The sequence below is a fragment of the Lactuca serriola genome, chromosome 2, assembly GCF_051521515.1.
Source record: "Lactuca serriola cultivar US96UC23 chromosome 2, Lser_US96UC23_V15, whole genome shotgun sequence".
Lineage (NCBI taxonomy): Eukaryota > Viridiplantae > Streptophyta > Magnoliopsida > Asterales > Asteraceae > Lactuca > Lactuca serriola.
In genome coordinates this window covers 143,102,768-143,174,856 of record NC_136409.1, presented here as the reverse complement: position 1 = coordinate 143,174,856, position 72,089 = coordinate 143,102,768, and the positions used below count along the sequence as shown (strand labels likewise).

The following is a 72,089-nucleotide window of genomic DNA, read 5'->3' as shown; positions in this document are numbered from 1 at the left end:
TTTCAGAGAGATTCTTCCTGTATCTCTGGTTCCTTTCACGTTTCTTATTCCTCATCTGCTTCGGTTGATGATGAATATTGGCTTTCATTTTCGGTTTCTCCTTGGCTGGTTCACTTTGAACTGTAGGAGTTTCATTTTGAACTGAGGAACTAGAGGGAATGTTTTCTTTTGCCGAACTTCCATTCTCTTGAGGAATGTCTTTCGTACCACTAGTACTTGGCTCATCGAAATTATCTGGCTTATTCAAGGGTTCTGGTATGTATCTACCTTTACTCATCCATCAGGTTCTTTCTGATAAGCCTACCGTTTCGTTTGCATTATCTATTGGAGCTGACCAGAAGTACTCATCACAGCCATCAGCATTGTCTTCGTTTACAATAGCTGTGAGTTCAGCGGTCTGATGTTCGGTTACTCCAGTGACCTTGTACACTTGATTTGGAGTGGTCCTGACCTTTTGATATACAACCGCTTTCTCTGCTAAGATCGGGGACTTTTGTTGGGACAATCGAACGAACTCCACTGAATTTTCAGAAATTAGATTCTTGTGGTTTTCAGGTTCGCTTTTTACAAATTCTGAGCAGTCAACCGTGTCCTCTACAGAAATTTCACTCATGTTGTCGTCCTCATTAAGCTCAGATGCATTTTCAACATCAATTTTGTTTTCTGAGCTCAAGTTGGCGTTTATAGAGTCAAATTTTTGTATGGTTTCGGTTTTCAGTTTAAGTCTATCATTTTCATCCAAAAGGTTTTTAAGCATGTCCTTGTGGTCCTTGGATTTAATGAAAGATTCTATTTTGTCCAGTCCATACATATAGGTCGGATTGACGTCATCAGATGATATCACACTCTCACAGTTATAAGCTTCAGCATCGATTTCATCCTCCTTAAACTCAAGGAAGGGCAAAATCATGCGATGGATCTTTTGGCCTATTTCACAGTCCAAGTGAAGCTGAGTAATATTAGAATAAAGACGTTTTGCAATTAAACAAAAAACATTCCGCTGTTTTAACAACTTTAAATTGTCTCTTTGTAAATAAATGTTTTCGTCTTTTATTTTAACTAATTCAGACTCCTTCAACTCGATCCACATGCGCCGCTCCTCACTCTTCGAAGACACCCTGCTTAATTGATCAGTTAGGTTAGAATTGGTGACTCGAGTTTGAGTTAAACTACTATCTAGATGAGAAATTCTTGTATTAACATTTTTTAGTTCTTTCTCATATGAGGATTGTGGTACTTTAAATGAAACGAAAACCGATTGTACCTTCTTGATCAGTTCATCGAGCTCGTTGAACTGCACGCTGAGCGGTTTGGCCGTAAAGCACATATCCTGCTGCTCCTTCGGTTCATTGTTCCACCATCAGTGTTATATCCCCTCATCTAAGATACATTGGACACCATGAAGCACCTTCCTCCACTGCTCTCCTCCTTTGTCAAACAAGCCTTTCCATGAGAAGGCTTCCTCACTTCATCGTCTTCTGAGTCGGTTGACCAAACTTCCACGCTACCGAACTCGTCATCAGCAACCGAACCCTGCACAATTAGAGCATTCATGGAAGGGTTAGCGGTAGATTTCTTCTTTCTCATCTCGTCAAGCCTTTTCTGCAACAGGGCTTCCTCATCCTTTTCCTCATCCTTTTCAGCCATCTTTTTAAGGACACAATCCTTAGCATAGTGGTTTTTCCCACCACAGTAGTAATAGCTTACTCCAGAATCACCATCTACCTTCGGTTCCTTCTTGGGCTCTTCAACCTTCGGTTGATTATTAACCTTTTCTGAACTATAACTCCCCTGCCAGTTTCGGTTTTTGTTGCTGGGGAATCTCTTCTTAATGAACCTCTTGGGGTTAGACACCATCATAGCATAATCCTCAGACGTGAGGTCATACTCCTCCAAGTTGAGGTCTTCATCCTCCATCACAGCTTTACTTTTTGACAGGAGGGCCAGTGAACCTAGGCTTGAAACAACGTTCTTTTCCTGCAGCACAATCTTCTCCTGGGACTTGAGAATACCCACCAGTTTCGCCAAAGAGTATGATTTAAACTGCTCATGGGCTTTAACTGTTGACACCACTGCTCTCCATTCTGACCTTAGACCATTTAAGAACGTAACTTTCTGCTCGATAAGCTTCCTTTCGATGTCATGTTTGATCATCCTGCTGAGAAGATGATTGAAGCGATCGAACGTCTGGGTTACAGTCTCTTCGGCTCCTTGCCTGAATTCTCCAAACTCAGATAAGAGCAAGGTTTGGATAGAATGTTCAAGATCCTCGTCTGTAGAGTACAGTTCGCGAAGTCTATCCCAAACTTCCTTTGCCGTCGTGCATGAGCTGACCGATCTGAAGGTGTCAGACTGAAGGGCAAATCTTATCAATCTTAACGCCTTGATATTGCACTGGAATTTATCCTTTTCATCTTGCGCAATATCTTTGACATCCTTCACCAGATCATTATACTCCTTTTGAGTTTTAATAATCCTTGACGTCGCAGAATGAGAGAAAGGTCCATTAATGATTGCTTCCCATATGAGGTATCCATTATCCTCAGATCCGATAACGTAATCTTCGAAGTGATGCGCCCAGACTTCATAATCATGGGTATATAGGATTGGAATCTTCGTGGTTGAACCGATGCTGTTGGAAATATTGATGGGATTTGATTGCGACTCGTCCATTATGATCGAAAAACCTATTTAAAGATCAGACTTGTAATAAACCAGATTAGGGCAAAACAATAAATATCGAGATACGCCAATAATGAGATGACGGCTCAATAAATATCAGTAATTGCGGAAAAACCCTAATTGAAACCTTTTCACAGAAAAGATGTGTATCGATTACACAGCCTCCTGCTCTGATACCAATTGATGAGATTAAAACTTAATCTTGAAGATCGATTAGATCTTAAACAGGTAAATAAATCTTAAACAGCAAGAACACGAAAATAAAGAACAAGTCAAGAATGAATCAAACGTGTCGAATGATTATAAAATAAACCCTCAGAAGAGCTCGATTAAGAACATCAACTGTAGAGGGTTGGAAGGTTTACAGGAACGATAAAGAAATCAAAGCAATCGTAATTCTCTATGTTGTAATCTAGATCGTTAACCTAATATGCATGCAAGCATATACTTATATAATAAACCTAACGGGCTCTCGGTTGGACAGGCCCAAAACCGGAGCACAAAACTTATGGACTAACAACCGAGCCCAATGACGCAATCCTTGAACGAATCTTCAACCCAACAAAAATCTTGACGGAGTCCTCGATATCCGAGGCACATACGTTGCAATTCGTCGATCTCCGCGAGAATATGACCGGGGTTCTCTAGGGTGAGAAGCCTAGTCTTCTACTTCTCTGTCTGTGTAGTTCGTCAAGTGGTTTTTACTGTTTTGGTATCTCCGAGGGTGTTTAAACTATAGGGCGATCTGTTTTCGGGAGTCGTACTGGGTTCTAAGTTTGTTCACATGACGATGTGATTACTCGTATACTTAGGCACTTCTCCGTCCTAAAGTCCATTTTCGAATTTATACAGGGCTTCACGATTACAATCTCGTGTATACGAGTCGTATATAATTAAGATTGAAAAGGTAGTCGAATAACTGATTCTTCCTTACCCTCACATCCCATCCGGGAAAAGAAGTTAAAGTGAAATCATCAATTCTAAACGTGTAGAACCTTGATTATATATCACTCTTATGCATACATTTCTCAGTGATAGATCAATCGTATAAACCCTTGGATTGAAGTTGACGTACTGCACGAGTGGTACTTCGGGGATTTCTTCGGAAAGAAAATAACTAAGTGGTACTCCTGGCATGAGTACTATGGTGTTCTGATATGACGGCTTCGCTGGAAAAACGATCTAGAAGAAAGAGATGTACGTATGAAGCTGTTTTGGCATCGATCAAATTGAATCTGATTGTATGATAATGTCGGAATCATACAGAAACTTTAAAGACATTATAATTAAACATAGACGATTACAGACAAAACACAACTATGCAACCATGAACAGAGTTACAGTACTTTAGATTTACCACAAGACTCTTGTTGCGAATAAGATATACTACAAAAGACAAGTATACGCAGCACGAGAATTCCTATACAGATAGGATCTCGCAAAAGGTAAGACTTTAGTTGCACTAGTTCTAGATAGTTTAAAAGTCTGTTACAACAAAACGCCCAAATTAAATTTAACGTGGTTCCGGAGTAGCCTCTCCTGCAGCTGTGATCCTGAGAATTTTCCCATCTGCGCCAGAGTTCTTTGTTATCGGGCAATCTTTCTTGAAGTGCCCTACTTCACCGCATTGGTGGCATGACTGGCTAGTACTAGCCTTGGAGACGGGATTGCGGTGTTTAGCCAATGTTATGTGGACACGAGTGCCTTCCTCGTTACTCCACTTTGAAAACTGCTTCTTAAATCATTCGGTGCTATAACAAATCTTGTGTGCAGGTTTAGTCCCGATGAAAGGGACTTGAGTGATGGGTCGTGCCGATGCTCCACAGTTACGAGCATGGTACCCTATGTTTAGGCAACTGCAACACTGGCTCTCATGGCAAGCCCCATGATGATGGAAACTACACTTATCACACTTCGGGAGTTTTCCCTCGTATGGCCTGCTCGGTACTGGAATGGCAGGGGTTTCCATTTGCTGCTGTTGTATAGCCAGCTTTTGGGATCTCTTGTGTTCCTTCCGGGCTTGACGCTTTCGTTTCTTGTTCTCTGCTTTTTGGCTTTGCGAGCCTGTGACTGTTACTGTTTGACGACTTCCTGGATGGATACCACAATTAGAAACTTTGTTCCCATAAGTTGCATTGACTGTGATGTTAGCGCTACGGTGTGCAAGGACCGTGGTTACGGCAGCCACCACGGCAGCTGTAACTGTTGTTTGAAAGGTAGCGGCGTCCATAGGAAAAGTGGAGGTTTCGCTGATCGACTGATTGCTTCTGGATGACGACATGATTCTATAACACGAAAAGTAAGGATTTTGTGAGCGATTCTGGTTGACCCTGATGTACTTAGATTGTTTATGTAAAGAGTACGACGATGTTCTCGAAAGTTTGACCTACATCCCTATGATGCAGTCCTATTACAGAATGAAAGTATGTTCGCGAAGGTTTGACCTACATCCCTATGATGCAGTCCTAGTAATGAGTAGAGGTAAGTTCATAGAATGGTCTCAAGACATTTGTTGTACAAGTTTAGGTATCGTGGGTTGGTGAATAACAAAATCCAACCACTGAAAGAGACTTGGAAATGTCTTCGTATCTAACTTGCTATGGTCAAATGACTTAACTAAAGCAGGTTTCAGATAGACTCCAATGAGAGTATGATAAGAGTACTTGAATGAAGGAAATGACACAAAAGTTAGCTGACTGTCAATATCTTGGATATTTACAACGTACAGGTTCAGGAAAATGACCTTGAAAAGGTCTTACATCATATCCACAGGAGATAGTTTCTGACAGCATAAAGACCTAACTAAAGTACTTACGGTACAAGATAATTTCATAGAAAATGCCACATCAGGCATAGACAGAAAAATACGATTCCTCTTTATAAGGAAATAAAGTAAAGCGTCTACTACGGGCGACGGTCATCCCTCTGGTGAACGCTTAGTTCAGCAAATTGACGTTCCACGTCACGTAGGTGTCTTTCGCACACCATCTGGCGTACTCGGAGTTCTAAGGCTTCGGCTCGTGATTTAGCCAGTGCTTGCAGCAGGGTTTCATGGTTTCTCTCTGATCTCTTGTGAGCATATTCTAGATGAATGGTGTGGAGGGTATGTATTCTAGCATAGGCGACTACTTCTGCAATCTGATGTAGGGTTGTCCTGCCTTGAATCTCATTTCAGGACAGTCTGCGGACCAAGATTGGCAAGACTCTATCTGCTGAGCCCCCATTGTTCAAGTTGCAAAAGCTTCGGTCGCCATCAAATGGCATAGACTGATCTTGTCCTTGGCTCCTTGTTTCCAAGCATTCCACTCACTCGGGGTCGGGCCATGAAAAGCCGGACGAGGGTTAAGAGTTGGAACGGGAGTTGCTCGGGGTAGTTTCTCAACTTCTGGTTCGGAGTTAGCATCATACGAAAAGTCTTCATCATGGTGATCATCCAAGGGGATAGGATGATCATTCACTGGTTCTTCTTCAAACCAACCAGCTATGACTTCGTTCGGAAGATACTGGTTGCTGAGGGAATGGAGTCCAGCTATGATTTCTAAGCGAGAATTTAGGGTAAGAGGATAATTATTTGACGAACTATCTAGATAATTATTTAGAAAACCTTCATTAGTTACATCGCTATTTGTGAAGTGCATACCAGCTATGTGTAATCTAAACGGGATAGACCTTCGAATAAGTGACCTTAATTCCAAATTCACACAGAATAGGGCAAGGCAAAATTATCAGAGATTCTAAGTCTATAACATCCTAATTACATATAGCCTCAGTGTATCCACTTAGCAACTATCAACTTAATAATGAAGATCCCGTTTTAGTTCTCAAGTATAAAGTACTTATAGTAACACCAAATACTCCTATAGTATTTTAAATTTTTTAATGTTATGTTCTATTGTTCTCATTGTGGTAGGGTTGGTAAGATTTTAGCATTGTTGCAACCACACAATTAAACTTAGGCACATTCTAGTCAACCCTCGGATAATATAGGTGATCAAGCTATATGTTCCCAGTTTTGACCATATGTCTCTAAGCCCACTTGTGTTGCCCAACAATCGTAATTCTTTTGTACTGCCCTAGTGATACTGATCTTAGTATGAATGCAGGCACGTATACTTACTTAAATATTTTATTATTTAAAGTATAAACTCTAAATCAGAGTATTTTTAATCCCATTGTATTTATAGTTAGTATATCTTTCATGGGTTGATATACTCAATTCACTATAAACAATGCTCTGATACCAATCTGTCACACTCCAAAACCGAGAACAGCGGAAACGTTCTGGGGTGGAGGACGTCATGTATAATATCAACAACAATGTAAAGTAGTAAACAAGCAACAACATCATCCATTGCATTAATAAAATAATTATTATACAATTGTATTCTGTCAAATTTTGATAAACACTAAAGCATAAATCAAAACGAAAGATAAGTCTTGAACAAGCTCCATCTTCCTTTCTCCTTGCATCGGTACCTGTCTATGATGACCTGAGGATACAAGTAATTTTGAAAGCGAGTATCAGCTTTGAAGCTGGTGAGATCATAAGTATTTAGTGTCTTAATTTGTATGTAAGAATTTGTAAGTCTATGTATTGTAAGAATTTGAAAGTGTATATGAATTGTAAGTGTTTGAAAAAGTTTGAATCTCTCAGAAAAACCTATATTTTCTATTAAAGTAGCCTTCTACCAAGGCTTAACTGTTTTGTATGCTCGTTTGATGTAAAAGTGTGTAATTTCCCAAGTGTAACTATCTTTTAACAAAATATAGTTTGTACATTAAAGTTTAAGTGAGGTTATCACTAAAAATGTAATGGGTAAATCATTGTAGTACTGCAGTTTTGTATTATAGGAACTACTGCTGTACTAACTACCTTAAACCAGATTTATATTAAGGTGTAATGTGATAATTGCACCATACTATCGACTGATAACAATGACATAAAGAACGGTCGTAATAACGGAATGATGTTTGGCACCCGCAGACTTGCAGGTCCGGCTGTAGCTAGCAGCAAGGTGTAGGATAGTCAATCCAGTATAGATCTATATGCAAACTCAACGCTCTCCCTCCAAGAGAATTCTGGCTACAACTCGGGCCATGACATTTAAGGCATGCTCCGATACAGTGGATCACAATTGTTAACGTGTTAATGTAAGGGTAATGTTTCTCGTTCTAGTATAGTTGCATATGTTCTCTTCCTAGTATAGTTGTATATGTAATGTTCTAGAAAGTATTGACTCATGAATGAACTGACTCATTGTATGATATCGCGTTCTAGTAACGGTTCTAGTATCTTCCTAAACTACCCATATGGTAGTTTACTAGCAGTCTAACTGGTACGTATGGTCATGGATGTATACCCTTACTAACAAAGGGCATGGGATGAACTGGAAAGACCTTTTATGAATATATATGTACACATGATATATAACTAATATTTAAACGACTTTCGGACGAATACCCAATATCCCACCAGACCACATCTCAAGGCGCGAAAAGGAAATAGGGTGGATAGCCTTCCTAAGTCTTTTAAAGATTTCTTATATAACTATACATATAGAGGCATGCAATTTATAATATAAAAGCATAAATAAATTTTGTAAGACATTTGAAACATAAATATTATTTTAATAAAAGATCGACTTGATGTCGATCTATAAAACAATTTGAAGGCATAAGTATGATAAAACAGTTTTGAGTATAAGGAAACATTTGATTGAAACACAGTTGTAAATAAGTTTGAAAGGTAATGTACCGAGTAAGATGTACAGTGTAATAAGTAGTTTAAAACATATAAAATGTTTATAAAAATCATTTGAAGGAAACTATTTGGTAAGACGGCAAATGAGTAGCCAAATCTTTTGAATGTTGTATATTAATCACATGTGATTGATGTAATAACTAGCGTAATTCTACTTATTAATCGCATGTGATTGATATAATACTAGCATGATTCTACTTGTATTCCCCCCCCCCCCCATAAAACATTTAAAAGTAGTTTAAAACATTAGTTAAGGGGGTATGAACTCACTTGAAAGTTTGAAGATAGCGAGATGGAAAACTGGGCAGAGTTTCGTCTCGGGAAACGGATTTTTCTCGGGATTCTCGGGAATCTCGGGAGTAAAATCGACCCTCGGGACTTGAGCAAAAAGACCAGAGCTTCGGGTTTGAACGGGCACGGAAATCGAGGCAAGATCATGAGAGAAAGAGAGAGAATGAGCAAAATTTCCGGAAAGCCTCGCATCCCTTTTATAGTGGTGTTGAACCGCCTCGGTACGCTGGGGGTACGACGGTACGCAGCGCGTACGAGACGTCATCGCTTACGTATTTCGGATGGGGCGGGTCGGTAGCTTCGCATAGGGGCGACGTGGACGATCCGAGGCCCTTGATTCGAGTACGCGGGGCGTACGTACTCCGATCCTATCTGCTGACTCCCCTTCGGATATTACCAAGAATTTATATTTAAATTTATATTTATTTTAAATAAACTTCTAAAATTCATATCTCCTTCATACGAACTCCGTTTTCGACGTTCTTTATATCCACGCGTAGGTGAGACTAAGATCTATAACTTTTGTTTAGATTCCATTGGCAAATTATGAAATAATTTTTATTATTTATTTATTAAAATGACGTGATTAAGGAATTTCTTTAAAAATTCATAACTTCTTTATCTGACGTCGGTTTTTTTGCCAGACTTTTTACCGTTGAACTACCATTGGCGAGACCTTCAATTCTCGTTTAGTTCATTCCGGCCAAAAGTCGCTCGATCTCCGATTCAAGTTTTTAGCTGTCTACTGTTATATCTGTAACTTAGAAAAATCACAACTTCCTCATACGAAGTCAGATTTGGACGTTCTTTTTATGTACGTTTACGGTTTGATAATATCTAAAAATTTCATTTAGATATCTAAGGCCAAAAACTATTGTATTGAAACTTCGCGTTTTACGTCTATCAGTGTTGCCGGTTTTTGCCGAGAATCTTCGGTTGGTCATAACTTCTTCGTTATAACTCGGATTTTTGTGTTCTTTATATGCTTGGAAACCTTGATACGATTCCTACTACTTTATTTAACCCAAATAAGATTTTAGGAAAGTTATATTTTGACCTAAATTTGATTGGTTTTACATTACATTGTCTCGAAATATCAGGTTGTCACACATAAATTGTTAAACACTAAGAAATCAGAACAAGATAACTACTAACATTAAAATTCCGTAACCAACTAAATAGTCCATTGAATTGAAGAAATCAACCATAGGGAATAAGTGATTCGAAAATCTTGATTGAAATCGTGATATGTTTTGCTTGCTTTAGTTAAAGTAATCATAGTTAGCTTAATTATTTTAATTGATGATTTAAGTTTTCTGAACTAGTAAAATAAAAAAAAAAATCCCATTTACATTATTTTTCTTAGTTTAATTAGTAGTAGTAGTTTTTATTGAAATCATACCCATTCTCGTAGTGTTCTACACCATTTCTGTAACAGCCCGGATTTCCAGGTATCTTTTATGTTTATGATTTTGGTGTTTTGAGAGGGGACTCGGCGAGTTGGAGCTCAGACTCGCCGAGTAGGATCGCGGATCTGGTCGCGGGTTCGCGCCTGGACTCAGCGAGTCCAGGATATGGACTCGGCGAGTCCGCGCTGTTTAATGAAACCCTAATTTCTCAGGCTTGGGACCTATTTAAAGGGCCTTATGGCCGTCATTTGTGCTCACCAGTCCCTTGAGTGAAACCCTAATCGAGTGTGAGCGTTTGGAGCAAAGTAGGAGGCCATTATTGATCTTGGAGGTGTCATTTTGCAAGGAAAGGGAGAACCAGCTAAGGGGAAAGCAAGAGGAGCCATTTTCTGAGAGTTTGGAGTCCAGAGCTTCACTATTGTGGTAATATCTTCGAGCTATCCTCTTCTATGTTGATGTTTATTTTGATTTAGGGTTTATTGAACCCTTTTGTGGCTAGATCTAGTGCTCCTTTGGTCCCTTAAGCGATTTAAACCATAGATCTGGACCTTTGGAGGTCCAGAGTGTCCCTTTGCCCAAGCTTTTTGGGAATCAATGGAGGCTTTGGATTGGAATCCTTATGCCTTAGGTCAAAATGCTATTTATGAGCCATGGGGTGTGTTATGGACACCAAGTTAGGGGCTTTACGTGATGAATCAGTCTAGAAAGGCTAGATCTATGAATTGTTGGAGCAGATCTGACCTTAGAAGCAAGTTGGAGTGGTTGCATGGCATGGACTCGCCGAGTCCGATGAACAGACTCGGCGAGTAGTTTGAAGATTACCTTGAATTCGTTCAGTGAGTGGTCCAGTCGAGTCATAGGTTGACTCAGTGAGTCAGGGTGAGTTAGAGAGGGTCGACAGGTGGACTGAGTCGAACTAGGACTCGCCGAGTTGTTCTTGAGACTCGGCGAGTTGAGTCGGGGTGGCCCCGCGATTCTTCCAGGTGGAACTCGTCGAGTCAAGGGGAGTACTCGACGTGTAGGAAGGGAATCCTAGAGAGTTGGTGAAAACGTCTAGACTCGCCGAGTTGCCCTAGCGCACTTGCCGAGTCCGATCAAAGTTGAACATTGACCGTTGACCAGAGTTGACCTTTGTTGACTTCTTAGGGTTAGTCAGCCTTAGAGATATAAAGTGTTAATTAGAGACATATGATGTTGTAGGAGGATTAGAGCTCGGAGGATCGAGCACGAGGGATTTCCAGGATTCGTGAGATACCAAGATACGCGAGGTGAGTCTTCTCACTATACTTTACCTTGATAGGTAACCAGAGTTATGTGATAGAGTATTTGTATGCTATGTATGTTATGTGTTGTACTGCATTATTTCTATGTGATTTATGTTGTGCATGTTTACAGAGTTAGAACCTGAGGGTTCACAGAGCTTGGGTGCATGGACCCACAGAGTCATAGCCTCGAGTGGCTAATATGTGTTTTATGTGGTATTTTGGGGAACTCACTAAGCTTTGTGCTTACAGTGTTAGTGTTGTTGTTTCAGGTACTGGCGATGACCGTGGGAAGGTGCCGGCTTGATCTGTACACACACAGGGGACTTTTGATATATTTATGTGATCTTGGGATTTGTATGATACGAATTGGAATTTTAAACTTAATGTTTTATGAAAATGAATGAGAAATGTTTTTATATTTGTGAAAAATCATTTTGAAAATTCACGGTGTTACAAGTTGGTATCAGAGCCTTGGTTTGAGGGATTCGAGTACACCTTCGGCCGTATTTGAACTCAAACTGAGGATTTGAGATACAATTTCAAAAAGATTAAAAGATTTTTGAAAAAACGCAGAGCAAGAGATGTGTGTACGATCAGCCAGCGCCCGAATGGTGATTTCCCAAAATACCTTTATATTATGTGATATTGATATTGATATGATGTATCTGCATGCTAGAGTAGGCTAGGTATTGCTATTAGGACTAGAGTGGCCTGATTTGTGATGCCTTAGCATAGGGAGAGGTGAGCTGCTATGAGATGCTTGAGAGTGAGTAGGTAGCAGCGAGGGGCTTATGAGAGATCTATTAGAGAGTGGTCTACGCATGATAGAGTACTTGGGACTTGGGATCCGAAAAGGAGGACTTGGAGTGTATTCTGGTGCGGTGCGGACAGTAGTATTGGGCCCGTACTACTGAAAGCACCGGAGCGGTGTGCAGCCCAAGTAAGAATCTTTGGAATACCAAGAATCAAGGAGGAAAGAGTTGACGAGTGTGAGTATGCCCGTGTGGATTCTAATTTATCGTATGTTGTATTTCAGAGGTAGATCATAGTGAGGACACGTTTGATGCCCGAGAGTAGTGGTACCAGTGAGGAGGAGATCCGCCGGATCATCCAGGAGGAGGTGGCTGCGGCCATCAGGGCAGAGATTCCGGAGATGTTTGGGTCTATAAAGACCACACTGATTGAGACGTTTGACGAGCGTTATACCGCTCTTTCTGAGGCTGCTGTTGCAGCGGATACCGCAGCAATTGCTGCTGTGAGGCCGCAGAGTGGTGATGCATTGCTGTTTCGGGAATTCAGCAACACCAAACCACCAGAGTTTGATGGGACACAGGATCTGGTGGCAGCTATGAGGTGGATATCTGATATAGAGGGGTGCTTCTTCAATTGCTCATCTCCTGAGCATCTGAAGGTTCGGTTCGCGCTGAACCAGCTTCGCTTGGGAGCGAAGGACTGGTGGAAGTTTGTGACGGCGCATTATACGCCTGCTGAGCTTTCGGCGGTGACCTGGGAGAGGTTCACTGCCATGTTCCGAGATGAGTACGTTCCCCAGGTGGAGAGGGAGCATTTGGCCCAGGAGTTTCTGACCCTCAAGCAGGGTACTGAGTCGGTTACGGTGATTACCAGGATGTTCCACGAGAGGGCGATGTTCTGCCCTGAGCACGTGTCTACGGAGCAGGCACGTATGAGCCGCTATCTGAGTATCTTGAGGCGGGACATTCGGGAGTTCGTGGGGAACTCCTCGTACCGGACATTTGCCGAGCTTCAGGCAAATGCCTGGAAGAGGGAGATTGAGCTTGAGACTCAGGCCAGAGAGGAGGCGGAGTCTCAGGGGATGGATCGGCGACCGGCACAGTCTCAGCCGGCAGCTAAGTGGGCCAAGCCCGCTGATCCTAAACCAGGGAGCCAGAAGGGCCGCACTTGTGGGAAGTGTGGCAAGAGTCATGACAGAGTCTGCAGAGCGGGATCTTGCTACAAGTGTGGCAAGGAGGGGCATATGGCCAAGGACTGCCCCAAGGGGTTTGCAGTGTGTTTTCACTGCAACCAGACCAGACACCAGAAGGTGGAGTGTCCGCAGTTGCGAGGATCATCTCAGGGAGCACCTCAGGGATCTGTCCCTGCCGCCATCAGAGCTACAGAGAGTCGGCCAGTGAAGGTCGAGGCACCAAGGGCACGAGGGAGAGCCTTTCAGCTAACCGCGGAGGAGGTCCGTGCAGCGCCCGATGTCGTGGCTGGTATGTGTTCTTTCATATATTTATTTTGATGTTGAGATATTATGCTTATATTATGTTATGCGTAGGTACCTTCCTTGTGAACTTTGTGCCTGCTTTCGTGTTATTTGACTCGGGTACGAGTCGGTCTTTTGTATCTTTGGCCTTTAGTCAACATATCAGTGTTAGTCGTGAGGCATTGAGTCGGCCTCTGAGAGTTTCCATAGCCAACGATAGAGTGATTTGTGCCACGGAGGTTCTCCGGGGATGTGTGTTAGAGATTTTCGGGGTTGAGTTTCCGATTGATCTGATTCCTATTGCGATGGGTGATGTCTGTGTCATTGTGGGCATGGACTGGTTGAGCCGATTCGGCGCGGTTATCGACTGCGAGCGTCAGCTGGTGACCATACGAGACCCTAGTGGGGGAGTTCTTTCAGTGTACGGCGAGGGTACACGTTCAGGATCAGCTTTTTGTTCGGCCGCTAGGGCGAGGCAGTGTCTACAGCAGGGCTGTAAGGGTTTTGTGGCGTATGTGATGGATACACGGGTGGCTTCCGAGAGACCGAGTTCAGTGGAGGAGGTTCCGGTGGTGCCTGAGTTTCCAGATGTTTTTCCCGAGGAGTTACCGGGTGTGCCTCCCGTGAGGCAAGTGGAGTTCAGTATTGATTTAGTTCCGAGGGTCGCGCCTATCATTAAGGTGCCTTATCGTCTTGCACCTCCAGAGATGCAAGAGCTATCCTCGCAGCTTCAGTAGCTGCTGGGGAAGGGGTTTATTCGGCCGAGCAGCTCACCGTGGGGAGCGCCTATCCTGTTCGTCAAGAAGAAGGATGGTTCACACCAGATGTGCATTGATTACCGGGAGTTGAACAAGTTGACGGTCAAGAACCGTTACCCATTACCGAGGATCGACGATTTATTCGATCAGTTGCAGGGAGCATCTTGGTTCTCCAAGATCGATTTGAGGTCGGGATATCATCAGGTGAGAGTGCGGGATGAGGACGTCCAGAAGACAGCGTTCAGGACGCGATATGGGCATTATGAGTTTGTGGTGATGCCTTTTGGGCTCACCAATGCCCTGGCTGTGTTCATGGATCTCATGAACAGGGTATGCAGGCCGATGTTGGATCGGTCGGTGATTGTATTTATCGATGATATTCTGGTATATTCGAGATCTAGAGGGCAGCATGAGGAGCATTTGAGGGAGGTCCTTGGGGTTTTGAGATCGGAGAAGCTTTATGCAAAGTTTTCCAAGTGTGATTTCTGGTTGCGGGAGGTCCAGTTCCTAGGACATCTTGTTAATCAGGAAGGGATATTGGTCGATCCGGCCAAGGTTGAGGCGGTGATGAGTTGGGAGGTGCCGAAGTCATCCTCTGAGATCAGGAGCTTCCTTGGGTTGGCAGGGTATTATCGAAGATTTATCAAGGATTTCTCCAAGATCGCAGTGCCACTCACCAGATTGACCCGAAAGGGTGTTGCATTCTCATGGGGTCCCGAGCAGCAGACCTCCTTTGAGACACTTCGCCAAAGGTTGTGCGAATCCCCGGTATTAGCTCTCCTGGAAGGGATGGAGGATTTTGTAGTATATTGTGATGCATCGATTTTGGGGCTGGGTGCGGTGCTGATGCAGAGAGGGCATGTGATAGCATATGCATCGAGGCAGCTGAAGCCTCATGAGACGAGATATCCCACGCATGATCTAGAGTTGGGGGCAGTAGTGTTCGCCCTCAAGATTTGGCGTCACTACTTGTATGGGGTTCGTTGTACGATATACACGGACCATAAGAGTTTGAAGTACTTGATGGATCAGCCCAACCTAAATATGCGACAGAGGAGGTGGTTGGATGTGGTCAAGGATTATGATTGTGAGATCCTGTACCACCCGGGCAAGGCTAATGTGGTAGCCGATGCGTTGAGCCGCAGGGCGGAGAGCACTCCACTGCGAGATGTATGTTTGAGATTGACCGTGATAGCTTTGGTACTGGATGCCATTCGTGGGGCACAGGCCGAGGTTGTGCAACCGGAGATGCAGAAGAGGGAACGGGTCGTTGGTTTGGTTTCAGAGTTCGTTTCGGATGGTCGAGGGCTTATGACTTTTCAGGGTCGGATTTGGGTACCGTTTGTGGGCGGTACGCGTACTACTTTGATGGAGGAAGCGCATCGGTCGAAATTTTCAATCCATCCCGGGGCTACGAAGATGTATTTGGATTTGAGGAAAGAGTATTGGTGGCCCTGTATGAAGAGGGACGTCGCATGGTTTGTCGAGAGGTGCTTGACCTGCCGTAGGGTTAAGGTCGAGCACCAGAGACCGCATGGCAAGTTGCAGCCATTGGAGGTTCCCGAGTGGAAGTGGGAACAAATCACTATGGATTTCATCACCAAATTGCCGAGGACTGCCAGAGGAGTTGATGCAATTTGGGTGATTGTGGATAGGTTAACGAAGAGCGCTCACTTCCTTACCATCAGTGAGAGTTCTTCGGCGGAGAAGTTGGCGGAGGTGTATGTGAGAGAAGTGGTATCTCGGCATGGGGTGCTGATCTCGATTGTTTCGGACCGTGATGTGCGTTTCACTTCCAGATTCTGGAAGAAATTTCATGAGGAGTTGGGTACTAGATTTCATTTTAGTACCGCATATCATCCCCAGACAGACGGCCAGAGTGAGCGGACGATTCAGACGCTTGAGGACATGCTTCGAGCATGTGTGTTGGATTTCGAGGGTAGCTGGGATGCGTATTTACCCTTGGCAGAGTTTTCCTACAACAACAGCCATCATTCGAGCATTGGTATGCCGCCCTTTGAGCTGTTGTATGGTAGGAGGTGTCGGACCCCCATTTGTTGGGGAGAGGTTGGGCAGAGAGTGATGGGCAGTACAGAGATCGTGATTCAGACGACAGAGCAGATTCAGCAGGTCAGACAGAGGTTATTGATCGCCCAGAGCCGACAGAAGAGTTATGCAGACAGACGCCGGTCCGAGCTTGAGTTTCAGGTCGGCGACTTCGTTCTCCTGAAGGTCTCTCCTTGGAAAGGAGTGATTCGATTCAGGAAGAGGGGCAAGTTGGGGCCCCAGTATATTGGACCATTTCGTGTGATTGCGAGGGTAGGCCGGGTAGCCTATCGTTTGGAGTTGCCAGCAGAGATGGGGCAGATCCACGACACTTTTCATGTGTCACAGTTGAGGAAGTGTATAGCTGATGAGTCGGCAGTGGTTCCATTAGAGGATATTCAGGTGGATGCGAGCCTGAATTATGCCGAGAGACCAGTGGCCATCAGAGATCGGAAGATCAAGGTTCTGAGGAACAAGGAGGTACCTCTGGTGTTGGTTCAGTGGCAACACCGGAAGGGATCGGAGATGACCTGGGAGCCAGAGCGTGAGATGCAGGAGCAGCATCCAGAGCTATTTTCAGAGCGAGACTTCGAGGGCGAAGTCTAGTTCTAGTGGGGGAGAGTTGCAACAGCCCGGATTTCCAGGTATCTTTTATGTTTATGATTTTGGTGTTTTGATAGGGGACTCGGCGAGTTGGAGCTCAGACTCGCCGAGTAGGATCGCGGATCTGGTAGCGGGTTCGCGCCTGGACTCGGCGAGTCCGCGCTGTTTAATGAAACCCTAATTTCTCGGGTTTGGGACCTATTTAAAGGGCCTTATGGCCGTCATTTGTGCTCACCAGTCCCTTGAGTGAAACCCTAATCGAGTGTGAGTGTTTGGAGCAAAGTAGGAGGCCATTATTGATCTTGGAGGTGTCATTTTGCAAGGAAAGGGAGAACCAGCTAAGGGGAAAGCAAGAGGAGCCATTTTCTGAGAGTTTGGAGTCCAGAGCTTCACTATTGTGGTAATATCTCCGAGCTATCTTCTTCTATGTTGATGTTTATTTTGATTTAGGGTTTATTGAACCCTTTTGTGGCTAGATCTAGTGCTCCCTTGGTCCCTTAAGCGATTTAAACCATAGATATGGACCCTTGGAGGTCCAGAGTGTCCCTTTGCCCAAGCTTTTTGGGAATCAATGGAGGCTTTGGATTGGAATCCTTATGCCTTAGGTCAAAATGCTATTTATGAGCCATGGGGTGTGTTATTAGGGGCTTTACGTGATGAATCAGTCTAGAAAGGCCAGATCTATGAATTATTGGAGCAGATCTGACCTTAGAAGCAAGTTGGAGTGGTTGCATGGCATGGACTCGCCGAGTCCGATGAACAGACTCGGCGAGTAGTTTGAAGATTGCCTTGAATTCGTTCAGTGAGTGGTCCAGTCGAGTCATAGGTTGACTCAGTGAGTCAGGGTGAGTTAGAGAGGGTCGACAGGTGGACTGAGTCGAACTGGGACTCGCCGAGTTGTTCTTGAGACTCGGCGAGTTGAGTCGGGGTGGCCCCGCGATTCTTCCAGGTGGAACTCGTCGAGTCAGGGGGAGTACTCGACGTGTAGGAAGGGAATCCTAGAGAGTTGGTGAAAACGTCTAGACTCGCCGAGTCGCCCTAGCGCACTCGCCGAGTCCGGTCAAAGTTGACCGTTGACCAGAGTTGACCTGTGTTGACTTCTTAGGGGTAGTCAACCTTAGAGATATAAAGTGTTAATTAGAGACATATGATGTTGTAGGAGGATTAGAGCTCGGAGGATCGAGCACGAGGGATTTCCAGGATTCGTGAGATACCGAGATACGCGAGGTGAGTCTTCTCACTATACTTTACCTTGATAGGTAACCAGAGTTATGTGATAGAGTATTTGTATGCTATGTATGTTATGTGTTGTACTGCATTATTTCTATGTGATTTATGTTGTGCATGTTTACAGAGTTAGAACCTGAGGGTTCACAAAGCTTGGGTGCACGGACCCACAGAGTCATAGCCTCGAGTGGCTAATATGTGTTTTATGTGGTATTTTGGGGAACTCACTAAGCTTTGTGCTTACAGTGTTAGTGTTGTTGTTTCAGGTACTAGCGATGACCGTGGGAAGGCGCCGACTTGATCTGTACACACGCAGGGGACTTTTGATATATTTATGTGATCTTGGGATTTGTATGATACGAATTGGAATTTTAAACTTAATGTTTTATGAAAATGAATGAAAAATGTTTTTATATTTGCGAAAAATCATTTTGAAAATTCACGGTGTTACAATTTCTTACCTTAATTATATTATTTCGCAACTAGATACACTACCTATTTGTGATTTTATTTGGTTAAATTGTGATAAGTTTTTATAAATTTAAAATTGGTAGTAAAATAAACATATCAAATATCTTGCAATATCTTTAGGGTACTTATCACATAATCTTTCTATTTTTCCATTATATGTTGATCATTTGGTGTCTTATTCTAATGATGGACAGCCAGTCTACTTCTAGTTTTTATGTCTATCTTGGTAACAACCTTATCTATTGGTCTCCCAAGCACCAACACTTTATCTCATGTTCTAGCACTTATGTCATTTGTCTCGTATAACAAATGTGTTTTGTGGCAATGCTAGTTCCATGTACCTTGTGTATAACGCAGATAAACACTAAAGAGCCAAACATGTTGAAATATATTTACAATTTGTTAAGGAGTGTGTTGCACTTTCACTTATACGTTTTTGTATGTTCCATCCGCTTAGCAGTTTGCTGATGTATTTACAAATGGAATGTCTATGTAGTTACTTTTATATTTTCAGAACCATGTAAACATATGAGAACATCCCGTTCAAAATGTGTATGTGTGTGTCTTGCCTTGATTCATCGACATTGTTGGGTTTATATACGGGGTTCATCGGAAATGCAATGGTGGTGGTACATTGGATAGTATTGTTTATATCCAAGGTACTAGGTGTGTTATTGGTTTATTATTTAGTAAATTTGAATTTCTTCCTTGGCCCTGGTTTTTGAGGGTTCTTTTTGTAAATCTTGTATCATGGGTACTTTCATTGTAATAAGGAGAGAGATGGTTTGGATATTTTATCTGAATTCGGCTGATTGGGTACCATCACTATCACTCATGAATGATGTTAGAAGTTAAATAAGGTCTTCATATGTTCTAGATAAAAGGAACGTGTAAGAAACAACACAAATATGGTTGTTCTCAGTTTTTATAGTTCGGGACTACATATAAGAAAAACCGAGGTTGTTTCTTTGGGTTTTAGGTACCCACACTGAACCTCATAAGTGTTAAATGTCTGGTTGTTGTTCTAACAGAAGAAAAGTAGCCAAATATCATATGATAAGACCATCAATTGCACATGGTATATTGCAAAATTAGTCATCAATATAATAAAAACTAGAAAAAGAAAACTAATTAAAATATTTTATAATTTTTCTGAGATAGAAGATAAATTCATCAATTTTAACTAAAACGCGTTTTCTAATTTTTCTAATAAAACTTAAAGAAAACCAATTTCATTTTTCTTAAAAACTTGTTTTCGGTATTTTTTTATTAATTTTGTTATTCCTTTTTTTAATGAAATACTTAAGTATTTTCTTCACAGCTGGCGCCATTATTGGTGGTATTTTGTTATCATAAAAATTTAAAATAAGACAATTACAATTACACGTTAACTATTGGGATTTAAAAAAAAAAGATTCTAGTCAACTGCTAAAAATATTTTTAAAAATGCCAGCGACAATATTAGACGAGACGCAAGTGTGGATCTAATCGTCTCAAAGCAAACTCATTTCTCTTTAGATTCACACAGCCTTTGACCATTCATCCTCACCAATATCACACAACAATGTCTTCTTCAGCAGTAAATCTAGCAAAGTCATGGATTCCACTAACGGAGATCCAAGTTGCCACCAATTACTTCAGTCCAGAAGCTCTGATCGGAGTGGGAGGTCAAGGTGGGAAAGTCTACATAGGAAAACTTTCTGAACGCTGGCAAAACCGCACAGCCGCCTTCAAACGCTTAGTCCAGCCTACTGATCAAGGTAACCAAGTAAAGCATGAGTTCAATACTGAGGTTGAGGTGATGTCCAGCCTTAATCATGGAAACATCATCGATTTCATTGGCTACTGTGATGAAGACAATGAGATGATTATTGTTTTCGAATATGCCACCAATGGTAGCCTTGATCAACATATTAGTATGTGTTCCCTAACATGGGTAGAACGCCTCAAGATTTGCTTAGGATTAGCAAAAGGACTTGAGTACCTTCGCTCGGGTCTTGGAGAGGGCCTTGTACTCATACAAAGAAACATCAGGTCCCCAAAAGTATTGTTAGATGATAATCTGGAAGCAAAAATTTGTGGTTTTGGTTTGTCAGTATTAGTCGATCGGAATAAGCCACAAGTCAATGAAAGTGTTCAGGGTAACAAAATCTACATGGATCCCATTTACAAGGCGAGTGGCATCCTTGAGAAAGAATCCGATGTTTACTCATTTGGGGTTGTAGTGTTTGAAATATTGAGCGGAATGTTGGTATCTGATAAAAGGATAGTTGGTGATAATCAGCCACAAAGTCTCATCAATTTGGTCAGACGCTACTCTGACCATGAAGCAGATAACTTAATTGATCCTCGTATAAGACATCAAGTTAATATGTCTTCTTTCCATGTGCTTAAGGAAATTGCTTGTCAATGCATTAGTTGGAATTTGAAGGAACGCCCAGGGATGCGGAGGATCATCAAGAGGATTAAGAAAGCCCTAGATATTCAAGTAAGTCTTCTCTTGAAGGAAATCTAATTACATATATTAAATATTAATTCAAGAACAAAAACTATCATGTATGAATTGAACTAGAATCTAAATTCATTTCTTAATTTCCAATCAAATCTATGAAAGTGCAATTATCTTCTATTTCTTAATTTCCAATTGCATTTTTTTTTGGAACGAAAAATCTAAATTCATCCTAATTCCACCTTATGTCCCAGATGGGACTTATAACATTGACCTCAAAAAGGGAGGACAAACACTTGATAACCTTTTGATAACTTCAGTTACTTGATAAGTAGAATACTAAGATAAAAAAACATCACACCACATTTAATGTTGCTCAAGTTTATATTAACAGGTCCAAGGAGAAGCTTCTACTATTATTTCCTTAGGCAGTCACCTAGAAAATTTTGTAATTCCACTCGAGGAGATCACTTTGGCCACTGAACACTTCAGTCCAGAAAGCCACAGTGGAGATGGTGGAAGTTGCGTGGTCTACAAAGGACAAATCTCTGAACGTTGGGGAAACCGCACAGCTGCCTTCAAACGCATAAAGGGCAACGTGTCACATGTTGGCCAACAAACACAGCAAATGTTTAGTAACGAGGTTGAGATGATGTCCAAAGTCAACCATGAAAACATCATCCCTTTCATCGGTTATTGTGACCAAAGCAATGAGATGATCATAGTTTCTGAATACGCTTCCAACGGAAACCTTGGAGATCTTCTCAAAGATGACAAGAAGAGGGCTTGCCTAACATGGACACAACGCCTGAGGATTTGCTTAGGGGTAGCAAGAGGACTCGAGTATCTTCACTCTGGCCTTGAGGGGGTCGTCAAAGTAATTCATAGAGATATAAAAAGTGCAAATATATTGTTAGATGACAAATTGGAAGCCAAAATTTGTGATTTCGCTTTTTCACAATTAGTGCATCGAAATCAGACAAAAGTCTATGACCTTCTAGCAGGCACCCGACATTACTTAGACCCGATTCATGAGGAAAGTGGCATTATCAACACCGAATTAGATGTTTACTCATTTGGGGTGGTGATGTTAGAAATGTTGAGTGGGACGTTGGCTTCTGATCGACGGACATTTGGTGATCATGATTTGCCACGAACACTTATGCATTTTGTCCGACACTACCATGATAAAGGAGTGGACATCTTAATTGATCCTCTTATGATAAAAAATGAAATTGATTTTCATTCTTTGAACTTGTTTATGAAAACTGTGTATCGATGCACTAGTCTGAACTTAAAACATCGCCCCACGATGAAAAGGATCGTCAACAGGATTGAAGCATCATTGGATTATCAAGTAAGTATTTTCGTTTAATGTTTTCAAGAAAATTAACTCCATAAATTTTTGAAAAACTGGGTCCATTTGTAATTAACATATATTCGTAAAAATTGGCTCTATTTTGCTAAAAAATGTTAGCTTCATAAAACTACAAAAGGCCCACCTGAGAATCTAAGGCTGCGTTTAGTTGCCTAAAAATTGATCATTTTCCGGAAAAAAATTTCAAGAAAAATAAGAATTTTAAAACGCGTTTACTTCGTCTATTTTCATAAATTTTTCACGGAAAATGAAAATTTTTCTATTTTCTAAAATTACAAAGAAGTTTGAAATTTTTTGAAAACTGATAATCATTGTTTTTCACATTTTTCTAATTCCAAAACTTTTCTAAGATATAAACAACACTCACTCCCACCCCGTCCACCTCTACCTACCTCCACCTTAACACCCCCCCCCCCACACACACACACATACACCCACCCCCACAAACACACACACACACCCACACCCACACCCACACCCGCACAAACAAACACACACACACACACACTCCATCCTCACCCCCACAAACACACACACACACACACACACCCACACAAACAAACACACACACACTCCATCCTCACCCCTACAAACCAACACCCCACTCCCATAAACACACACACACACACACATATCCACCCACACCCACACCCATACAAACACAAACACAGACACACCAATCCCCACCCACACAAGCACCCCCCCTACCCACACACACACACATAAACCATTATATATATATATATATATATATATATATATATATATGCACCCCCACAAACACACACACACGCAGAGACACCCACCTCACCCCATCACCACCCTCACAAACATACACACACACCCCACCCCATTATGACTCCCACAAACACACCCACACTCATCCCCTACCCCCACAAAAACACACACACTCGCACACCCATCCACACAACACCACTACTACAATCACCAACCTACCATCAACATCACCACCGCCACTACTAGCACTAGTACCACGATTACTGCCGACTTCACCACCACTGCCACAATTACCGCCGCTAACCAGCTACCAACGCCACCCCCACCTACACCCTATCACCGCTACCGTTTTCTAAAAATGAAAACCGATAGAAAAATACATATCTAAACATATTTTTTAATTTTTAAAACTGAAAATGAAAAATGAATAAGTTATAACTAAACGTGTTTTCTAAATTTTCCAATAAAAAATGAAAATGGAAAACAAAAACTGATAAAGGAAAACAAAAAACGGAAAATGAAAATTGTTTTTCCGTCACTAAACGCAACCTAAAATTCTTACAACACTAAGCACTGTATGGGCGAGTTCAGCAAAACTAGCCAATAGCCAGGTGATAGTTAGCATTAGCAGGTAGTGTGTAGTAGGTAATAATTGTTGAAAGCTTCTCCATGTAGCTTTGTATTTTTGAGTGTTTTGTTTAGACAAAAAGCTAAATGCTCTTGTCGTCGAACAAAATTTTTCTTTTTTACGAGCGTTTTCTTAAAAGCTAGAAGACTAAAGCTCTCAAACGTTGCATGCCGAACACACCCACAAAAAAATGTTTGGGAGCTTCTAACTTCTAATGTTTGATAGTTAGTTGTTAGCAGGTAGTGTGTAGCAGGTAGCATTTGTTGAAAGCTTCTCCATGTAGTTTTTTATTTTGGAGTGTTTTGTTTAGACTAAAAGTTAAACGCTCTTGTCATCGAACATAACTTTTTCTTTTTTATGGACATTTTCTTAAAAGCTAGAAGCCTAAAGCTCTCAAACACTGCATGTCCAACATGCTCACACAAAGTGTTTGAGAGCTTCTAACTTCTGATGTTTAACAAAACAGTCCGTTTTAAACAAAAAATATCGTTTGGCTATACAAGTTTTTAGTGTTTAGTTTAGACAAACTCTCAAAATCTAAAAGCTATATCACGTAGCATTTAACAAAACTTTACTCGCTACTCGCTGCCCGTTATTCCCTACCAACTAGTTTTGTCGAACATGTCTATGATGCTTCATTTACTATTTTACATACCTTTTATTTGGAAAACTACTCCATGTTTTTTTTATAATTCTCAATAGATTAATTAGATAATCACAATCGTAGTTAAGACAAGATTAACGTTCTTAAAATAAAATTTCTATACAATACTGAATATATAATGTTTTAAGAAGTTACAATTTCATATATATATATATATATATATATATATATATATATATATATATATATATATATATATATATATATATATATATATATATATATATTATTAAACATATTTAAATTTTCTTGAAATTTAAGAGGTACATTCTTGATAAATTAAATGTACAAATTTGTTACCCACAAACCAATCATCTTTTTATGAACAAAAACTAATTATAATAAAAAAAAATATTTAACAAAAATATTTAAAGAATGAAACTTCACTTAAATTTTTTTTCTTTTTTACCGTGGGCAAATGATGTTTGCCAAATGTTAGGCATAAAAAATTTCAAAGATATCAGTCAGAAAATTTATAGCCATTAATGTAGTTAAATCACTAATATTTTTTGAATAAAAAAACCATTTATCGAAACAGCAATAATTATTGTCGCCGCTTTGCGTGGGTGTACATCTAATATGTGTGTGTCTATATATATATATATATATATATATATATATATATATATATATATATATATATATATATATACTTTATTTGTCTTAATTGTTTTATTATTAAAAAGAAAGCAAAAGAAAAGAAAAATAGGATGGGTCCACCCTCACCTGATCTCTCTCTCTCTCTCTCTCTCTCTCTCTCACACACACACACGCACACACATATACATAAATACATGATCTTTTATATTCATATCGTCTTCCCCACCTTTCATCTTCAACCCATCTTGCTGTATCTTCCACAAATCAGAGACACAACATCACAAATACTTCGCTTCATGAAGAATTTTCAATCTGTTCACCTTATGCTTCTCCTCCTCGTGTTTCTTCACCTCGAGTTTCTTCTCTGAGATTGACTAAGATCAAATCGGTGATTCCAGCTCTGAAACGCGTAAATATTTGCTTTTACAATTGTAGCCCAACTTTTTTTTTTACTAAACTAACTTTTGGTTATAATTGACAAAACTACAAAATTGGAGGAAATTAATAAATTATATGTCATTATCCATTAGACCTTATACCTTAAATATTTTCCAAATTTCAAAACCAATTACATTGTTGTATAGACGTTATAAACCACCAAGTTGTACGAAAATATTGGTTATTTCTTTAAATAAAACATATATAAAATTACAAAACTTGAGGAGTTAATACCGAAATTCCAATCTATGAATAAAAGAAATAGAATTTTGAGTAGCTTATGAAATAAGAAGAGAAGGTCAACCATGCAAAATGTCATTTTAAAATCAATATAAAATGATAAACTTTAAAAATTGAGTGGATAATATGTAAATTCTAATAAAATATAAAATTATTAGATTTTAGATAGGATTAAGAAAGGGGCACGGAAATCAGGTATTAAAGATATAACAATACTTTGCAAATCATAATTGATAATTACTGACTGAAGAAAATGTTAAATGGAAATGTCCGTTTGAATAATTAATTCTAATTAAAAGAAATTCATTTTGTTTGATTGTACATCTACAAAATGTGTTAACCGATACAAAATGACTATTTTATCCTAGTGCTCTACACCGTGATTAATAATAATAATAATAATAATAGTCTATAGAAAAACATTTAGCATAATAGACATTAAATATATTATTTTATTGTCTAAAATATAAAAAAATCTCCTAGCTAGCAGGTAAACACCATTGATTGTACATGGAAGACTCAAGTTCTATTTCTATAACCTTCGCTTTCCTCTGCTAAGTTGCCATTTTTTATTCAAGGGCAAGGGTAATGTATTCATTTCTTATAATTGTAATTTTCTTATTTAATTTTATATTTTACAAACAAGATAATTATGTATTCGTCTTTATCTCAAGTATTAATATTTTTAAATGCCACTCTTGTGTTGTAGTAATAATATTAACTAAATATATCTTAATAATATATTTAGTTTGTTAGAAGACAGATTATACACATAGTGTTATGTATTTCTAGTAAGTTAACTAATATTTAATTTATGATAAAACGGCTAAATAACACAAATGAAAAAAAGAAGGGTCACAGAGGTAAACAGGAAAGAGTTAAAAGAACAATGAACCTCACCTTTCTCCATGAAGCCATAATTAATAATTTGTTAACAAAGAATATATATATATATATATATATATATATATATATATATATATATATATATATATATATATACTAGCCGTTTACCCGCGTAAAGCAGCGGACGACCAATGTTTTAAAACCTGGGTTTTTAGTTGACCCGGTGTGACGACCGGTTCACGGGTCAACCGGTTCAACCGGTTGAACCGCCAGGTCAACCCGGTTTATGGTCTTTTTCTATTTTTTATATATTTTTACTTTCCTGCATAATTCATAAACATATAAAACCAATAATTTGATGTACACAAAATTTAAATATTAAAAAGCACTAAAGAAACCGCAAATGACTCGTTGTTTTGGTGTTCGCTACTTGTATCCAACTACCAAAACCCTATTAAAACGGGTCAACCCGGTTTTAACCGGTTCAACATAAGCGGTCGAACCGCGGTTCAAGGGAAACCCGGCCGGTTCGATCCGGTTCGTATTTTTACAAAAAACCGTTCTCAATTGACCCGCCTTTTACCTCGGGTTACGGTCCAACCAGTTGAATCGGCCGGGTCAACCCGGGTTTTAAAACATTGCGGATGACAAATAGTTTGTTTCGACAATTAATTTATTTTCGATGGAGAATGATTATTTTCAATTCAATCATTAGTTTGTTTTAGGAAACATGTCATATTAAAAATAAAGAAAATTCATGAAAGTGACCAAATTATAGGGTGTTAGTATTTATTTGGATTATATATATATATATATATATATATATATATATATATATATATATATATATATATATACTAGCCGTTTACCCGCGCAAAGCAGCGGACGACCAATGTTTTAAAACCTGGGTTTTTAGTTGACCCGGTGTGACGACCGGTTCACAGGTCAACCGGTTCAACCGGTTGAACCGCCGGGTCAACCCGGTTTATGGTCTTTTTCTATTTTTTATATATTTTTACTTTCCTGCATAATTCATAAACATATAAAACCAATAATTTGATGTACACAAAATTTAAATATTAAAAAGCACTAAAGAAACCGCAAATGACTCGTTGTTTTGGTGTTCGCTACTTGTATCCAACTATCAAAACCCTATTAAAACGGGTCAACCCGGTTTTAACCGGTTCAACATAAGCGGTTGAACCGCGGTTCAAGGGAAACTCGGCCGGTTCGATCTGGTCCGTATTTTTACAAAAAACCGTTCTCAATTGACCCGCCTTTTACCTCGGGTTACGGTCCAACCAGTTGAACCGGCCGGGTCAACCCGGGTTTTAAAACATTGCGGATGACAAATAGTTTGTTTCGACAATTAATTTATTTTCGATGGAGAATGATTATTTTCAATTCAATTATTAGTTTGTTTTAGGAAACATGTCATATTAAAAATAAAGAAAATTCATGAAAATGACCAAATTATAGGGTGTTAGTATTTATTTGGATGAAAAAAGATCTGGTCAAAACCTTGGAAGAGAAGATTTATAGGAGTTTGTTTAAATTTTAATATTATTTTATTAGTGATTAGTTGTATAATTAGCTTAATGATTTGGACATCTTAAAAAATATTATTATTTTATTCAATCTATTTTTAGAAATAGTGAGATTTGTTTTATAAGATAGTAAATATATATATATATATATATATATATATATATATATATATATATATATATATATATATATATATATATATAAAAGAAACCATTTTAAACCATATAACCAAAAAACCATTATATTTTTAAGTTTTAGAGCTTATTTTTTTTTTTTTTTACGAAAAATAATCTAAATTCATAACTTTACATTGTGAATGCTAAAAAATAAATTTATATTATTCAGATTCATGGTGTGAAATCTGACTCACAACGTGATTCCGAATAATATAAACTTTATTTTTTTAGCATTCACAATAATAAATTATGAATTTAGATTTTTTTCGAGAAATAATAAGTTATAAAACTTGAATTATTCTAAAGATTTTAGTCCCCAAAATAGATGAGGGTACACGGGGTGTGTGGGCCACTTTTTTTTCTTTTTCAATTTTTATATGTTAAAAAAATTCAAAAAATTCAAAAATAAAATTAAACCTGAGCCGCATATTTCAACTCTGACGCTCTAACTTTGTAGTGCACCGGCACGGCATGTCTGTTATAATCATAAATGATTATATGACGCCACCTGTTCCTTTCTCATCTGCACCATCCCCACAACCACAACCGCCATCACCACCACCACCACTTCCACCACCACTGACACCAGCCGAACCCCACCACCATCACCTCTGTTACTTATACCACCGTTACCTCTGTCACCACATCCTCTTTTGCTATAAAGTGTTATAATCACATATGATTACTTAATCTGTAAACAGACATATGTGTATAATCATTTATGATCAGAGATATACGTATGAACATATATAATCATATATGTTTATACCTATATGCCATATAATCATTTATGATTAGACATACCCCGCTGTTGCCGGTATGCTGGAGCGTTAGTACGGCAAATGAGATAAATATGGCTAAGATTGAATATCAGGATCTTTCCTTTTTTTTTCTTTTAATCTCAATTGAACCGTTATATATATATATATATATATATATATATATATATATATATATATATATATATATATATATAGAGAGAGAGAGAGAGAGAGAGAGAGAGAGAGAGGTTCAAATGTTTTCACTATCTATTGTGTGCATGTATGATTGATTCTGGACCAATCATTTTAGTTATTTTAAGAAAGTAATTAATGCATATTAAATTCTGAAGATGTAATTGATACCCATTATATCTTCAACATGTAATATGTATTAATTACTTTATTAAAATAACTAAAATGATTGGTCCTGAATCAATCATACATGCACACAATAGATAGTGAAAACAAAATAACTAACCCTATATATATATATATATATATATATATATATATATATATATATATATATATATATATATATATATATATATATATATATATATATACCCCCACACTAAATTCAGTAAATTCCTTGATAATGCCCACACGTCATAGAAATGCACAAATTTCTACCATGTCAATGACAGAAAGAACATAAAATCCATGAAACTGATTCCCCATTTTTCGTCTTGATAAAAAAATATAAAAAAGAAACATAACATTCGAAGTAGTGGGATGTATGTTTTAATTGACTGAATATCCTTTTCAATTTTCCTTTCAAGTGCAATTATGGCATGGCATTTGGCAATATGGCATCTCTAAGCATAATCGGTTTTGTTTAAATCACAGAATGATAGAGCAGCTTCTACTATTGGTACACGAAGCCAAAAAGGTTATCTAATTCCATTGAATAACATTGAATTCAATCTCGAAAAGCCGGTTGGAAAGGGTGGATTTGGTACTGTCTACAAAGGACAAATCCGTGCAAGTGGGCAAACAGTTGCCATCAAAAGCCTTCATCCCGAAGTTCATGAAGTAAAGATGATGTTTGAAAATGAGCTTAGGTTGTTTTCCAACATCCAACATCAAAACATCATTCCTTTTGTTGGTTATTGTAATGAAGGCGGTCGAATGATTTTAGTTTCCGAATATGCTATCAATGGAAGTCTTGACGATGTTCTTAGTGATGAAAAGAAGAGGGCTTTCCTAAAATGGCCACAACGCCTAAAGATTTGCTTAGGGGCAGCAAAAGGACTCGACTACTTGCACTCAGGTCTAGAGAACAAAATAATAATACACAGGGATTTCAAGAGCGGAAATATATTGTTAGATGAAAATATAGAAGCCAAAATTTGTGATTTTGGTATGTCAAAAGAAGACCTCAGAAATCATACACAAATCCACACAAGAGTTGCAGGTACCAATTGCTACATGGATCCCATTTACCATGGAAGTCGCATCCTTCGGAAAGAGTCGGATGTTTACTCGTTTGGTGTTGTTATGTTTGAAATATTGAGTGGGCGATTGGCAGCTGATCGCCCATATTCCATTGATGGTAAATCACAACCTTTGATAACTCACGTCCGGGAAAACAATGACAACGAACCTGAGAAATTAATTGACCCCTTTATAAAAAATGAAATTAATAGTCGTTGTTTTCACGCGTTCAGAGAAATTGCATATCAGTGCATAAGCTTCAAATCAGAGGAACGTCCAACGATGGATATAATAATCGACAAGCTTGAGGATGCAACCGATTTTCAAGCAAACCCTTTTATTAATTATTTTGATGGCAAGCCTTAAAAGTAACATAGATTGTTATACAATATGATAACCAGGGATTTGAATATACCCTGTTTTACAGTATTTTGATCTAACTAATGACTAATTTGATTTTCAAGAGTTGTATTCCTTTTGTAACATTAAAAAGTAATTCTTATCAAACGACACACATTATATGGCATCTGTTTATTCTCCGTCTTTTTATGATAAACAATCTATATTATATGGCATCCATTTATTTCTTCGGTCTTTCTTTGATAGTGGCTTGAGAAAAACATTAATTCCCTCATGGAGTGTGTCGTGTAAAACATAAGTCTAATTAAAGGTAAAACTGCAAGGGTAACATGGAAATTGAAGAAGAGTAATAACAGCTTGAGCTATATGTAGATATGATCACCGTTATAAAACTAGTGTTGGGTGCAACGCCTTTCATGAATAATGACTTGAAAAAACTTGGAAGACTCCATTATGACAGGTGGAGATTTTTCTTTGTCGTTTGTATGAGACTCACATGCATCCGTATATATAAACATTGTTATATTATTTGTAGGTTTTGCTTGAAAGATGTAATAACTGAGAGTTATGAATTGATTAATTTATATTAGATTTGACATGAATGCGTGATTTGACATGTGAAATGTAAAAACAACACAATTGACACGGTTATTTCAGTATAATAGATATATTCGATCCTTTAGAGTTATGACTTAAGTTATTTATTCAAAATTAGCTCAAGATCCTACTTTTTATAATTGTATGTCTCAACAATTGGTTTCAAAGCCAAACCTTGAACATTTTTTTGACTAACCGATTAGCGGTTATAAGCTAATATCACCAAATTCATAAATTCTTCAATGCTTGGATTAGAACCCTAGACTTCCAATCTAAAAGGCAAAGTTAGTGGGTTTGTCCCGGACACCAAACCTTCAAGATATAAACTATAATTTCAAGAAACAGGATCGACCTTATGATATTTTACACAATTCAATAGAGGATTTGAATTATTCTTAAGTTTCCTCTGTTCTTGGAATCAATTTCCTGAAGTTCGTTTAATCTGATATATTTTCAAGCTCAAATCCCGAAAACTCTGTTGATGTATGGTTGGTCACGTATCACACTTGATTCTGTATCTTTATATATAGGCGTGAGTTTATAGATAGAGTATCACTTTTCTTAGGCTGGACCGAAACCGTACTCCCTCCCCCGTCACATCAGCGCCATGTCACTTTTTACCACTCAAGTGTGGTTTCTTGCCACACCAAGGGTGTGGTGCCATACTTTTCATTTCTTTTATTTTTTGTTTTTTTTAAGTATTTTAATTTAATAAAACTTCTTTTTTTTAACTAATTTAATTTAATATACCTTCTATTTTAATAAAAAAAACATAATTCTTCATTACTTGAAAATTAAAAAAAAAAAATAAAAAAATAACAGTACATTGCGTTACCAAAAAAAAAAAAAAAAAAAAACACATGACATTTAAATAACCCTAGAAACTTAAAAAATATAAATAAAATAACTAAAGGAAACTACATAAAGTTATAAGCTAATATCACCAAATTCATAAATTCTTCAATGCTTGGATTAGAACCCTAGACTTCCAATCTAAAAGGCAAAGTTAGTGGGTTTGTCCCGGACACCAAACCTTCAAGATATAAACTATAATTTCAAGAAACAGGATCGACCTTATGATATTTTACACAATTCAATAGAGGATTTGAATTATTCTTAAGTTTCCTCTGTTCTTGGAATCAATTTCCTGAAGTTCGTTTAATCTGATATATTTTCAAGCTCAAATCCCGAAAACTCTGTTGATGTATGGTTGGTCACGTATCACACTTGATTCTGTATCTTTATATATAGGCGTGAGTTTATAGATAGAGTATCACTTTTCTTAGGCTGGACCGAAACCGTACTCCCTCCCCCGTCACATCAGCGCCATGTCACTTTTTACCACTCAAGTGTGGTTTCTTGCCACACCAAGGGTGTGGTGCCATACTTTTCATTTCTTTTATTTTTTGTTTTTTTTAAGTATTTTAATTTAATAAAACTTCTTTTTTTTAACTAATTTAATTTAATATACCTTCTATTTTAATAAAAAAAACATAATTCTTCATTACTTGAAAATTAAAAAAAAAAAAAAAAAATAACAGTACATTGCGTTACCAAAAAAAAAAAAAAAAAAAAACACATGACATTTAAATAACCCTAGAAACTTAAAAAATATAAATAAAATAACTAAAGGAAACTACATAAAGTCGTTCTCCGAGAACTCGTCTTCGGGGTCATCCGGTGGATCCAAATTAAGGTTAATGTTTTGAACTCCGTAAATGTGTTCCACCAAGTCATTGCGAAGATTGTGAAATGTTTCAGTGCAACGTATCTCTGCTCTCCTGTTTATATACTTTTCGCCACCAATTTCTATTGGTTGTGTCTCTGGTATGATTTCTTCCTCGTCAAACGCACATATCGCTCTTCCTTCGTCTTCAATAATCATGTTATGCAATATAATACATGTATACATGATTTCTTGAAGTTTTTCCTCGCCCAAATAAGCTGCTAGTTTTTTCAATATGAACCACCGTTTCTTCAGAGCTCCAAAAGCACGCTCAACATCCTTCCTAGCTCTTTCTTGAGCTCTCTTGAATTTCTTTCGTCTAGAACCATGTGGAGCTGAAAACGATTTAACAAACACAGCATACTCAGGATAGATTCCATCGACCAGATAATAACCATACTTATATGGCGTTCCACGCACTTAAAAAGAAGAATCTGGTGCGGATCCATCGTATATGTTGTTAAATATTGGTGAACGGTTAAGAACGTTGATGTCTTTAATCGAACCAGGAGAACCAAAAAAAGCATGTCAAATCCACATATCTTGTGATGCAACTGCTTCAAGTATTACCGTTGGGTGACCATGATCACCTCGGGTAAATTGCCCATGATATGCTGTAGGGCAATTTTCCCATGCCCAATGGAGACAATCTAAGCTTCCTAGCATTCCAGGAAACCTATGCACACTAGTATGATGAGCTTGCAATTGCAGGATGTCATTACGTGTAGGCTTACGTAAATATTTTGGACCATAAAACTGAATCACAGTTTTGCAAAAAAAATGGAGACTGTGTCGTGCTATCCTAGCAGACATCCTAAAACTTTCGTCTAACGCATCAGGCGGAATGCCATATGCTAACTGACGAAGTGCGGCCGTGCATTTTTGTAAGGGAGTGAAACCGGGTGTACCTTTAGCATCGTAGCGTTGTTGGAAAAAACTGCACTCCCTCGTTACATCTTCAACTATACGTTTGAATAAACCTTTGAGCATTCTGAAGCGCCTACGAAAATAATACCCTTGGTAAGTGGCATTCTCTGCAAAATAGTCTTGCACCAAACGTTGGTTGGCTTCTTCACGATTTCTGTAAATATATCTTCGTGTTCTCTGTTAAGAACTTGCAGCTGCGTTGTTACATACAACGTTGTATGTTTGTTCCGCCATTTGAACACACGCAATAGCGGCATCAAAAATCACTGAAATTCTTCAGAAGATGAAGAAGATGACATTTTTTGGAGAGTGGTGATTTTAAAAAAATAAATTTTTTTGAGAGAGAGAAGATTGTGTTTTGAAAAAAAATTAAGTTTGATATGTGTATATATATAGGAAGGAAAGAAAAAGCAAAAGGAAAAAAAAATAAAAACAAACGAATATTGCATTCAACGGTCAAAAAAATGACCAACCAATCACATTTCACGGTCTTCAAAGGCCGCACCGCGGTCTTAGCCGCAGGAAACCGCACCCTAGGGGCGGTGTTCCATGCTGAGGTGGCAGCCAAGTGCGGTCCCAAACCGCACCACACCGTGCAGCCTTAGTGTTCGTATTCAGATAATACTTGACCCATCATTTGTACTTTATTTCTCTGATCAGTCAAACAACTGAAAAGATTGTTTACTATGTTGTCTTACTATTCATGATTTTACTTCGCTATTAAATTCTTGCTCCGTCGAGGGGGTATAGAGCAAGATTGCTCAAATCTTCTAGGATTTATAATTCATTTTTCATACCTGAGATAAATTCGTTTCTCACATCTGATTCCTGTTTTTGAAAAATTAATTCTTTGATGTTGTTTGTCAGTTTCGATCTTGTTTTTACAACTAAAGGTTGATTAGAATAATTCAAAAATGATCAATTATGCAAATATTATATGTGTGGTTTCGAAGACTAACTTGGTCCATTGTCATCTGTTAAGTATGTTGGTAATAAATAAAGGGAATATAACTTATTAAGGTAATTAACTTTTCGGTATGTTCACATTTGGGTAACTATCTTTTTTTTTGTACATATCTAGGTAACAAACTTGTTGGAAGTGTTCACATATGACCATTATGACCTGCTATAGCAGGTTAAATCCTAGATGTGAACGCTTTCAACAAGTTTGTTACCTAAATGTGTACAAAAAAAATAACTACCCAAATAGGAACAAAATGAAAAGTAAAAATTAAATTACATGAATGGTCCCTGTGGTTTGGGGGAATTTGTATTTTTGGTCGCTAACTTATTTTTTTAACTTAGATGGTCCTAACTGTTTATTTTTGTTGCGCGTTTGGTCCTTGTCTCACCTAAAAAGACTATTGTGCCCTTATCAATTTATTTTTTAATTAATTTTCTTATTTATGTATTTAGTTTTTACATATTTAAAAAAATTAATAGACCACACATATTTGTATCTCTTCGGATGATCTCTACCGCTTATTTTTAATTAATTTATTTTTTTAACTCGGATGATTCCTACTGTTTATTTTTGTTACGCGTTTGGTCTCTGTCTTACCTAAAAATAATATTTTTCCCTTATTAATTTTTTAAATTAATTTTCTTATTTATGTATTTATTTTTTATAAGTACATAAACAAGAAAATTAATTAAAAAAATTAATAAGGACACAATAGTCTTTTTAGGTAAAACAGAGACCAAGTTCGTAACAAAATTAAATAGTAGGGACCATCCGAGTTAAAAAATTAAATTAATTAAAAAATAAACAGTAGAGATCATTCGAGGAGATATAAATATATGTGGTCTATTAATTTTTTTAAATATGTAAAAAATAAACACATAAATAAGAAAATTAATTAAAAAATAAATTAATAAGGGCACAATAGTCTTTTTAGGTAATGCAGGACCAAACGCGCAACAAAAATAAACATTAGGGACCATCCCAGTTAAAAGAATAAGTTAGGGACCAAAAACATAAATTCCCCAAACCATAGGGACCATTCGTGTAATTTAATTTTTACTTTTCATTTTGTTCATATTTATGTAACTATTTTTTTCTGTATACATCTAGGTAACAAACTTGTTGAAAGCATTCACATCTAGGATTTAACCTGCTATAGCAGGTCATAATGGTCATATGTGAACACTTCCAACAAGTTTGTTACCTACATGTGTACAAAAAAATAGTTACCCAAATGTGAACATACCGAAAAGTTAATTACCTTAATAAGTCATATTCCCATAAATAAAATGCCCTTATTTTTCTCGTTTTATGATTTTCTCCAATTTCCTTATTCAGACAGGGGGGGATAAAAGGGTGGAGGTAATCGATGTTGACAACTTCTGTCGTCAATGTCAGCCACCTCCTTCCTTTTATCCCTGCGGGCCGCCTCTCCTCCATCACAACCTAATTTTCATCTTCCACCAGATCTTTTTCTACATGACATCATCACTGCCTCCGCCTACTGATCCAACTAGCCGACGATGCCATATCTGATGAGCCTCCTTGCATATCTGATGACCTGATGTTGCCACTCCATCTTCGGTGATGCAATGTTTGGTTGTCAAACCAACAAATAAAATGGATATAAATAAGACAATCACTACTACAATATACTAAGGAATAGTATAGAGTAACCAGGGTTGAACCACTAAGATACGAGATTAATTATTCGACCATACTTTCACATGATACACAATTAGTTGTTAAAATAGGGGGTGTTGTTAACATCAACTGAAACTTCATAAATAAACTAAATAAAGACTAAAATCCAGAAATTAAAAGACACTTCCAATTCCAAATTCTACTCGAGTATTATGTTGTTAGATGTGATATGATATCAATTCATGTTTAATCTAGACTAGTAATTAAAATGTTAATATGCAATATTATCTCAAAATTGCCAAAAGTATTTTACTCAAAATATGATCTATAAGTAAAACTTTATCTAGTTGATCTAATACGAACAAGTTCTTAAATTAAATCACTAAATGAATTTAAGTTTCATGTTAACATTAATGCTCAATACTCCCTATATGTTCGTGAATGTAAAAGCATTTGATCTTTGATTACATTTATTTTGATTTATTTGAAACCAATTAAATGTTTGTTACTAATTCCAAAATATAACATATATACGAATTTCATAATTTGAATAACAAGAATGATATGAACCCTAATTTCATTGATCAAGTGAAAAAAGTATAAATCAAACATATTACAATATCAAATCAAAAACTACTATATAAACATAAGATAACTTTACACAACGAACCAAACAACAAGTATTTCAAAATTTAGGAATCAGAAATGAAAGGAAAGTTAGCCATACATGACTAACTTGAAGTTCAAATTCAACTAGTTAAAATCTTAAAAAATTTACATTTTCAAAGAAGTTGTGTTAATTAATGTCAATTGCTCCCAAAATCAACCTCTTGTCATGTGTGATCAAAGTTATTTTAAAATTGGCCAAAAAGAGTGGATAAACTATACATTAAAAACTATAAACTGCCAAAGCATTACACGGCCCGAATAGTGATTTGCCTTTTGAAAGCGCAATTGTGTAATGAAAAGTACATTGCTATAGTTGATTTTCGCACCAAAGTACATTGTTGAAACATGGGTGCAATTTGCAAAGCGCGACCGTGTAATGATTTAGCCATCTAAAAGTGCGGCCGTGTAATGAAATTCCTTTTCTTAAAATCCACAAAACCCCGTCGGCATAATGGCATGAGTAATTGTAGTACGGGCCGTGTAATGATATGAGAAAAGTCTATTTTCCATGTTTCCAACATTTTGAATTTGGCTCCAAAAAGATTGAAACTTCACATAGAACTTCCTTCCAATATTCCAACCTCGTGTTAACCTTCAAATCACCTTGAAATATCTAAAAACCCAAGAAAGTAGATATATCCTCTATTTTTCCATAAATGTAAAATGCATGCAAAATTAAACAAAAATTCCATACAATGCTTGAAACAAACATGAAATAGATATGCAAAAAAGTGCATTTTATGCACCTAACATGTAACATCCCAAAAATTCAGATGAAATTTTCATTTTAAATTCATTCGAATCGTACGACAATCACATCAAACTGTCGAAAGTATATGATAGTAAAATATTATCAGAGTACGAAATCCCAAAATCACGTGATGCGGAAAAAACAACATAGGTGGTTGCAGTGCGATCAGGTTGGGCCCTTCCCTTTCAAGCTGGAAGTACCTGAAACATAAAATAAAAATCGTAAGCACAAAGCTTAGTGAGTTCCCCCAAAATACCCCATACCATACATACGTAACAGTAAAAAACATGCTGGGTCTATTTCACCCCCTTTGGTATCTATCAACCGGTACTAGGTCTATTTCGCACCTTCGGTATCTTTGAACCGATACTGGGTCTATTTCACCCCCTTCGGTATCTTTCAACCGGTAGTGAGTCTATTTCACCCATACCACTAACATGTTTAATCATAACAATAATAGTCACCCAGACATCAAGCAGATGCAAGCATAACAGGTAATGGTCATGAAGACAATCATCATACTACAAACATAATATAATAGGTTGGCATTGGCGCCTTCGACCTACAGATACAGCGAAGGAAACTCACCTTAGACTGAAGATATCATATCACACTTGGGCTATTGCCTCGTGAAATCCTCTTACTAATTCACAAGTAAAGAAACCTTAATTATAAATTAGGTCGATAATCTAACCCGCGGGTCCAAACCCTAAATCCTGACTTCAAAGGTAAAAAGGCTGCTTAATCCTTGCCTTATTGGGCCTATCCCACCAAGGCCAAAATAAAATTAGCCCTAAATCTCAATAGATAAACCATGCCCAAAATGGGCCCAATATCAAGAAGGTCCGCCACTGAAAAGATTACGGCCCAACAAAGGTCCAAGTCCTTAAGTTTGAAATGGTCCGAGGCTAAAAAGGCCAAAATCCTCTCTGGTGAGTACGCTCAAGATACCAACAGTACGCCCGATGTACTCATGACCCTCACATAGTTGGGCCCTCAGACTCGTAAGCGCAACGTACGTCTAGGTATGCCTGGCGTACGCTGCAGCTAGCAAAATCTTCTTTGTAAGGTCCTAATTAGTTAAGACTTAACATCCAAATTTAGATCCAAGTTCACTAGAGTGTAGTAAGCCATAAAGTTGAAAACTTTATGCTTTTGCATGACTTAATGGTACTTAAACATGGATTAAGCCTTCTATCTCCCTTAAGTGGTCACCAACCCAAGCATGGTTGAGTTCTAACCTCCAAGATCCGATTTTTTATGACTTCATACACCCTAAGAGTAAAAAAGGACAACTTAAATGGTCTGGACTTGTCCATACTCCATGAGACCAAAGTCATGGGACCAAAATATGCTAAGTTCTTCCCCAAACTTAGATCTAGACTTAGAATGAACAAGTTTTAGACTTTGTACCTCCAATGAGCTAGAAATGATTAAAAAAACCTCTGGATCTACAAGCTCCTTCTTGTTCAATGCTTCTCCTCAAGTCTTCTTCTTCTTCAAGATCACAAAAGAACACCCAAAAACTATTTGTAAGCTCAAGAATACTCTCAATATGGCTAGGGTTCTGAGATAATCTTAAAAAGGAAATGGGGGTCGATAAGGTGAAGGACTTAGGGGGCTTAATGAGCTTAAATAGGGTGCAAACCCTAAAAATTAGGGTTTTCCCCTGGCTTGCATACGCCCTGCGTAAGCATGGGTATGCCCAACGTACATATGGGACATCCCAGCTTCGTGCATACCTTGTGTATGCCCATCATACTCAAGTCTAGTCCATTAATAATTGAAATAATTGAAAGAGTTTTTACCTAGTGATTCGGGTGTTACAATTCTCTCCCACTGGAATTAGACTTCGTCCTTGAAGTCCGTTGTCGTAAATAACACTAGGTAATGCTCCCTCATCTCTTCTTTAGACTCCCACGTCCACTCAGAACCATTATGGTGCTACCACTACACCTTTACAAAGCCTACAACCTTGTTCCTTAAGGTTTTCGTCTTTCGGTCAAGGATCGCCACTATCCTCTCAATGTAATTCATGCGGTCATCCACATGAATGTCCTTTAATGGAACCACTACGGAGTCGTCAACCAAACACTTCCGCAACTGAGAGAGGTGGAAAGTACTGTGGATCTAAGTGAGCTCCTCCGAAAGATATAAACGATACGCCACCCTTCCCACCTGGGCAAAAACCCTAAAAGGACCGATGTATCTGGGGCCTAGCTTGCCATGCTTCCTGAATCGGATGACACCTTTCCAAGGTGACGCCTTCAGGAGTACCATATCCCCGACCTAGAACTCCAAGTCTGACTATCGTCTGTTTGCGTAGCTCTTCTGCCGACTCTGTTCTATCTAAAGTCTACTACGAACTTGCTGAATCATCTCGGTTGTCTTGAGTACCGCCTCGATACTCCCCATGACCCATTGTCCGGCCTCACCCGAACATATCAGGGTCCTACACTGTTGGATATAGTGTCTAAGTCCATAACTTTATTTGGTATGTACTTGATCCGACCCGACATGGTCCATTTGGGTTGCATGGCATTGCAATACTAGGATAGACTAAATGAGAGAATATGGCACTTATGATTATTAATATATTATAAGTTCTAATATATTAATAATAGTATTATTTAATTAGTTTGATCAAGTATTAATCTAGTATTAATTTGGTGATCAAAGTGAGACTAATTAAATATATAAGGGTTGATTATGACAATCATCAATTCTTTTATGGTGGATTAATGATCCATGGTTTATGGGTTATGGATGTAACCATTTGGAACTCCATGGATAGTCCATGGGAGTTACAAACCCATGGGTCATGAGAAATGAAGAGTCATGACAATTATGGGTCTTCTTAATGAAACCCTAAGTGTGACACCACTATAAAAGGAACCCTTTGGCTAGTAAAATCGGACCTAGGAGTGTTACTAGGGAAAGCATAACCGATTTTGAGTGCTAGAAGTATTCTCTCAAGTTATTCCAAGTTTTGTGGTGTTGTGTGAAGCATTTGAGGCACACCATTTGGGGTGCTAAGCTCACAAAGTCTCAAAGGAATCCAAGCAACAACAAGGTATGTATTTCTATTAGTTTTTATGTTTCATATATTCCCCATGCCATGCTAGTTAGGAAATAACCTTGAAAAAGAAATTTGCATGTATATAGAGAAAACATAGATTCAAGGTTATTAGGGTTGCATGTACACTTAGGAAGTGTTAGAATGCTCAAAACCCATCAGTGGTATCAGAGACAGGTTGTTTTCTGTATACTTGATGCAAAGCTGCTTGAAAATCAAAAATTCTGCATTCTGACGACTGTACTCGCCGAGTCCATGGGGAGGACTTGCCGAGTCCAAGAACAAATTCATCCTACTCGCCGAGTAGGATAATGCACTCAGTGAGTAGGATCGAGCTGGGCAGTTTTTTCGAGTTTTTGTTGCTGGAAATGGATTAGAATCATTATCCCAATCTGTTTTGGACTTGTAAAATCTGTTTTTCAAAATGATAATGATTATGTTAATCCATTTTACATGACTTTTAACAATTTCAAAGTATTATATATGTTTATATGATTTCTTGAAATTGCTTGACATAAATTTGTGTTCTTATGAGTTTTTAGAAGATCATAGGAATTATGTGTAACCACCATGTGTGTTTAATTCTTGATCTTAATTGTATTGATGGTTTCCATAACTTGTCCTCAAGTTATGGATAACCAAAGGTCACTTCTTTAATTTGTGTTTAAAGAACTAAAGAGGTTTCATAAAATGAAGAGTCTTCATTTTTATGAACCATTAAAACTCATAAGTTACAAAATTGAAGAGACTTGGAATAGTTTCAATTCTTGCCCTCAAGTTTTGGAATTTGAAAAGTCTTACACTCTAATACTTTAATTCGAAATTAAACCTTAGATTTTTAAAAGGTTTAAAAATCAACCCTTATACTATTATTATAATTTTATTATATAGATATGTATAAGAATATGTCGTTCTTACCGTTAGTAGGCCTCATTCACGAAGCTGGTCTATAAGGGGGGTATAAGGTTGTTGCCTATAAAATGGTGACTTAATGGGTGTCCACTCTCACCCACCGCTTCCTTGATCGGTGGAGGGTCGTTAGCCGAACGGGTAGGATACAACTTTAAATTCTCATTAAAAGTATAATGAATTATAAAGTAACTATACATTATAAATTCCCAATCTTAGTTACTTTATGAAAATGTGAAATTGGTGCTAGCCCATAAAATTACACTTTGTACCTTACCAAGTCATTAGTGGAGCGTGTGTGGTTAACCGGCACACTAACATGGACTAGTAAGAGTGGCAAAGGGTAACTTAACTTTATTATAGATCGGTGGAGCGTGTGTGGTTAACCGGCACATCGATTAGGTAATATTGCTAAGGGTACCAAGTCAATTTGTATAGTTATTCACACCTTGTTTGTGATCCTCGGCATCCCAGTCACAAACTTGAGAGGGCACATTCGAGATTCAAACATTCCATTGAAAAGTTCAATGTATGTCAAAAGATCTAGGAGTTTCAAAACCAATAAAACCTAATAATAAAATATTTCGTTATTATGGTGGAAATTGGTAAATCGTCATTTACCTACCTTCAAATATTTTATAGTGTGGATTACGGCATCCCTCTTCCACCTATAAATAGTTTGTTGGATCCTAGCTTTAATATTTCATTTGGGCGACTTATTAAGGACTCTTAATCTAATGAAACTTATCTTCCTTCTATTCTAAATGTCTTCCAATAACGCTGCTGGATCAAACCCTACAAGCTCCTTTTCCCTAATGAACTTGTGTGGTAAGGTCATCTTTGATGGATCCAACTTCAATGAGTGGATCAGAAACATCAGGATGATTACCTGCTATGAGGAGAAAGAATATGTCCTTGACAGGGAGCTTAAGGTTGTTAATGAAGCCACTGCGACTCCAGAAGAGCTTGCGGAGTTCATTGCACATGAGAAGGATGCCACCAAGGTGTCATGCATCATGATGGCCACAATGACTCCGGAACTCCAAAAATCTTATGAAGATTTCTACCCCTATGAGATGCACCTGGATCTGATGGAAAGGTACGATCAGAGTGCGCGTCAAGAGAGGTATGAAATCATTTCCTCCATGATAACCGCAAGGATGAAGGATGGTGAACCCATCACCGGTCACTTGCAAAAGATGCAGAGGTTCGTTGACCGGTTGCTAAAGCTCAATGTTGACTTCCCTGAGGTATTGGCGATTGACATCATTCTCCATTCCTTACCTTCAAGTTATGATCAGTTTCGTATGACTTATCATATGAACAAGGAGGAAGTCACACTTAGCAAACTTCAAGGACTCTTAAGGATAGCTAAAATGGCCTTAAGGGTAAAGCGGTTGCTACTTCTACTCCTTTAACAACCCCTGTTCTTGCAATTGGGCAAGGGAAGGGTAAGAAGAGGAAAATCCCTTCAAAGGGTACCAAGGGTAAGACTCTTGATGGTTCCTCTTCAAGTGGGACAAAGTAAGGTCCCATTACTCCTTCTTTTAACCCAAAGGAAGCACAGTGCTTCTATTGCCAAGATAAGGGACACTTCAAGCGAAGCTGTGCCAAATATCTGCAAGATGTAAAGGATGGGAAAGTTAAACCCATCCATGCAGGTATTTACACAATATTGTCTAACAACTCATCTAATGCTAATTCTTGGGTGCTTGATACAGGGTGTGGTATTCACATTTGTACTGATTTGCAGGCACTAAGAAGAAGTGAGCAAGTAGAGCACGGGAAGATAAACTTAGTCATGGGCAATAGGAAAGCATCACCTGTTACCAAGATAGGAGTTTTGTTCTTTGTTGCTTAATAATGGGTTAATGTTAGATTTGAATAAGTGTTGTTACTCGCCCGAAATGGCGAGAAATATTATTTCTTTTCATGGCTTGTACAAACAAGGTTTTACATTTTCATTTGATAATAAAAATGGAGCTATTAATGTTTATTACAATGATGTATTTTACTTTAAAGCAATACCTTGTGATGGTGTATATGAAGCCGTGAATGTTGTAGACAATCTAGGAAATAATGTGTTGTATATTGATTCTTCTGATAGCTTGGATAAATCATCCTTGTGGCATTATCATCTTGGACATGTTAGCAAGAAGCGCATAGGCCAACTCCAAAAGGCTGGAGTCTTGGAATCATTTGACCTCAAGTTAGATGATAGTTGCGAGTCTTGTTTACTTGGAAAAATAACAAAGTCACCCTTCACAGGTACTTGTGATAGGGGTGAAGGTTTGTTGGACCTTGTACACACGGATGTGTGTGGGCCCTTCAGAGTTGCTACAAGAGATGCTAATCGTTATTATGTGACTTTTACTGATGATTATAGTAGATATGGATATATTTACTTAATCAAGCATAAGTCAGAAACCTTTGAAAAGTTCAAAGAGTTTAAGCAGGAAGTTGAGAATCAATTGGGTAGGGACATCAAGATGCTCCGATCCGATCGGGGAGGAGAGTATCTTAGCATTGAGTTCCTTGACTATCTTAAGGAATGTGGGATTGTCTCACAATTGACACCTCCTAGGACACCACAGTTGAATGGTGTGGCCAAGAGGCGCAATCAAACCTTGTTGGATATGGTTTGTTCCATGATGAGTCGAGCTTCGTTACTAATCTCTTTCTGGGGGTATGCCTTAGAGACTGCCTCCCATATCCTTAATCTAGTCCCTACTAAAAAGGTTGCCAAAACACCTCACGAGATGTGGACTGGGAAAGTGCCCAATTTGGACCACATCAAGATTTGGGGTTGTGAAGCTTTTGTGAGGCGTGAGACTCATGACAAGCTTGAGCCCCGAAGCGAGAAGTGTACTTTCATCGGCTACCCACAAAGATCCTTTGGTTACCTCTTCTATAGACCCAGTGATAATGTGGTCTTTGTAGCAAGAAGAGGAGTCTTTCGTGAGAGAGAATTCATAAGCCAAAGGGACAGTGGGAGGCAAATTGACCTTGAAGAACTTCAAGAGTCAAGTGGTGAAGGAACCTCTAATACTGTCAGCCAACCTGAGGAGGAAACTCTTGTTGAGCCGATAGATGAGTCTGTACCTCCAAGACGTTCCACTGGGGTGAGGAACACACCTGATTTTTATTATGGTTATCACATCACCACTGAAGGTGATACATTTATCAGTGATAGTACGCTGATAGATTTGGATGAACCTAATAATTATAAGGAAGCCATGGCAGGCCCTGAGTCTGCGAAATGGAAGGAGGCTATGGACAGCGAGATTCAGTCCATGTATGACAATCAAGTTTGGAACTTGGTTGACAATGTACCAGGTCGTAAGACAGTTGGGTGCAAATGGATCTTCAAGAAGAAGACCGACATGGATGGGAAAGTACACACTTATAAAGCGCGACTGGTTGCGCAGGGCTTTACTCAAACTCCGGGAGTTGACTATGATGAGACCTTCTCACCAGTAGCTAAGATTGAGTCTATTAGAGTGTTGTTAGCCATAGCTACATTTCATGACTATGAAATATGGCAAATGGATGTCAAAACCGCTTTCCTTAATGGGAAGTTGGCTGAGGTTGTTTACATGGCTCATCCAGAGGGTTTTGTCGATCCAAAATACCCTCATAGAGTGTGTAAGCTTGAAAAATCCATTTATGGATTGAAGCAAGCATCTCGCAGATGAAATCTTTGCTTTGATGAGAAAGTCAAAGAGTTTGGCTTTTCTAGGAGTGAGGATGAGTCTTGTGTATATGTCAGGGCTAGTGGGAGCATAGTTAGCTTCTTGGTGTTGTATGTGGATGACATACTTCTCATAGGAAACGACATCCCAACTTTGCAGGAGGTTAAGGCATGGCTTAGGAAGTGTTTTGCTATGAAGGACCTTGGGGAAGCTGCCTATATCCTAGGGATAAGGATATTGAGAGATAGGAGTAAGAGACTAACTGGACTTAGTCAAAGTACTTATGTGGATAAGGTACTGAAGAGGTTCAGTATGCAAGATTCCAAGAAAGAAGAGTTACCAATCCAGAGTAATGCCAAGCTAAGTAAGACTCAGAGTCCGAGCACAGAGGCTGAGATAGCTGAAATGAGTCAGATACCATATGCTTCCGTTGTGGGCTCGATCATGTATGCTATGACTTGTACTCGCCCTGATGTGGCCTTTGCTTTGAGCATGGTCAGTAGATATCAAGGGAACCCTGGAAAGGCACACTGGACAGCGGTAAAGGACATTCTCAAGTATTTGCGGAGGACTAAGGATTGGGTCCTTACCCTCGGAGGAAGTGATGACTTGAGAGTGGAAGGATATAGTGATGCTAGCTTTCAAACTGATAGGGATAATTTCCGCTCTCAGTCAGGCTGGGTCTTTATCCTAAATTGAGGAGCCATTACTTGGAAAAGTTCCAAGCAGGAGACAGTAGCTGATTCGACTTGTGAATCGGAGTACATAGCAGCAAGCGAGGCAGCAAAAGAGGCGATATGGCTAAAGAACTTCATCGGAGACCTTGGAGTTGTACCAGCTATAAAGGAGCCAATGGAAATTTTCTGTGACAGTGAAAGTGCGGTTGCTTTGGCTAAAGAACCAAGAGATCACGGGAGATCTAGGCATATTGACAGAAAATACCATTTCATCAGACATAGAATAGAAGAAGGACTCATCGTGGAAAAGAGGGTATCATCAGATGAGATCTCGGCAGATCCGTTCACAAAGGGACTGAGCAGGCTTAAGCATTTACAGCATGCAAGGCGCATTGGGCTGAAGGATAATATTAGTTTCAATAATTAGATTCCTGAAACTTGTAAAATGTAATTGACATTTGATGATAAATAAAAGTTGTTATTTATTTATGAGTAAGGTGTTACTATCTTGTGTTGATTGTTTACTATGTTTCAATTTTGCATGTTTTTACTTCCAGAATAATTATGTTATGGTATATATCATATTATTCAAACCATCCACAGTCAGCCAAACTTTGGAAGTAAGTATTGATTTAAGACTGTCATGAATTTGGCTTGTACGATTTGTCTAAAGTGCTTTGGATAATGCAATGGTTTCTACAACATTCATGAGTACTCATAAGGGCTGAGTATTGGATTCAACCCACACTCACTTGCATCACTTCATGGAATTTATCTCGAGTGATCGTGAGACGGTAATATCATATAAATCTTCAAACCTAGAGATTTGAGTTGTTGACTATGAGTTGGTTATTCATTGATTGTATGAAAACGCCTTGGTAACTTGATGTTATAAAACGTGCCTTTGTGAGTAATTCAACAAGTAGTTAGTACAAGCATATCAGTCGAAGTTTATCTGTTCCTTCTAGAAATAGAAGCGATATCTGGGCCCCTCGATGATTTGGTTTTGACCCATGTACCGGGCCCGGTCAGAACCTAATTGACGTGTTCAATTTAGTTCTATGTCGAAACAAATCGGAGATCGAGAAACAAATGCTGGACAATAAGTAAGACCATGTTCCATGTATTTGTCCGACTGATATCATGAGAGCAGAGGATTATATGATCACTTATCTTAAATGACGTATCATCATTATCTCAGTTCCGAGAGACTTTGAAAGAGCTACGATTGCTAGTCGGATTTTGAAGTCATATTTGCAAATATAGTTATTAGACTTATCCAAGTGGGAGACTGTTGGATATAGTGTCTAAGTCCATAACTTTATTTGGTATGTACTTGATCCGACCCGACATGGTCCATTTGGGTTGCATGGCATTGCAACACTTGGATAGACTAAATGAGAGAATATGGCACTTATGATTATTAATATATTATAAATTCTAATATATTAATAATAGTATTATTTAATTAGTATTTGATCAAGTATTAATCTAGTATTAATTTGGTGATCAAAGTGAGACTAATTAAATATATAAGGGTTGATTATGACAATCATCAATTCTTTTATGGTGGATTAATGATCCATGGTTTATGGGTTATGGATGTAACCATTTGGAACTCCATGGATAGTCCATGGGAGTTACAAACCCATGGGTCATGAGAAATGAAGAGTCATGACAATTATGGGTCTCCTTAATGAAACCCTAATTGTGACACCACTATAAAAGGAACCCTTTGGCTAGTAAAATCGGACCTAGGAGTGTTACTAGAGAAAGCATAACCGATTTTGAGTGCTAGAAGTATTCTCTCAAGTTATTCCAAGTTTTGTGGTGTTGTGTGAAGCATTTGAGGCACAACATTTGGGGTGCTAGGCTCACAAAGTCTCAAAGGAATCCAAGCAACAACAAGGTATGTATTTCTATTAGTTTTTATGTTTCATATATTCCCCATGCCATGCTAGTTAGGAAATAACCTTGAAAAAGAAATTTGCATGTATATAGAGAAAACATAGATTCAAGGTTATTAGGGTTGCATGTACACTTAGGAAGTGTTAGAATGCTCAAAACCCATCATACACTTCCTCACATACAACATCTCAAAATGAGGTCGATCGATGCTAGCATGATAACTATTGTTATATGAAAATTTTGCTTACGGAATATACGTATCCCATCTACCGCCAAAATCCATAACGCATGCCCGCAGAATATCCAAAATTTCTGTTAACGGACGATACGTATCCCAACTATCACTGAAATCTAGAACACATCCCCGAAGAATATCCTCTAATGTCTGGATAGTCCGCTCACTCTGGCCATTCGTATGCGAGTGAAATGTCATGCTAAAGTATAAATGAGTACCCAACTCCTTGTGGAATTTCTTCAAGAATCTGGAAATGAGCCGAACATCCCTATCCAAGACCACAAAAACTGGCACCACATGTCGTGCCACAACCCCTCGAATGTAGATGTCTGTCAACTTCTCCGCAGAGATACTCTCCTGGATCGGGATAAAATGTGCGCTATTGGTCGATCGATCCACGATGACCCATATCAAATCAACTTTGCGCACCGTCCAAAGCAATTTGGTGATAAAATTAATCGCAATCTCTTCACATTTCCAGACGAGAATATTCAACGGCTCCATTTTGTCATGGGGACGCTGATGCTCGGCCTTGACTTTCCTTCAAGTTAAGCACCTCTCCACACACCATGCCATATCTCGTTTTATACATGGCCACCAATAATCAAGTTGGAGATCTCTATATATCTTTGTCGCTCTGGGATAATAAGAGAATCTCGACTTGTGCGCCTCTTCCATCAAAACGTGTCACACACCACCCAAACGCGAAACCCACACCCTCCGATGGAAAGTTAATAACCCTGGTTATCATAATCGAAGGAAGCACCTATCACACAATGCGCTCATTGTTCCAGTGCTCTTCCTTCATAGCCTTAATCTGAGCTTCTCATATCTGGTCTAAGCACAAAGTTTAGTGAGTTCCCCCAAAATACCCCATACCATACATACATAATACTAAAAAAACATAATGGGTCTATTTCACCCCTTTCGGTATCTTTCAACCGGTACTAGTCTATTTCACCCCCTTTGGTATCTTTCAACCAGTATTGGGTCTATTTCACCCCCTTCGGTATTTGTCAACTGGTATCGGGTCTATTTCACTCCTACCACTATCATATATAATCATCACAATAAGATTCACAGAGACATTATGCAGATGCATGCATAACAGGTAATTGTCACGAAGACAATCATCATACTACAAACATAATCTAATGGGTCGGAATTGGTACCTTCGACCCATAGATACAATGAAGGAAACTCACATCAGACTAAATATATCAAATCATACTCAGGCTGCTGACTCGTGAAATCCTCTCACTAAATCACAAGTAAAGAAACCCTAATTATAAATTAGGTCGATAAACCAACCCGCAAGTCCAAACTCTAAATCCCGACTCCAAAGCTAAAATAGTTGCTTAATCCTTGCCTAATTCGGCCTAACCACCAAGTCCTAAATATAATTATCCATAAAGACCAGAAGATAGACCATGCCCAAAATGGGCCCAAGATCAAGAAGGCCCACCACTAAAAAGCTTGCGGCACAATAAAGTCCAAGTCCCTAAGTCCAAAATGGTCCGATGCAAAAAAGTCCAAAATCCTCTCTGTGAGTATGCTCAGTATGCCAACATTACACCTGGCGTACTCACGACCCTCGCATAGTCGGGACCTCAGACGCGTACGTGCAACATACGTCTAGGTACGTCTGACATACGCTGAAGCTGGACAAATCCTCCTTCTAAGGTCTTAATCAGTTAAGATCTAACGTCCAAATTTAAATCCAAGTTCATTAGTGTGTATTTAGCCATAAAGTTGCAAAATTTATGCTTTTGCATGACTTAATGGGACTCAAACCATGGATTAAGCCTTCTATCTCCCTTAAGTGGTCACCAACCCATGCATGGCTGAGTTCTAACCTCCAAGATCTGATTTTTATGACTTCATGCACCCATAAGAGTCCAAAAGGACAGCTCAAATGCTCTGGAGTAGTCCATACTCCATGATACCAAAGTTATGGGACCAAAATATGCTAAGTTCTTCCCTAAACTTAGATCTAGACTTAGAATGAACAAGTTTCAGACTTCATACCTCCAATGAGCTAGAAATGATGAACAACCTCTGGATCTACAATCTCCTTCTTATTTAGTGCTTCTCCTCAAGCCTTCTTCTTCTTCTTCAAGATCACAAAAGAACACCCAAAAACTCTTTGTAAACTCAAGAATACTCTGAAGACTGCTAGAGTTTCGAGATTAGCTCAAAAAGGCAATAGGGGCTAATAAGGTGATGGACTTAGGGGCTTAATGAGCTTAAAGAGGGTGCAAACTCTAAAAATTAGGGTTTGCCCCTAGCTTGCGTACGCCCTACGTACACATGGGTACACACAATGTACATAGCGGAAATCCTTGCTTTGCGTATGATAGGAGTATGTCGTGCGTACCTTGTATACGCCCAACATACTCCGGTCTAGTCCATGAATAACTGAAATAATTGCAAGAGTTTTTACCTGGAGATTTGGGCGTTACATAACAAATCTCCCGAATCTTGAACGTTTTCTTATCCTCAAGAAAATAAAACTTGATTTAATTAGGGAAAGAGAAAAAGTAATGAATATTAAAACAGAAACAAAAACAAAGAATGCCTTAAGTTATTTCCCTGAAAACATAATCATGATTAAAGAGTTGTCAACCTATGTCCCATGCACATATCTAATATATTGCATTCCAAAACAAGAAAATGGATACATAAGGCACAAATATTCCCCGAGCATCAAGTACAGAGCATGTAGAGCCATGGCATAAAGGCACCCTAGCAACTCTTACTGAGAAAGCAAGTGTATCTCTTTCTACAAGATGAGCTTACTGAAACACTCATTCAATTGTGTATGCACTCATTTCACAAGATGTGTGAACTCCCTTCTATCAATATCTACACTCATGTATTTAAGGTGGAGGGTACTCAGGCGTTGATAAAGGCATACCCCCATTCTCTCTAGTATTCTCCAAAATACTCTTTGTTTTTTGACTACTTACTTCGGATTGACCATTTGTTTATGGATGATATGTTGTGGAAATTTTATGATTGACTCCATATTCCTTCAAAACACTCCTGGGCATACGATTGCTTAAGTGTGAACCACGATCACTGATTAAGGCTTTTAGAACTCCAAATATGGAAAAGATGTTAGCCTTCAGAAAATACATCACATTCTTTGAATCCTTAGTATGAGTAGGTTTAGCTTCCATCCATTTAGAAACGTAATCCACAACCAATAATATGCAAGTGAACCCGAAGATGATGGAAATGACCCATTAAATCTATACCCCACACATCAAAATTTTCACAAATTAAAGTGGGATTAAGGAGGATTTGATTCTTTCAGCTTAAAGATCCGGTCATTTGATACTTAAGACAACTTGCATAAAAAATATGAGTCATGGAAAATACTTGGCTAATAAAATCAACTCTCTAAAACTTTTCTCGCAGTTCTTTAAGGACCAAAATTCCCCCGTAAGCGTAATAGTGATAAAATTCTAAGATAGAGGATACCTCATATTGTTCAAAACATCGTCTAATGATTTTGTTGGCATAATATTTCCATAAGTATAGTTCATCCCATACATACCTCTTAGCCTACTTCTTGATCTTATCTTTTTGACATCTCGTGGAAATTGTTTTGTGAGGATGTAGTTCACAATATCGGCATACCATGGGGAAACTTTTGCTGAAAACAGATGCTCATCCAAAAATGTGTCATAGATGGAAATTAAGTCATTGGGAGAGATAATCATACTAAGATGATCAGCCATAATATTTTCTTTTCCGCTTTTATCCTTGATCTCAATGGAGAATTCTTGTGAGAGAAAAATCCAACTGATGAATCTCATCTTCAAATCTTTCTTGGAATGTAGGTTTCTAAGAGTTTCATGATCAGAATAAATAATCACCTTAGAATCTAACAAGTATTGACAAAACTTTTTCAAATCAAAGACAATATATAATAATTCTTTCTCAGTTATTGGATAGTTGGTTTGAGCCGATTGATTTAATGGGTTTTAGACTATACATCATTCCTATGGTGTACATGCAAACCCTATTACTTTTGGATCTAGTTTGTCTAATGAACATGCAATTGATTATCCAAAGCTATAAACCCGAGATCTAGCATGCAACTAATCATATTAACATAAAATTGGGTTTAATATATTACCTTGATTGTTATGTAGCAATAACAATCTCAAATCCTCCTTTTTATGACTTTAGAAAGCTTAGAGTCACAAATGTCACTCCTCTAATGGTTCACAAACACCAAGAGCAAGAGGATGAAGAGGAGTAGAGAAGGAGGCTGCCCAAAACGTGTGAAAACCCTAAGGAACATCTCCACCACGTTTTTAGGGCTTAAGGGTCCTTTATATACATGTAGGCTATTAGGGTTTTGAACTAGGAAACCCTAAACTGACTGCTTAAGCCCTAAGCAGCCCATGGACCCTTCTTTAATAAGCCTTGGATGATTTCTAATGAGTTTCCCCATAGAATTCGTCCAACCTTATATTATAAGGTAATCCATAGCCCAATTGCAATTGTCTTATAATTACAGTTCCAGTCCCTTAAGTTTAATTAATCTCTTTTAGCCACAAAATTAATTATCAATTAATTCTTGACTAATATTAATTAAACAATATGATTTCTCCTTTACTATATTATTCTCATAATATATTAATAAACCATAACTAATCCTTTCTCTCCATAATTCATCCTATCAAGTTGCTTTGGTGAAGGCAACCCAAAAGGACCATGCACCATCGGGTCAAGTACATACCAAAATAGTTATGGACTTAGACACTAATCCAACAGTCTCCCACTTGGATAAGTCTAGCAACTATTCTGCGTATGACTTCAGATCCTGATCTGCAATCGTAGCTTTTTAAAGCCGCTGTTAACTCTGATCTTATAAGATACGCGTGTCCTTTAGATAAGGGATCATATATTCCTCCATTCTAGATATCGTGTAAGACATGATTTCAAATCATTCTTTCTGTACTATTTCTCAAATTTTGATTTATGACGACTGACTAATTGAACAAATCAAATTAGCCCTAGCCCGGCCGAGCATTTACGTTTGTCATCACTAAATCATCGAGGGTGTGACAACCCAAGTTGTTCCGTTACATTTCCCCGTTACCGTTAACGGAATATTGCAGTTTATAAAAGTTCTGTTAATTAGAGGTCGTCAATTAAATAAAAATTTCATTTGTTTATATTTATTATGCCGTTAAGTCGTGATAAAAGGAAATAAAAACTCATAATACACATTTCCATTAAATTGGAAAAGTTAGTTTTTATTATTACGACCACTAAAACGGGTGCGATCAAAAGCCCCGTATAACGGCAGTATCGGGTAGAATTCCACTGAGCTCCAACTCCCACCTGTATATAAGGGGGAGTAAACTCCATTTGGAGCTTTTCCATCCTCTCTCTCTATACTTTCTCTCTAGACTCGTTTTCGACTCAAAACCGCAACCAAACGCTTCCAAATCGTAAGTCCACTTACCCTAACTTGTTCTAAACATTATGACTCGTGATTATAGCTTAAAAATCAAACTTAGAAGCTTTGGAAAAGGAGTTCATGACCTAAGAGCATGCTTAGGCCGTAAACCCCTTAAATGAGGCCAAAATGACCCTAAAATGTCCCTAATGTCTTGGAAACTAATTGGGGGATTAGCCTAGGAGTGTTTAAACATTAAAACACATGGATTTAAAGGATAAAAGAGAGTTTATGGCCCAGGCATATGCCAAGGCCGTAAACACCTCTTAAACATGTTAAAATGCCCCAAACACACTCCAAAAACACCCTTGGACTTAATATATAACCTAGGGGCTTATCATTTCGGGTTTAGATCATCCAAACACAATGAAATGAAGGGGTAAAATCATTTTACGGCCCAGGCATGTACCAAGGCTGTAAACACCCCCAAACATGCCCAAATAATAGTTTTTAATTCCCCCAAATGGCCTCGCACTTCATTATAAATTACTAGGAAGATAATATGGGCTTGAAACTTCAATAAACTCACGGAATGAGAGTTCATGGCCATGAACTCCCTTAAGGATGGTTCATGGGCCGTAAACTCCCTAAAGATGCCCTTAAAGACCTTAAACTCATTCATACTATATAGTTTTGGACCTAGAATAATTCCATGAACAAGTTAGAAGCCTTAAAACACACTAGAACCCCTCACCATGAGTTTACGGCCGTAAACTCATGGTGAGATGTCCCTAGGCTGTAAACTAAGCTTTGGGAGTTTACTCTCGGAGAGTAAACTCCATTCCTAAGCCATACACACCTTTAGACGCTACCCGGGACACCCCAAGCACTTAACCAAAGTGTTTTCCACTCCTTTGAGTGCGTATACGTGCTTAATTAGTATTAAATATACTAATTGTACATGAACATATGTTATCATATGTTAAATAGGTCATTGAGTGTGTTCGAGTCTTTACGTAACACCGAACACCCAACCGACACCTCCGTCGGACCTACTTACACCAGGTGAGTTCATACCCCTAAATGAACCTTTTAAATGTTTTTACATGTTTTATAGGGGGGGGGGGGGAATACAAGTTAAACATGCCAGTTATCATATCAATCACATGTGATTGATAACCCGCATGCACAAGATTTTACCACACTGTATACTGTTTTACCGAGTAGGATACTATGATGGTTTCAAAAGGGTTTTCATTTGCTTCAAAACTCTTACTTATACTATTTTATCTAAATTCATTTTAAACTGGTTTATAAAGGTTCCAAGGATTTATAAAGTTTTTCAAACTTATTTTACCAAAGAATACCAAATGTGATTTTCCCTGGGTATAAAGGTTTTTCCAAGGTTTTCATCGAAATTCCCTTTTCACGACGTATACATTTACTTGTTAGTTATTGTTGCTTCGCTTTTACTTATTTTATACTCCTACTTGGTAACGATTTCACTTCTTGAAGCGCTTATACCTGTTATTGCCTCTATTTCACTTATACTGGTAGTCACTTATACCGATAGACACTCCTACTTCACCAGTTGTCGCTTCTACTTCACTTATACTTGATAACGTTTCCACTTCGTGATACACTTATACCTGCTGGACGCTTATACTTGTTCACACTCTTACTTAGTGATACGTTTCTACTTCACTTATACTTGATATCGCTTCTACTTCACTTAAACTCGATATGCTCCTACTTCACTTGTTGTCGTTTCTACTTCGTGATACACTTACTTTTGGCACGCTTATACTTCACAATTCGGTTATTCCACGCCGTACACTTATACTTCATGATATGATTCCACATGATACCCACTCAAGCGTAGTTAAATGTATGTCTGTGCTTGTATAGATGCATATAAATAATGATTGAAGGACTTAGGAAGGCTCGTCCGCCCTATTTCCTTTTCTTCGTTGAGATGTGGTCTGGTGGGATCGGATGTCCATCTGAGGGTCGTTTGATTCATTAGTTATATATTATGTACACAAGCATAGACATATAGGATTTCTTTAGTAAGTTCAGTCATGAGTCTCTACCTCTAGTTCAACACTGTATTGGAAACACACTACCCACTATTAGGGATGCATCTTCGGGACACGGCCTTCTCCGTCGTCTAGTTGGTAACCAGAGTCTCCTGTAGGGAGAGCGGACATTGTGTGTATAGATCTATACGGGATTGACACCCCCGCGCCCTGACTGCTAGCTACAGTCCACGACCTACCAAGCCAAGGGGTGACAAATGTCATATATATAGATGCTTGTAGGGCGTCTGGAACTCTAGTCAGTATGGTTACGAGTATCCTAGGTTGCCTTATAATTCATGGTCTTAAGGTAACGATATTTCACCAGCAATTTACACTGTTTGCTGGAAACTCATTTTCAGAGTCACACTGTTTTAGACCTTGCAAGTTGTATCTTTCATTTGATACTGTCTAGGGTCTGTATCCTCTGTTTTAGACCTTGCTAGCTGTATCTTCCAATTGATACTGTCTGGGGTCTGTATTTTCTATTTTTAGACCTTACTAGCTGCATCTTTCATTTGATACTGTCTGGGGTCTGTATCCTCTGTTTTTGGACCTTGCTAGCTGTATCTTTCATCCGATACTGTCTGGGGTCTGTATCCTCTGTTTTAGACCTTGCTAGCTATATCTTCCATTTGATACTGTCTGGGGTCTGTATTATCTGTTCTTAGACCTTACTAGCTGTATCTTTCATTTGATACTGTCTAGGGTCTGTATCCTCTGTTTTAGACCTTGCAAGTTGTACCTTTCATTTGGTACTATCAGGGGTCTGTGTCTCATTTTGTTAGACTGAGCCAGGCGTACCGTTCATTCGATACTCTTCTGGAGTCTATGATTCTTTTGCCTTAGTCAGCAGTCCTCACTGCTGAGGCATATGTTATTTTCCCTAATATTCCCCGACTTTCTTAAAAAGCAAATTCCGTATTTTGATAATGAAAGTGTTTAAGGGAAAACTACTCTTTACCACATAACTCTGACCAGTCTTGGTAGAAGACTGCTTTTTAAATAGAAAATATAGGAGTTTCTGGAAAGGACTCTATTTCACTGTATACTTGAAAACTACCACTTATATAAAGTTATTTGAACAAAATGTCACTTAATGCTTATGAACTCACCAGCATTTGTAAAAATGTTGATACTCGCTTTTCAAACAAATTGTATTCTCAGGTCAGCTTTAGACAGGTAAATTTCAGGAGCTTCTGACGAAGACAATTTAGTACCAAGATGCATTTATATTATAACTTATATTTCTTTGATGTATGTAAACCATGTAAAACTATTACTATTAATGCAATGTTTTGTTGTACTTTGATTACTATAATGCATGTGTTGTGATACTTGACATGACGTCATCCACCCCAGAACGTTTCCGCTGTTCTGGTTTTGGGGTGTGACAGAGGGGCCCAAAGATATCGCTTTTATCCTACTTTGGATAAAAGGAACGGATAAACTTTGATTCAATGCTTGCTTGCACTCACTCACCGAATCACACACAACAATATGTTTTATAACACCAAGTTACTGGTGCGTTTACATATTATCAATGTGCAACCGATTTGCAAGATACAACTCACACATCTCGGTTTCAAGAATATAAGATGTTATCGTCTCACTAATCACTTATAATACAATTCATGGAGTGATCCAAGTGAGTGTGGGTTTAATCCAATGCTCAAATCATATTCATAAGCACTCATGAACGTTGCAGCAAACATTTGCTTATGTCTAATTCTCTTTAGACAATCCACACACCAATTCATGATAGTCTTCATTCATACCTACTTCCAACATATGAACGACTGTGGCCCGTTCTAATACTTTGACTATTCTTAACCAATTAAATTATTCAGGAAGTCAAAACACGCAAAGTGAAACACAAGAATAATACTAATCCCATATGGCCTCAAACCTTTGAGTATAATTAAAACCTTTTAATTATCACCATATCGATTACTCATTATTTGTTGTTTCGGGTAATCAACTTCTTACTTGAATTATTACACTTGTCCCATGCTCTTATCATGCACACAATGTTTACTTATGGTTCTTACTTTGTGAAATAGATCAAATGAACACATTTCTAATCATACTCATTTCACAACTCCAAATCCTTTTTCATAAGTGAAAGAATATCAAATTCTTGCCACTTATAGAATATGTTAGATTCTAACATTTTATGCAATGGTCCTTTTCGTAATGTCATAGCACAAAAGTCACAAAGACTATTGCCAATGATATTACAAAGTCCTCTATCGGAGATTGTTATAGTACAATTCCTTAGATATGATGTCTCTCACTCAAAGTACATTCCTTTGAACATCCTTTGCATAAAAGTTTCTAATCTAGACATAGAGTTTCAATATTCAATTCCCAATATGGACACGTTTCCATATTTTCCATATGACAACTCATTCTTAATAGAATCTTATCTATTCATAATAATGTCGATATGGTCCATTCAATACTATACTTCCAACTACTCACAAGTGACCAATCCTCGGCGAACTTTGGATTGTCCTTTGATAGTTGTTTAATTATCTTAGTGAAAACCGATTCTTGTCCTTCTTCCCTCTAAACGCACTAGACATTTGGAAAATTTTAGAATGGTCAAATATTATAGCATTTGTAGTCGATCCTATACCCGAAGCGTATGGACACGATGCACAATGTCTTACATGAAGATTTAATACTTTATCAATCTTTTGCCATAATATTTTACGTGCTACATTCTCATAATTCGAAATATGAAGAGGAATGGCGTAATCATAATCGAAATTTAAGAACGCACTATGTATCCTTTGACTAAATTTATTAAAATTTCTCAATCTAAGCTTTAGATTTTGAAACGAAGTACAATATTCTCTCCCTTAATTATAGCAAAACAACTTTATATCCTTACTACTTTGCAAAGTATAACTCTTGTTTTCTATAATGAATATTGCTAACTTGCAATACTGGCCTTAATAATCATACAATCATAACATTTATGCTCCTACTATCATGATGATTATTATAAACATAACACTTATGCTTCCACTAGCTTTGATATGTATTCGGAAAACAGCTTAACATACAGAAAAACAATACCTATTGAATTTCTTAAGTTCATGTTTCTAATACTTAATGCTTTGATAATCCTTTATCAAGGCTTCTTAATCTCATACACCTTTATCCAAGATAGCTCATATGTGTCTTAAACAATTAAGACTAATTGCCAAATCTCACAATTCGAATCATGGAGAGGGATACCGTAACCATAATCAAATTTGAGAATGCAATTTTACAATTGCTATCTTCTTAAAATCTCTCTTAGTGAAAGCATTTTCTCACAGTCATTTTCATGAAGGAAAAAAAATCTTATGACACTTAGATTTTAATGGTGTATGTGTTCTTATCCATGTGAATTTTTCAAAACCAAGGTTTACAACAAATTCAAACTCATATGGACCGAACTTTCTTAATCTTGATTTCTTGCCTTATGGTACCACAGCTGCCCACCATGTCTTTCAAGTAGTTAAGCAGCTCACCTTTTCCTATCAATGTACTTTTCATTGATCAAGGTGCCTGCCTTTTATGTGTTCAAATGAGAACTCATAGAACTTATATGCATAATTAACTTAATTGGAATGGCATAGAAACAAAATAGTGTCAACACGATAGGTTGTAAACCTCAACTTGTGTGCTAGTGATGATCGATAAGGTTTATTTTGATTTGTTCTTGAAGCCTTTCAAGACCATTAAGACTCCCACTGACTCCTTGACATATAAGATTCTCTTGTCAATAAACATTTCTTAACAAACAAATATTCAAGAGTTAGTGTAGTTTTTTATCAAAACACTTCATAAATTGGTCCTAGTTGGTCTTTGTCTTATCCAAGACATCACAACTTTCCATATTTGATGAATGTTATAAACCTTCTTAATACTTATCACTCAATGTCACAATCTTAACTCTAAGACTTGTTTTGGACCGAAGTATGATTGACTTCTTGATTTAACCATTTCTTCAATTCTTGATTCCTCTTCTTAGACATACAATTGTACTAAGACTTACTTAGAGGATCAATTGAGATATGGTTCTCAATCATTAAGATATATCATAAAGCATAAAAGGTACTCTCCCTTCTTCGTAATATGGAGAAACTTTTATCTTTCTGCCTACTTGATTCTTCTTATTCGTTCTGCTATTGATTTAACCATTTTCAATCAATTCAAAATTACACTTAATCTTATAAGTATAATCATATTTACTAAACCTTTAGTAAATCATGACGAATATCTTGTTTACTCTTATGGTGGACTTGATCAACACGCAACTTTGTGTACTTGATCTCCTAGTCCTTCACTTGACACTTTGTCAATGAATTAGTCTAATTTCCAAATATGAAATTTCTCATTCAACGTGCAACCAAGTTGCATGATTCGAAGTTTCTGTCCATTTGAAACTTAGGCGATGAGAAACTCTCCTTATTTGGTAAATTTTCAACATTTCCATAATTAAGAATCAAATCCATTGTTGCTAATAATAGAAACATTTAAACATCAATTTTTCATACACGCCATTGCAAGGATAAATAAATAATATAAATTCAAAATTTATTTTATTGCGGAAAAATTTTGTCCGTACAATGCAATTCATTGAAAAACTATGCTAATATACATTTCTTAGCAATCTAATTCTAACTCTAAGTAGTAGCTCAAGAATCTAATCTTCAAGTAATGAGATCGAAATCCATTTCTTCATGGTTAGATTCTGCTCACTTCTTCCCTTAAGCTTCCTCTCATTTCTTCGATCCAACAAAACATCAATTGTAATCTTATCACATTATGTATTAAGAATCTAGAATAGGAGCTTAAAAGAGTTAGTCAATGGATTTTACCTAAAGTAGAGCCATAGGTTTTGACTCTCCCATCTCTTAGATCTCTTAGGTAAATAGGGCAGCTTCGTTTCCAATGCCCCTTCTCTTGGCAATAAAAGCAAATTGACTCTTTTGGAACATGACATGAAATTACTTCAGACATTTCCTTTCTCTTATGATCAAACTTTTCGATCATAGCATGTCTTTCATTGCCATTGTCTATATCCATAGAGGTCTTAAAGGCAGATTCACCAATCAACTTTGCTTTTCTATTGCACCAAACCATTGCTGATTCAGCAGTAATAAGCATATAGGTGAGATCTATAAGGGTCACATTGCAGTTCATCATATAGTACTCTCTTACGAACTCACTATACGAGTTAGGAAGTGACTGAAGAACCCAATCAACAACCATCTCCTCACAGACAACGGATCCTAACATTCTTAACCTATCAATGTGTGACTTCATCCCTAGGACGTGCGCACACACCGACTTTCCCTCTTCATGTTTACTTGCCAAAAAGGCTTGAGTGAGCTTGAACTTTTCAAGCCTTAGAGCTTGTGGGTTAGGGAGAATAATTGGAGGAGGTGGAGGAAGTGAAGCATGATTTCTTGTTCCTCGATCGAATCGTGGAATATCATCTTCATGTGGAAAGCTTGTTCCACGGGATTTGGGAAGACCATAGTTGTCGTACTTTGACATCTACAAAACGGGAGAAAACAAATTCAAGTTAGTTGATTTATTGAGTCCTTAGTAAATCACCCAAATGAGATACTAAGGCTAGGACCCAACACAATATGCTACAACCTAGAAAAGGGATGTCGTAATCTAGTTGCAGAATATTTGAAGGTAAGTGAATGACGATTCACTAATTTCCACCACGAAAAACGGAAAAAGAAATTTAAGTTTTAAATTTATGAAAACTCCTAGATCCTTCGAGATTCATTGAACATTTCAATGGTATGTTTAAATCTCGATATGCCCCTCTTGTTTGTGACTGGGATGCCGAGGATCACAAAGCGGGTGTGAATAACCATGCAAACTTACATGGTGCCCTCACATGTTACAGTCACCTATTTGATGTGCCGATAAACCACACACGCTCCACCGAACTATGACAAACATTGAGTCACCCTTTGCTACCTTTGCTTAGAACCATTTAGTGTGCTGGTAAACCACATACGCTCCACTAACGTCTTCGCAAGGGCACAAAGTGTAATTTCATGGAATTGCATCAATTCACTTTTGCCTAAAGTAACTAAGATTGGGAATTTTATGAAAACATTTAGTTACTTTTGTACTTCATTATACTTATAATGGAAGGTTTCTGTCCTATCCTACCCGTTCGGCTAACGACCCTCCACTAGTCAAGAGTGCAGTGGGTAAGAGTGGATACCCATTCAATCGCCATTTTATAGGCAATTTCCTTAAACACACCTTATAGACCAGCTTCGTGAATGAGGCCTACTAACGGTAAGACTGACTTTTACTCATACATATATATATATATATATATATATATATATATATATATATATATATATATATATAATGTTAGACTTTTAATGTTACATATAGTATAGGGTGTATTTTACACTTTTAAAATACTAGGTGGTCAAATTTAACGATTATACTTTTAATTCAATTAAATATAAACCAAAACTTTTATGGATTTATTAAACCTCTTTTAATTATACACCTTAATGAATTAATAAAACCATAAGGATGTGATATGAACTTTTCAAAACACTACTAGGGTTTTAGAATTTAACATTCCTAGATTAAACTTTTAATCAAAATTTAAATTCCAAAACTTGAGGACAATTTTTGAAATATTTCAAAAACTTAGGGTTTAGAATTTAAATATACATCAAAATTAAACTTTTAATCAAAATTTAAATTCCAAAACTTGAGGGCAAGTTTTGAAACCTTTTCAAAACATTAGGGTTTAACTATTTAAATTTCAAAAATAAAACTTTTAAGTTCAAATTTAAATTATAAAACCTAAGGGAGCAAATTGAAACTTTTCAAACTAAATAGGTCAAATATTTATCTAATAATAACCCTATATTATCCATATTTAACAAAATCCATTAATTTTGATAAGGATAATCATTCCAAACATAAAAAAATCGATTTTAGGCAATAAAAACGAGTTTTGGTAATTATCCTTAACAAAATATGCTCAAAAAATCGAAAATCTCGTCAACAGCACCCTGGACTCGCCGAGTCCACTGATGGACTTCCCGAGTTCAACCTACTCGTCGAGTCCAACTGATGTACTCGCCGAGTCGGGGCTACTCCCCGAGTCCATAAATGGACTCGCCGAGTTGGCGGCGCAGACAGCAAAAAATTTTCGTTTTTTCTGATATTTTTGCATCTATTCAATAGAAAAACGACCTAGGCTCTGATACCACTGATGGGTTTTAGACTATACATCATTCCTATGGTGTACATGCAAACCCTAATAGCTTTTGGATCTAGTTTGTCTAATAAACATGCAATTGATTATCCAAAGCTATAAACCCTAGATCTAGCATGCAATTAATCATATTAACATAAAATAGGGTTTAAGATATTACCTTGATTGTTATGTAGCAATAACAATCTCAAATCCTCCTTGTAATGACTTTAGAAAGCTTAGAGTCACAAATGTCACTCCTCTAATGGTTCACAAACACCAAGAGCAAGAGGATGAAGAGGAGAAGAGAAGGAGGTTGCCCAGAACGTGTGAAAACCCTAAGGAACATCTCCACCACGTTTTTGGGGCTTAAGGGTCCTTTATATACATGTAGGCTATTAGGGTTTTGAACTAGGAAACCCTAAACTGACTGCTTATGCCCTAAGCAGCCCATGGACCCTTCTTTAATAAGCCTTGGACGATTTCTAATGAGTTTCCCCATAGAATTCGTCCAACCTTATATTATAAGGTAATCCATAGCCCAATTGCAATTATCTTATAATTACAATTCCAGTCCCTTAAGTTTAATTAATCTCTTTTAGCCACAAAATTAATTATCAATTAATTCTTGACTAATATTAATTAAAGAATATGATTTCTCCTTTAATATATTATTCTCATAATATATTAATAAACCATAACTAATCCTTTCTCTCCATAATTCATCCTATCAAGTTGCTTTGGTGAAGGCAACCCAAAAGGACCATGCACCATCGGGTCAAGTACATACCAAAATAGTTATGGACTTAGACACTAATCCAACATGATTGTCTTTGAAGCATAATATATGACATGAGGAACTCGGTCATTTCGTTTCCCCAATACTGCACCAACTGCATGATTGTTGGCATCGCACATGATTTCAATTGGTAAACTCCAATCCGATGATTGAAGTATCGGTGTTGTGATTAACATTTCCTTTAACTGATCAAAAGCGTGCTTGCACTCCTTGGATAATTTAAATTTTATGTCTTTTTGTAAGATTTCACACATGAGATGAGCTATCTTAGAGAATTCATTGATGAATCCTCTATAAAAACCCGCATAGCCATGAAAAAAACGTACCTCACGGACACAGGTGGGATAAGGTAAATACTTAATTATATCAATCTTTGATTTATCTACCTCTAGACTCTCAAAATAATCAAGTAGGAGAACTTTAGCAAACATAAAATGACATTACTCATCATTCAAAACAAGGTCAATCTCAATACATCTTTGAAAAATTTTCTTTAAACTACCTAAACACTCTTTGAATGAATTACCATAAACAGTGAAATCATCCATAACACTTTAATGGTCTCATCAATATATTATAAAAATACTCACCATGCACCTTTGAAAAGTGGCAGGAGCATTGCAAAGCCGGAAGGGCATCCACCTATATGAAAATGTTCCGAAAGAACATGTGAAAGTGGTTGGTGAAAACCGGAATACCCATACAAACAATAATAATGATTCTTTCTTGCTAGCCTTTCCAACATGTGTTTGATAAAGGGAGGTGGGAAATGATCTTTTCGTATCTAGGCATTGAGTCTTCTATATTCTATGCAAACTCTCACCCATTTTACACACGGGTGGGGACTAATTCACCTTGGTTATTCTTGGTAACGCTAATACATGTCTTGTTTAGTATAACTTGGATTAGGCTTAGCCACTTGCTATTTGATATATGATAGATCATTATAGCATTCAACGACTTTAAGATATCTTTTTGCACAACTTCCATCATTAGAGGGTTTAAACGCCTTTGAGCTTCTTAGGAAGGCTTGTAGTCTTCTTCCATAAGGATCTTGAGCATGCAAATGAAGGACTTAAGCCTTTGATTTCATCTATAGTCCACCTTATAGCTTCCTTATGATAATTCAAAGTGGTAACAAGCTCTCCGTCTTCCTCATTTGTCAACTTGGTGGAAATGATTATTGGTAGAGTATCTTTTTCTCGAAGATAAGCATACTTGAGGTGTTCCAGTAAGGTTTTGAGCTCTAACTCGGATGTATACATAACAAAAGGTACAAGTTTCTCATTAGGTATTGATAAATTTTAGCTTTGGAACATCAAACCTCATTTTTACTCTTTTGATCAATGCACGACACAACTTCCATAATCTCTTCATCAATCTTGAACTTTTTAGAAAGTTTATGCATTGCATCCTTTTGAAGATTCATGTCTAGAACTAAGGGTGACACATTCGGATTAGATAAATCAAGACAATCTTCCATTAATGGCTCAATGATATCCACAAAATTAAAAGATGAAATATCACTTGGATATTGCACAACATCATTATTTTTGAAATTTATTACCTCTCCATCAAATTCCATGGACAATGTGCCATTAAAAACATCAATTTTGTTTTGGCTTTTTTTCAAAAAGGGTCTTCCTAAAAGGATAGAACTTGAACTTGAGGAATCATTATCATCCATGTCAAGAACATAAAAATATGATGGAAATACTAGTTCATATACTTGAATTAACACATATTTTATCACACCTTTTATATGCACTAAAGAATAGTTAACCATTTGCATGATCACCGTGGTCTTCTTTAATGTTCCAATTTTAAAGTTTTAAAAAGGGAATAAGGTAAAAAAATTGATAGAATCTCCAAGGTCTAGAATAGATCATGGAACATGAAGGTTACCAACTTCCAAGAAATCATGAAAAACACCCAAATCCCTACATTTTTAAGTAATGTTTTCAATAACACTACATATACATTCTCCCTTACTTTGACATTTTCATATCTTTCAAAATTTTCTTAGATGTATATAACTACTTAAGGAATTTAGCATACCTAGGAACTTGTTTAATGACATCAACGAGTGGAATATTTACCTCAACCTTTTTTAACATCTCCATGATTTCATTATCTTCTCTCTTACACTTTGATTAGCTCATATAGGAAAAAAAGGAGGAGTAACCTTCACTTCAATGGGTATCTTTTTTTATGAACTTTTAACTTCTCATCTTCTTTCTTTAATTCCATTTCTTTTTCTTCCTCAAACATACTTGGACCTTAATACTCTTTACCATTTCTCAAAGTGACTACACATGCATAATGCTTTAGATTCTTCTCTATTTGTGTAGGTAGTTTGCATTGAGACTCCAAGTTACCTATAGAAGTGGCAAGTTAAGCCATTTGTTACTCTAAATTTTTTATACCTACCTTGGTTTTAATTTGGAAAGATTAGGTAATTGTGGCTAAACTCTTGACAATATCTTCCAAAGACATTCCCAAACTACTTAAACTGCTTCTTTGTTGCATGTTTTGAGGTTAGAAATGAGATTGTTGATGAGGTTGATGATAAGGTTGGAAATTTGGTTGATGATACATTTGATTCTGAAATGGAGGTATAAGTTTATATGAATGTGGTGGCCTTGGTTGGAAGTTGATATTGGTTTGACGTCCCCAATTTGGATTGCTTCTAGGCTGAAAGTTGCTTTGTTAATGACCTGAAAATCCTTCTACGTCTTGAACTGCTTCTATCTCCTCTTGTAACATTGGGCATATATCAATAGGGTGTCCTACTTGGGTACAAATACCATAATTTATAACTTTTGGTTACACACACTTGTCCTTAGCAAGCATCATAACAACTTTACTCATATCAGAAAGTTGACTCTCGATTTTTGGAGTAGTAACTTTTTCACTCCTCTTGGTTCATTTGTGCACATTCCTCTTCTTGAGTTGTATGTTTTGTGTAATATTCTATTTTTGGGGCTATACGTTTTGTGTTTTTTTGGTAAAATAAAAATCTTTCTTTAATTTAATAAAATAAATCGAAGCAAAATAAATTAAATAGTGGATATATGAGGAAATGGACATATTGATAATTAAATTATTGTCGTTAGTTGATATTTTAAAATAATAAAATTTTAATGTCTAACAAAGTATTTTTGTTAGAGGGGTCATTTTCTCCAAAAGGGTGAAACTTAGGTTTAACTTGAGAGTTAACTAACTTAGTGGCTTGGACTAATTTTGTATAGGTTAGGATGGATACGTACCATTTTTAAAGTTACTGGGAATTCCTTAGCTAGTATGGAGACCTTTTGAGAGAGTTGTATAAGGAGGGACTAAAAGTGTGTTGGTGGCCAAACGTGGATCTATTTGAAGCCTTGTTCTTCCTCATTTCCACTCACTCAAGTATTCAACCATTTTCCTCCTATATGAACAATTTTTCCACCTTAAATACATTGAGTTTGATGATTGAAGATCCCACTCAAAGTTTGGTCAAATTCATTCACATTCCAATAACTAGAGGTAGTTTTCTCCTTTATTTTCTCTTCATTTTCATGTTATTGGCCATAGGAATATCTAAGTCCAATTTCTCCTTAAATCCATCGTGTTTAATTGGAATTTATGTTGTAATTTCACTCCATGATCCATATCCAATCTCCAACTAGCTAATAGTTGTGAGATTTAGATGATCAGGTTTGTTTTGATGGGTTTCCCAAACCCTAGAAAGTGAAATTCGAATCTAGTGATAGAAAACTAGAATTGATCTTGATTTTATGCTTAAATAATTTATTTAACTCCAAGTCCATGATCTATTTGCAATTTTTATTTATGTTGAGATTGACTTGATGTTGGGTTCAAATCTAACATCCATGGGGACGATTTGGGTGTTTTCAATTGTAGGAATCATAGGTCCAATTTTGGAAAAATCAAATTATGTTACAAATAGTTTTTCGTTCTTAAATGAGGCTTCCTATTCTAAAAATCTAAGTCACTTTGTGATTTATGCTTGAATTTAGTATTTGTTAAGCTTTGATGATAAGTTGAGCTTCTTTGAAATTCATATGAAGTTTAATGCTCAATGGATGAGAGAATAATCTCCATAACTTCATAATTATATATGTTTTGAGTTGGTGGAATCATTTTTGTTCTTTTTGGTTACATCTACCTTTTTCACACTGTGATTTGGTGAAAATTTGAGTTTCTTAACCTCATTAAGCTTCTAGGTGAAGTTTGAGGATGTTTTGGTGTTTAATTTCTATTCCAAGGATAAGAACCTTTTAGGGATCCTTTCTTATGTCAATTGAAGTGTTTTAACATGTATTTGAAGCTACTTGAGTTATTTGGGTAAGTTGTGGGATGTTTGGATGCATTGGGACCAAAGTTTGATGCATAAAAGTGGAATTTGGGCCATTTTTGACATGTTGCGCGCGACATGGGTCATGTTTAGTGTTTTGATTTCACATCACAAACGGAAAAACATGTTTTGGTCATAACTTTTTCATCCAGACTTGAAATTCCGAAGGATTTTCGCCTATGTTCTTGTTTTGACATGAGGAACATTTTAAAACCATAAAATAATTTTGGAATTAAGAACTTAATAAGCGACTTAATAGACCATTTGGGGTATTTTGAACTTAGATTGTTAAGATGACCCCTAGAAGGGTATTATAGTCATTTGACACCTTGTAATGATACTAGGTGATTGGGAAGTTTCAGAGCTGGAAGTGTCATAGCTCAAGATTAGAAGAAATTTGGTGATTGCAAGCTTAGGATTTAAGGTGAGTACACTTACCTTGGAATACTTATCCCAATAATGAGTATCTTACTTGCGTTTTCCCTTTTGTGCTACAGATATATATATATATATATATATATATATATATATATATATATATATATATATATATACACATATATGTGTGTGTGTGTTTTGTTTTCTTATTATGATAGTTTTATTATACGTTACATCCTTTTGAACTAAGGACATGTTTTGAGAAATGGATTTATTTGTGGGGGTTAAACTTATTTTATAGTATTATGTGTATAATTTCCCTTTTGGCTTTCTTGTGAAATATTGGGAGTACACGTCCCTTATTGTTGATTTTGTGTTTTTGGAAATTGTTTAACATATACTTGATTGATAGTTGCCCTTATGGGATTATTTGTGCATTCATGAAATCATATTTTAATAAATGATTTTGGTTATTATAAACCTAATAATGCTTATTTTGAGAAAATAGATTTTTGGCATCCTACTTGTTACATACATGCATATCATGCTAGGATGGGTGTGACTTTGTTGTCCCGGCTACCCAGTTGGACATATGTTGTTATCTGTGAGTAGATTTCTAGAAAATCCTCATGTGTATGAGTAGAGGCTCACTGCCCCTCATGTGGCCTTAGTTGGATGGCCCTTAGTGCTTGATTTGTTGTGGGAGTAAGGCCGACTCGGCAATTTCGTCCTCCGTACATTCTTCACACCCAACCATCATTATTTTGTTGTCGGATTGGAGTGCAAAAGTTGGCTTTTTCTTAAACACACACACACATAGGTATATATATATATATATATATATATATATATATATATATATATATATATATAGAGAGAGAGAGAGAGAGAGAGAGAGAGAGAGAAAAGTGTCAAGTTGTACTCTTGTTTATTGATCGGATTATCATATCCAGGTGTTTTGTAAATCATATGAGTATTATTGGATCTATATTATCTTATTTGGATTTTGATTATTGAGAAGCGTATATCTAAGGTATATTTGCCGTGTATTGTTTATTCACTTGTGAAGTTATTTGATATTTTTCATGAATGACAATGTACTTTGGGTAGTATAATATTTTACCCGAAGTTGACTTTTTATGTTGATTTTGTTGTTTTCAGATGGTACGAGTTTGTATATTGGTGTATGAACCTTAATGTTCATTCATACACCATCCATAATGTTTAACCTTGGGATCGTACTCGCTAGGATCCCCATAGCCTAATCCAATTGTTGATAAATTATTGCATGTTAGTAAATATTGTCAGAAGCTTAGGAGACTCATAAGCTTTGGATATTTAGAGAACCTTTGATTTGTAGTATTCTTTTAAATCTCTGTTTTGGTATCTATAGTATCACTCTCGTATGATTTGTTGTAATACACCACTAAATGTTTTTGGAAATTTTAATTGGGACCGTTATACTCGTTTCAACTCTATAAAGTACTTGAATTCAACTTTGGAAATCATTTTTCTGAAAACAAAAGCTATGAAATCATTTTGAAAAAAATTAGTAAAGGCTAATTCTAATAGGCTCATGTGAGAGGTGTTACATTTTGAATCTTCTTTCATATTCTTAATAAGAAATCTAATTTTAGTAGAAGTCTTGTAAGATATAGATCATCCAGTAGATGCATTAAGCAATATTCTCTCCCAAATGACATCCATTCACAAAAGTATTGTAGCAATTGGTATTCTGAGATCCCATGCTTTGGGCATCTTCACCATAACTTCTTTAATCTTTCCCAATAAGTGTGCAAAGCTTCTACTTTCTGTTGCTTTATACCAACTATTTCCCTATGTAGGGCTAAAGCTCTCGTTTTTGGAAAATACTTTTCCAAGAACATTCGTGCAAGCTCATTCCATGTTAGGACCGACCCAAGTGGTAAGTCATATAACCGCTCCTTAATTGAGTCTTACAAATTATAAGAGAATGCCCTTAACTTGATTTTATCTTCAATAACTTCATGTAGATTTATTCCTATACAAAAAACATGAAATTCCTTAAGGAACTTGTGTGGGTCTTCATTCTCAATGCCATGGTAGGTAGGAAATGAATGGATATCCTGGATTTAAGTTTAGAGTTTATCGCAGCGGGATAGGTGATGCACAAGGTGTAATGTCGTAAATTTTCAAACCAAATTTTTCATTTTCAAAAGACATCAACTCATATATTATATTTCATAAAACCACAAGTATTTCAAGTGTCAACATAAATCCACAATAAAAAAAATCAAATCCCAGAATCCTCCACAAGGTCTCGAACAGGTGTGTACAATCATGTCGGGGCCTTCCCGCGATTCTCGGAAGTACCTGAAACACATAACACAATAACACGGTAAGCATGGTGCTTAGTGAGTTCCCTAAAATACCATGCACAAATAATTAGCCACTTGAGGCTATAGCTCTGTAAGACCCTCCAGTCAATGTGTATCAATGGGACCCTCCAGACCCATAGCTTGTTGGACCCTCCGGTCCGGTCTAAGTGAGGACCCTCCAGTCTCATCGCACGTTGGACCCTCCAGTCCAGTCTAAGTATCACATAATATAGCATATAACACATATTACACAGAAGATGCATAATTCAAGTAAGCACATACGACCTTCTAGTCACACATAATTACCACTCTAGGTAAAGTATAGTGAGAAGACTCACCTCGTAGCTAGCAATTAATACACACGTACTTCGAAATATCGAACTAGCCTCCGCCTAACACATTAGATAATCATTTCTAATTAGTACCCCACTCTTTCTTAATTAAACCACAAGTTCTCTTAGTCTCTTTCTAACCCTTGGGATGGGTAAAAGACTATTTTACCCATTCATGGTCTCAAATGCTCATAACTGACCTATCCTCAAAGTCAACAAAAATCGATACGAGTCAACAGTCAAAGTTGACGTGACTCGCCGAGTGCACTCATGTGACTCACCAAGTCCACTTGTATCCTCAGAGGTCTTGCTAAGGTTTCACTCAGC

General features: G+C 37.4%; 1 protein-coding gene across 1 annotated transcript; it reads left to right on the top strand.

Moving 5' to 3' along the window:
* The first annotated feature begins 20,213 nt into the window (after nucleotides 1–20,213).
* LOC145086909 (uncharacterized) lies at nucleotides 20,214–31,178 on the top strand. Its single transcript, XM_079024762.1, has 3 exons — nucleotides 20,214–21,228; nucleotides 21,584–22,546; nucleotides 30,056–31,178. Exons 1-3 carry the CDS (start codon nucleotides 20,305–20,307, stop codon nucleotides 31,007–31,009), a joined length of 2,841 nt encoding a protein of 946 aa, XP_078880888.1. The 5' UTR covers nucleotides 20,214–20,304; the 3' UTR covers nucleotides 31,010–31,178.
* The last annotated feature ends 40,911 nt before the right edge of the window (nucleotides 31,179–72,089 follow it).

What these genes read in the sequence shown, in the direction of transcription:
- LOC145086909 (XM_079024762.1), top strand. Translation starts at nt 20,305, where the DNA reads ATGTCTTCTTCAGCAGTAAATCTAGCAAAGTCATGGATTCCACTAACG. An exon ending in AGAAAGCCCTAGATATTCAA is followed by an intron (nt 21,229 to 21,583) that starts GTAAGTCTTCTC and finishes TTATATTAACAG; the next exon opens with GTCCAAGGAGAAGCTTCTAC. An exon ending in AAGCATCATTGGATTATCAA is followed by an intron (nt 22,547 to 30,055) that starts GTAAGTATTTTC and finishes TTTAAATCACAG; the next exon opens with AATGATAGAGCAGCTTCTAC.